This window comes from Scyliorhinus canicula, chromosome 12, assembly GCF_902713615.1.
Source record: "Scyliorhinus canicula chromosome 12, sScyCan1.1, whole genome shotgun sequence".
In the NCBI taxonomy this organism is placed as follows: domain Eukaryota; kingdom Metazoa; phylum Chordata; class Chondrichthyes; order Carcharhiniformes; family Scyliorhinidae; genus Scyliorhinus; species Scyliorhinus canicula.
The window spans coordinates 101,572,526-101,640,108 of record NC_052157.1 but is presented as its reverse complement, the minus strand read 5'-3'; the positions used below and the strand labels follow the sequence as shown (position 1 = coordinate 101,640,108).

General features: G+C 47.4%; 1 protein-coding gene, 4 non-coding genes and 3 pseudogenes across 5 annotated transcripts; 2 read left to right on the top strand and 6 right to left on the bottom strand.

The window, feature by feature from the left end:
- Positions 1-7,982: 7,982 nt before the first annotated feature.
- Positions 7,983-8,101, bottom strand: LOC119975329. The gene has a single exon (XR_005462745.1). It is a non-coding gene; the product is annotated as a 5S ribosomal RNA (ribosomal RNA).
- A 14,873-nt stretch (positions 8,102-22,974) lies between these two features.
- Positions 22,975-23,093, bottom strand: LOC119975315. The gene has a single exon (XR_005462732.1). It is a non-coding gene; the product is annotated as a 5S ribosomal RNA (ribosomal RNA).
- Positions 23,094-27,756: 4,663 nt separating this feature from the next.
- On the bottom strand, positions 27,757-27,875 carry LOC119975328. The gene has a single exon (XR_005462744.1). It is a non-coding gene; the product is annotated as a 5S ribosomal RNA (ribosomal RNA).
- A 9,066-nt stretch (positions 27,876-36,941) lies between these two features.
- LOC119975332 lies at positions 36,942-37,060 on the top strand (annotated as a pseudogene).
- A 3,671-nt stretch (positions 37,061-40,731) lies between these two features.
- On the bottom strand, positions 40,732-41,700 carry LOC119974315 (SCAN domain-containing protein 3-like). The gene has a single exon (XM_038813086.1). The coding sequence runs from the start codon at positions 41,698-41,700 to the stop codon at positions 40,732-40,734; it is 969 nt and encodes a 322-aa protein (XP_038669014.1).
- A 515-nt stretch (positions 41,701-42,215) lies between these two features.
- LOC119974314 lies at positions 42,216-43,006 on the bottom strand (annotated as a pseudogene).
- A 10,110-nt stretch (positions 43,007-53,116) lies between these two features.
- LOC119974313 lies at positions 53,117-60,879 on the bottom strand (annotated as a pseudogene).
- A 1,239-nt stretch (positions 60,880-62,118) lies between these two features.
- Positions 62,119-62,237, top strand: LOC119975314. The gene has a single exon (XR_005462731.1). It is a non-coding gene; the product is annotated as a 5S ribosomal RNA (ribosomal RNA).
- The last annotated feature ends 5,346 nt before the right edge of the window (positions 62,238-67,583 follow it).

Sequence of the window (67,583 nt, the reverse complement as noted above, 5' to 3'; positions counted from 1 at the left end):
CAACTGTGAACAGCATCCGACGACGGACAGATCAAACCCCAAAACGGGGAAAACCTCAAGCATGGCAAGGGAACTCGGTCACTTTGTGGAACAGATGGGAGCATTGGACCCCTGGAGGTTTGCCCACCCAGGGGAGAAGGAGTTCTCCTTCTACTTCCCAGTACACAACCAGAATTGACTTCTTTGTGGTGGGGAAAACAGTGCTTCCGGGGATAGACAAAGTAGAATACTCCGCAATTGTGATATCAGACCACGCTCCACACTACATGGACGTGTGGCTGGAGACGGGCAGGCCCAACGCCCCACATGGACGTTGGACATTGCCCTACTAGCTGACAAGGCCTTCAACGAAACGATATCGCGGGCCATAGCAGAGTACACGGAGAAGAACCCGAACGGGGAGGTCTCACCCTTCACGTTCTGGGAAGCGCTAAAGGCCGTACTATGAGGGGAAATCATCGCTTTCAAAGCGCGAAGAGATAGGGAGGAAAGGGTGGCTCGGCAGCAGCTGGTCGACTCCATTCTGGAGGTAGACCGTAAATACTACGAGGCCACCACTGTAGAGCTCCTGGCGGAGAGGAAAGAGCTACAAAGGAACTTTGATCTGCTCTCCACCGGGAAAGAGTTGCATCAACTCCGCCAGGCATGAGGGACCCTATACGAACACGGAGATAAAACCAGCCACCTGTTGGCACACCAGCTGAGAAAGCAGGCAGCTACCAGAGAAATTGCACGAATCAGAGGCACATTAGAAACAGAACCAGAAAAGATCAACAAAACCTTCAAGGCCTTCTACCAAGGGCTGTACACATCAGAGCCCCAATGGGGAAGTCCAGGATGAAACAATTCCTTGAAGGACTGGATATACCAAACGTGGGAGACGGCAGAAAAGGGGGCCTGGAAGCACCACTAGCACTGGGAGAGATCATGGACAGCATTAGCTCCATGTAGGCGGGGAAGGCGCCGGGACCAGACGGGTTCCCGGCAGACTTCAACAAAAGATTTGCGACAGCACCAGCGGGAGATGGTTACAGACTCGCTAGCTAGGGGCATCTCACTGATACCTAAGAAAGATAAAGACCCAATGGAATGTGGGTCATACAGACCCATTTCCCTGCTGAACGCAGATGCCAAAATAGTGGCCAAAATCCTAGCCAAAAGGCTAGAAGACTGCGTAGCAGAGGTGGTCATAGAGGACCAGACGGGCTTTGTCAAAGATAGACAGCTTATCTCGAAAATCAGGCTGAATGTGATAATGACCCCCTCCGGGGACAGAGTACCAGAGGTGATCGTCTCCCAAGACGCAGAAAAGGCCTTCGACAGAGTCGAATGGAAATACCTCATAGAGGTAGTGGAGCACTTCGGGCTTGGAAAAGGGTTCACCTCCTGGGTAAAACTCCGATACAACGCTCCCATGGCGAGCATACGGACCAACAACATCAACTCCCGATACTTCCAGCTGCACAGGTGCACCAGACAAGGATGCCCACTGTCCCCACTGCTGTTCGCTCTAGCGATCAAGCCACTAGTAATCGCGCTCAGAGCAACAAAAAGCTGGAGGGGGATCTGAATGGGCATCAGAGAGCACAGAGTCTCACTCTATGAAGATGACCTGCTCCTCTACATTTCGGACCCACAAAGCAGCATGGGTGGAATCATCGCGCTCCTGAAAGAGTTTGGCGCCTTCTCAGGCTATAAACTCAACATGAGCAAAAGCGAGATCTTCCCGGTACACCCACAGGTAAGGGGGGGCGGGGGGGGGGGGGGGGGGGGTGGCAGCACTAACAGGACTGCCGTTTAAACAAGCCCGAACCAAATTCCGCTTCCTGAGGATCCAAATAGCCCATGACTGGAAAGGGATCCACAAATAGAATCTCACCAGCCTGACAGAGTAAGTAAAAAGGGACGTGCAAAGATGGAGCACACTCCCACCCTCCCTCATGGGGAGAGTCCAGACGATCAAAATGAACATACTGCCCATGTACCTCTTCCTACTTAGATCCATTCCGATCTACATCCCCAAGGCCTTTTTCAAAGCACTAGACAAACTAATCATGGCGTTCGTATGGGGACAGGTGGGGGGGGGGAAGAATGCTAGGATCCCAAAGAAGGTCCTACAAAGGCTAGCCCTCCCAAAGTTACAATCCTACCACTGGGCGGCGACCACACCTCCACCTTCCTCCCTTCAGAGGGCATCATGTGCTAGACGTTTAGCTGCTGTTGTATAAAGAGGCAAAGTTTTGGCTCCTGTTCCACAAACACCTTTATTTCACTTCAACAGACTCTGCACAAAACTCTATCTTCACATCACCTCACACGAAGGCCACCTGAAACCTCAATTATTGGATACGTAACATAAATGAGACAACTAATTGGAATGTCTCTGAACCCATTACTTAACAGTCTCCCCTTCCTTGGAGAAAAAAAATAATTAGCTGAAAACAAAATTACAAGAAACTGAAAAACACACACGCAATTTCCCCACTTCTCTTTTTTTTTGGAGGAAAAAAAACAGTCACAGAAACAGGCACCCTTCATTAACAATATCCAAAAGTTTCTGTGAACTAGCCCCTCTTTTTGTAAAACACTCTGACAATTGATAGCTACTGTCAACCCATTTAATTTTTGTTCTCTCCCCTCTGTCCAACATCTGCTTCAAACTTGCGATGTCTATCCTTCACCTTTTTTCATTGACACTTTTTGTAGAGTGCATATTTTCCCACAGGGATTTATTGTCAATGTGACATTCAATAGGTATATTACCCAAATCCCCTAATCCCAAAATTTCTGTCAATATCTGAGATATATAAAAGGCCATATCCACCGCCTCCACAAGGCTTAATGTCTCAGCAGCCAAAGTGCTTTTGATCACTCTCCTTATTTTCTTTGTTTTCCACACAAGAGGACAACATTTACCATTGTTCCCCAAAAGGAAAATTATAAAACCTCCTGGGCTTCAAACCCCATCACATAAATTTGCATAGGACGCATCGCTATAAACTATGAGTTTCAAGTGCCTAAGGTCACCTAAAACCGGGAACCTCAAAACACACTCCTGCATTTTTAGTTTGGCCAATGCTTTATTTGCTCTTATTATGTCTTCCACTTTGGGATCATTAATTTTTGTACTCAACTCTAAGACATCAAAACTCACATCCGGTCTAGTCTGTCTACCTAATCAATTCAGTTGCCCATTTAAACTATGCTCATTTTCCATCTTTGAAACCATTGGGTCTTTTTGTGAAACCCAGCCACGGCGAACTGCTATTGGGCTGATGCTTTCCAAATAAGATTGCTGACCTAAAGTTGCCCCTAACTTCGTCTGTCCTATTTCCAGTTCAATATGAGCAGCACGGTAGCGCGAGTGATTAGCACTGTGGCTTCACACTGCCAGGGTCCCAGGTTCGATTTCTTGCTGGGTCACTGTCTGTGCGGAGTCTGCACGTTCTCCCCGTGTGTGCGTGGGTTTCCTCCGGGAGCTCCGGTTTCCTCCCACAGTCCAAAGACGTGCAGGTTAGGTGGATTGGCCATGATAAATTGCCCTTAGTGACCAAAAAAGGTTAGGAGGGGTGATTGGGTTACGGGGATAGGATGGAAGTGAGGGCTTAAGTGGGTTGGTGCAGACCCGATGTGCCGAATGGCCTCCTTCTGCACTGTATGTTCTATGTCTATGTCTATATATTTTGGAAGCCTGACTTCCAACCCTGAATTCTTTCCTCAAACCAGAGATTACAACAGCTTCAAAATCATAAGTCCCACCCCACAAAAAAATCATCGACATGCATCATGAAGATGCCAGAAAGATTTCCTTAAAGATGCCAGTAAAACATTGTCAGATCTGCTTTCAACTGGCAACAGCCTAACTTTAACAAAACTGACCTTACCGAAAAATACCAGACTCTAGACGCATCATTTAATCCATATACACATTTGTTCAACTTCCAGAGTACCCCTTCTGTATTAGCTGCCTCTTTAGGAGGATGGAGGAAAATGTCTCTCTGGAGCTGATGTCCCTGCAAAAAGGTAGCTTTTATATCTATAGATTTGCATTCCCTTGCCTCTGTGGCCAATAGAGCCAAGAAAATCTTTAAAATAATCTTTCCTGCCGAAGGTGAATTTACTCTTAAATCCTGATCTTCTAAGTTTTCTTCAAACCCCTTGACACAAGCCTAGCCTTTGTCTTATAAATTCCATCCGGAAGAACCTATTCTGTGCAAATTCATCTGTGGGATAGATCTCTTTGTCCCCTATCCGGTACTTCCGTGTAGACCCCAAATTCACTCCAACTATGCAGTTCTTGCTGTTTGGCATCTTTGATAACTTTTTCATCTAATTTATTGGAAGCCACCAAAATCTTACGTGCATGTGGGCTTCTACTCCTATTAGTATTCGTAGACTTACTCATAGAACATAGAACAGTACAGCACAGAACAGGCACTTCGGCCCTCGATGTTGTGCCGAGCTTTGTCCAAAACAAAGATCAAGCTATCCCACTCCCTGTCATTCTGGTGTGCTCCATCTGCCTATCCAATAACCGCTTGAAAGTTCCTAAAATATCCGACTCCATTATCACAGCAGGCAGTCCATTACACACCCTAACCACTCTCTGAGTAAAGAACCTACCTCGGACATCCCTCCTATATCTCCCATCCCGAACATTACAGTTATGCCCCCTTGTAACAGCTACATCCACCCGAGGAAATAGTCTCTGAACGTCCCCTCTATCTATCCCCCGCATCATCTTATAAACCTCTATTAAACCGCCTCTCATCCTCCTCCACTCCAAAGAGAAAAGCCCTAGCTCCCTCAACCTTTCCTCATAAGACCTACCCTCCAAACCAGGCAGCATCCACATCCCTCCAATAGTGAGGTGACCAGAATTGCACACAATACTCCAAATATTGTCTCACCAGGGTCATGTATAGTTGCAGCATAACCCCATGGCTCTTAAACACAAGCCCCCTGTTAATAAACGTTAACACACTACAGGCCTACTTCACGGCTCTATCCACTTGAGTGGTAACCTTCAGAGATCTGTGGACATGAACCCCAAGATCTCTCTGTTCCTCCACAATCCCCAGAACCCTGCCGTTGACCCTGTAATCTGCATTCAAATTTGTCCCACCAAAATGATTCACCTCGCACTTATCAGGGTTAAACTCCATCTGCCATTTTTCAGCCCAGCTCTGCATCCTATCAGTGTCCCTTTGCAGCCTCCAACAGTCCTCCCCTCATCCACTATTCCACCAATCTTGGTGTCATCAGCAAATTTACTGACCCACCCTTCAGCCCCCTCCTCTAAGTCATTTAAAAAAAACTCACAAATAGCAGAGGACACAGCACTGATCCCTGTGGTACACCGCTGGTAACTGGTCTTCAGTCTGAAAATTTTCCATCCATCACCACCCTCTGTCTTCTATGTGATAGCCAGTTACTTATCCAATTGGCCAAATTTCCCTCTATCCCATGCCTCCTTACTTTCTTCATGAGCCGACTATGGGGAACCTTATCAAACGCCTTTCTGAAATCCATGTATACGACATCAACTGCTCTACCTTCATCTACACACTTCGTTACCTCCTCAAAGAATTCAATCAAATTTGTGAGGCAAATCACAAATCCGTGTTGACTACCCCGGATTAAGCTGCATCTTTCCAAATGGTCATTAATCCTATCCCTCAGGACCTTTTCCATTAACTTACCGACCACCGAAGTAAGACTAACTGGCCTATAATTAACAGGGTCATTCCTATTCCCCTTCTTGAATAGAGGAACAGCATTCGCCACTCTCCAGTCCTCTGGCACTATCCCCGTGGACAGTGAGGACCCAAAAATCAAAGCCAAAGGCTCAGCAATCTCATCCCTTGCCTCCCAAAGAATCCTAGGATATATGCCATCTGGCACAGGGGATTTGTCGGCCCTCAGGTTTTTCAAAATTGCTCATACATCTTCCCTCAGAACATCTACCTCCTCCAGCCTACCCACCTATATCACACTCTCATCCTCAAAAACATAGCTCCTCTACTTGGTGAACACTGAAGAAAAGTATTCATTCACGTCTCTCCTATTTCTTCTGAAACCTCTGTATGGACTCTGCAAACTACTCCCACCAGATATTTCTGACCCTGCTGTCCCAAATCTCCGCCCACAATGATTCTGTTTCCTGATCTTCTGATACAAGATCCTTTTGCTTTTTCTTAAAAAATTTTTATTAAGGTATTTGTAATTTTATAATAATAACAGTAACGACAGTAAACAATGCAAATCTAAATATAAACATAGTGCATAAATCATCTCCATCCCTAACACGTCCCTCCTACCCTAAACAAAAAATAGCCTAACCCATCCTCCCCCCATTTGAAATCTTTGCCTCCGCTGACAGTTAATTTTCCCCGAAGAAGTCGACAAACAGCTCCGGACGAACCCTAGCGTTGACCGTCTTAGGGCGAACTTGATTTTCTCAAGACTGAGAAACCCAGCCATGTGGTAACCCATTTTGGTGGCTTCGAGTCCCTCCACGCTAGCAATATCCGTCTCTGGGCTACCAGGGAGGCAAAGGCCAAGACATCAGCCTCTCTCGCCCACTGGACTCCTGGATCTTCTGACACTCCAAACATTGGCATCTCTGGACTCGACACCACCCGTGTTTTTAGTCCCGTGGACATGACATCTGCAGAACCCTGCCAGCGTCCCCTAAGCTTCGGGCATGCCTAAAACATATGGACATGATTTGCTGCCCCCCCCACTCCGCACACCTGTCCTCTACCCCAAAAAACTTGCTCATCTGGGCCACCGTCATGTGTGCCCGGTAAACTGCCTTAAATTGTATCAGGCTGAGCCTGCCACATGATGAGAATGTATTGACTCTACTCAAGGCATCCGCCCACAGACCTGCCTCTATCTTTCCTCCTCACTCATCTTCACATTTGCCCTTTAGCTCCTCTATCTGAGTTACCTCCGACGCCATGAGTTCTTTGCAGATATCTGATACTTTCCCCTCTCCCACCCACATTCGGGAAACTACCCTGTCCTGGATTCCCCGTGGCGGTAGGAGCAGAAAGGTCGAAACCTGTCTTCGCAAAAAATCCCGTACCTGCAGATACCTGAATCCGTTTCCTGCTGGCGATTCAAATTTCTCCTCTAACTCCTTCAAACAGGGGAAGCTACAAGATCCTTTCACACTCACATCTTCATGTCCTCCTTTTAACCTGGGCTACTCCTCATTTTCCATTCTGGTTGTCTTTTGAAAATGTGGTGTATCCTGGATTACTAATTTCCCAACCTTGGTCAACTTGTAACCGTGTCCCTGTAATGCCAATTGGATCTCACGTTCATCTCTATTTATGCTGCCCGTTTGTCAATCTTAATGTGAATGCTGCCTTCATCCCGCGGAAGACCCTTGAATTTTATTTATTTTAGTACTGCTCTTTTCATGGATGTTATTTGCTGATGCACTATTACAGTTACACTCTCTGACTCTTCATGTTACATTCTACTTGCACAGTAACGTTTTTAGTTTCAACACCCCCAGTTATAAGATTCTTTTAAAACAGAATGGCGTGGTAATGAATCTGGCAAGTGAACATTCAGAGTCCTGTGTGTGAGTGGACAAAAGTAATGTAAGACCTGGGATGAGTTCTTCTGGCTGTTCACACTGCTGGGGGTGTCCCGGCAACGTGGGGTGGATTCACACCGGCGGGACCAGAAGATGCCGCTGCCGGCCAACGATGGACCACCTCCCACCGCTGAGCAACACGTCATGGGGAGGCCAGAGAATCTCGCCCTGGTGTTTTGTGTTTCTTCTCTGATCTCAATCAGCCCACTTGTCTTTGTGTAGCAGGAGGATAATGTACAGCAATAAGATAGAGAGAAAGGAAGTGTTTGTGTGTGTGTGCAGGAGCGAGGAGTGAAAAGGATGTTTGTGGATTGCTGAATGTGAGTGTGAGGATGGTGAGATTTGAGCAGCCTCTGGTGGCAGCAAAAGCCTACTGCACCTGGTATTCCCAGGCGGTCTCCCATCCAAGTACTAACCAGGCCTGAATCTGCTTAGCTTCCGCGATCAGACGAGATCGGGCGTTTTCAGACTAGTATGGCCGTAGGCAATCACTGTCTCCTTTTCTACCTAGTTAAAGGCCACAGTCCTGGTATTAATATTATTTGATAGCATTCTACTCTATCAAAGGATTTTTTTTTTCATTTTACCCCTTCCCCACCTCATTCTCTCAGGGCTCTGTCCCCAGACACATCTTACAAGCTTTTACCTTCTTCAGGAACCTAGGAACAGAAGTCACTTATTTGGCCCTTTGAGTCTATCCAACCATGGAATGAATCCTGGCTGATCTGCCATCTAACTCCATTTTGATGCTTTTCCCCCCCACCAAACATCATCATCATTACCTTCGGTGAACAACTATCTCCGAATCTCCATTCAAAATTTACCATTCATCTGGCATTAATTGCCTGCTTAGGAAGGGATTTCCCAACTTCCACCACTCTTTGCATGTGGGATCATTTTTGAATTTCCCTCCTGAAAGATCAAGCTATAATTTTTAAGAGTATGCCCTGTAGTTCTGGACTCCCCACCTGTGAAAATAATCTGTCCTATCTGGTCCTTTTAATACTTCAAAGACATTCATCAAATCATTTGTTAATCTGTTATATAGAATACAGTCGATTTTGTATAATCTTTCCTCATGATTTAGCCATTAAGAGTCCAGTTATAAATATACGTTGCACTCCCTCCTACTTATCTTTCCTCAGCAGTGGAGCCTGGAACTGCTCCCAGTACTCAAAGTGTGGTTTAACCAGGACTTTGTACCTTGTACTGAAGCATGATTATTACCCCCTTTTCTTTAGTTCTATCTATTAAGGCGAGCAGTGTATTAGTCTTTCTGGTTATTTTATGACATCTTCATGATGTTGTAGAATCATGGGGGTCACACAACGGTTACAGTGCAGAAGGAGGCCATTCGGCCCATCGAGTCTGCACCGGCCCACTTAAGCCCTCACTTCCATCCTATCCCCGTAACCCAATAACCCCTCCTAACCTTTTTGGTCACGATAGGCAATTTATCATCGCCAATCCACCTAACCCCGCACGTCTTTGGACTGAGGAAGGAAACTGGAGCACCCGGAGGAAATCCACGCAGACACAGGGAGAACGTGGCAATTGGCCGTCATGAATTGACTCCATATAGGGCTGTGTCCATCGTGGAAGCAGATGACCTTGAGCGAATTGACGATGACCAACGGATTCATCGATACATCCAGAAGGGATTTCCACACATCCTGCACTTGTGGGCCGACTGGGGAGGACACAAGAAGAAGGCAACGCAAATTGACCACCTCTGGAACAAGGAGCGGGAGCTCATCAAGACCCACACCGAGAAAGCTGAGGAATTGTTTAAATCACAGAACTTTTTCTCTAAAATATGGAATTGGGGACTGAATACTAATATCCATCCATGGATATGCATTATTTTGTACATTGTTGTATTTCTGCAGCTGTTTATATTGCTCATCTTTTTTACTACGCTCTGTTGCCCCAGACGCCGCATTAGGGAATGGCACAAAGACAGTCGCCCCCTTGATAAAAAGGAACTGTTACAGCTCTAACCTGTTGACCATTCCACACCCAGGCCTGACTCCAACAAGTTCAGCATGTCTATTTAATGGCCTATTCTTGGGCTAGCCAAGAGCCAAAATGGGGGATTGAAGGGGGTGTCCAGCAACGAGACCTCTTAAAACTGAATAGCTAGGATGCCACTAGAGTAGTTTTACATAAGATAGTTTATTAAGGACTGAGATTTAATTAAAAAGTGTACTGGATAATTATTATTAACCATTAAACTTGTATTTTAGGACATAGCAGTGATAATCATGTAAACATAGAACAAACAGTGCAGAGGGAGGCCATTCGGCCCATTGAGTCTGCACCAACCCACTTAAGCAATCACTGCCACCCTATCCCCGTAACCCAATAACCCTCCTAACCTTTTTGGTCACTAAGGACAATTTATCATGGCCAATCCACCTAACCTGCACGTCTTTGGACTGTGGGAGAAAACCGGAGCACCCGGAGGAAACCCACGCAGACATGGGGAGAACGTGCAGACTCCGCACAGACAGCGACCCAGCAGGGAATCGCACCTGGAACCCTGGCACTGTGAAGCCACAGTGCTATTCACTTCTGCTACCGTGCTGCCCCTCTGTGCCTACTCTGGCAGCAGTGTATGATGGGATTTAGGCTAGTTAACCTGCCCATGTTTTTGAGACACACGAGATGTATGGTCAGCAGATTACATAGTAAATAGGTATTGTTATATACATTTTATTGAGGTATTTATGGTTTTATGACAATAACAGAATAAACAATGTACATGCAAATATAAACATAGTGAAAAGCCGGTTTTGCTCCCTTACAGGTCCTACCTTTACTGACCCCCTACTCTAAACTAAGCTAAACCCCAACCGCCCCCCGCCCCCTTCTGCTGACGGTTAATTTTCCCCAAAGAAGTCGACAAACAGCTGCCACCTCTGGACGAACCCTAACAGTGACCCTATCAAGGCGAACTTGATTTTCTCCAAATAGAGAAGCTAGCCATGTCTAATAGCCAGGTCTCCGCCTTTGGGGGCTTTGGATCCCTCCAAGCTAATAGTATCTGCCTCCGGGCTACCAGGGAAGCAAAGGCTAGAACGTCTGCCTCTTTCTCCTCCTGGATTCCCGGCTCTTCCGACACTCCAAAAATCGCCACCTCTGGACTCGGTGCCAAACTTGATTTCAACACTTTGGACATGATATCCGCAAACCCCTGCCAGAATCCCTTAAGCTTCGGGCATGCCCAGAACATATGGACATGGTTCGCTGACCCTCTCGCACACCTTGCGCACCTATCTTCTACCCCAAAGAACCCGCTCATCTGGGCCACTGTCATGTGAGCCCAATGAACGACATTGAAGTGTATCAGGCTGAGCCTGGCACATGATGTGGACGTGTTGACTCTGCTCAATGCGTCCGCCCAGAGACCATCCTCTATCTCTCCTCCTATCTCTTCTTCCCACTTGGGGTTCAACTCCTCGGTCTGCGTCTCCTCTGACCCCATAAGCACCTTGCAAATGTCGGAAACCCTTCCTTCTCCCACCCACATTCTGGAAACTACCCCGTCCTGTATCCCCCTTGGCGGTAGGAGCAGGAAGGTTGAGACCTGCCTGCGTAAGAAGTCCAGCGCCTGCAGGTACCTAAACTAAGTTCCACTCGTCAATCCAAATTTCTCGTCCTGCACCCTCAGGCTGGAAAAGCTCCCCTCTATAAACATATCTCCCCATCCTCTGAATCCCTGCTCTCTGCCATCTCCGGTTCCCTCCATCCAGCATTCCCGGGGCAAATTGGAGACCAGACCGATGCTCCCTCCGCTCCTACATGTCTCCTCTATTGGATTGGATTGGATTGGATTTGTTTATTGTCACGTGTACCGAGGTACAGTGAAAAGTATTTTTCTGCAAGCAGCTCAACAGATCATTCAGTACATTGGAAGAAAGGGAATTGAACAGAATTCAAGAAAGTACATGAGAATACATAATAGGGCTACACAATATATACAATGTAACTACATAAGCATTGGCATCGGATGAAGCAGACAGGGTGTAGTATTAATGAGGACAGTCCATAAAAGGGTCGTTTAGGAGTCTGGTGACAGTGGGGAAGAAGCTGTTTTTGAGTCTGTTCGTCCGTGTTCTCAGACTTCTGAATCTCCTGCCCGATGGAAGAAGTTGGAAAAGTGAGTAAGCCGGGTGGGAGGGATCCTTGATTATGCTGCCTGCTTTCCCCCGGCAGCGGGAGGTGTAGATGGAATCGATGGATGGGAGGCAGGTTCGTGTGATGGACTGGGCGGTATTCACGACTCTCTGAAGTTCCTTGCGGTCCTGGGCCGAGCAGTTGCCATACCAGGCTGTGATGCAGCCCGAGAGGATGCTCTCTATAGTGCATCTGTAAAAGTTGGTATTGCCCCCAGACTCTCAGGGCTGCCACCACCACGGGGCTGGTGGAGTACCGGAGCGCGTCCCACGTTCGGAAATTGTCCTTCATTTGATCTACTAATCGGGCCAAATTTAACTTGTGTAGCCGTTCCCATTCCCGCGCCACCTGAATGCCTAGGTACCGAAAGCTTCCCGCTACCACCCTAAACGGCAGCTCTCCCAATCACCTCTCTTGTCCTCTTGCCTGGATCGCAAACATCTCACTTTTCCCCATATTCAGTTCATTACCTGTAAACCGGCCAAATTTCCCCCAGAATCCTCATAATTTCTTCAATCCCTTCCAGTTGGTCTGAAACATATAGGAGCAGGTTGTCTGCGTATAGCAAGAGTCTGTGTTCCACTCCCCCCACCCCACCCCCGGATCAGCCCCTTGAGGCTCTCAGTTTAATTGCCAGTGGCTCTATGGCCAATGCGAACAGCAGTGGGGAGGGGGCATCCCTGTCTCGTTCCCCCGATGCAGCCTGAAATAGTCCGATGTTGATTTGCTCGTCCGTACGCTCACAACAGGAGCCTGATACAGCAGCCTGACCCAGTCAATGAAGCCCCGCCCAAATCCAAACCGCCCCATTACCTCCCACAGTTATTCCCATACCACCCGATCAAATTCCGTCTCTGCGTCCATTGCGACCATTATCTCCACGTCCCTACCTTCTGGGGGCATCATAATCACATTTAACAACCTTAGGCCACCAACTGCCTACCCTTAAATCTCGTCTGACCTTCCTCAATCACGTCCGGAACACAGTCTTCAATCCTAGAGGACAAGATTTTGGCCAACAGTTTGGCGTCACATTTAGTAGGGATATCGGCCTATGGGACCCGCATAGCTCCGGGTCCTTGTCCTGCTTCAGGATCAATGAGATAGTGGCCTGTGACATCGTCGGGGGAAGCACCCCACGCTCCCTTGCCTCATTGAATGGCCTCATCAACAGCGAACCCAATATCCCAGAGAACTTTTTATAAAACTCCACAAGGTACCCGTCTGGCCCTGGGGCTTTACCCGTCTGCATGGCCTTCAGGCACTCTGCTATTTCCTCCAACCGGATCGGGGCTCCCAGCCCTTCTACCAATCCCCGTCCACCTTTGGGAACTTCAGTCCCCCTAAAAAGTGCCTCATCCCCTCCGGCCCAGCTGGGGGTTCCGACTCATACAACCTGCTGTAAAACTCTTTCAACACCTTATTAACCCCTGCTGAAACTCCGACCAGGTTCCCGTCCCCGTCCTTCACGTTCCCAATCTCCACGGCTGCCTCGCTCTTTCTGAGCTGCTGCGTGAGCATTCTGCTGGCCTTTTCTCCATGTTCATAAATCACCCCTCTCGTCTTCCTCAACTACTCCACTGCCTTCCCTGTAGTTTTTAAAAAAAATAATTTTTATTGGAATTTTTTACAGAAAATATAAAATATAATGACAAACAATGAAATGCAACAAAATAACCCATAATAACTGTAACACCCCCCAGACTGTATCAACGCATGTATCACATTTCCCCCACCCCCCCCCCAACCCCAATGAACAACAAGAGAACTTAAAAATAAATTTAAATTAAATAAACAAACATAGTCATCGTCCCCCCCCCCTCTTTCCCCCCCCCCCCCTTTTCCCTCCCCCTTCCCCCCCCTCCCCCCCGGGTTGCTGCTGCTACTGTCCCCGTACCCTATCATTGAGCCAGAAAGTCGAGGAAAGGTTGCCACCGCCTAAAGAACCCTTGTACCGATCCTCTCAGGGCGAATTTGACCTTCTCTAGCTTAATAAAACCCGCCATGTCATTGGTCCAGGTCTCCACGCTTGGAGGCCTCGCATCCTTCCATTGTAGCAAGATCCTTCGCCGGGCTACTAGGGACGCAAAGGCCAGCACACCGGCCTCGTTCGCCTCCTGCACTCCCGGCTCCACCCCAACCCCAAAAATCGCGAGTCCCCGTCCTGGCTTGACCCTGGATCCCACCACCCTTGACACTGTCCTCGCCACCCCCTTCCAGAACTCCTCCAGTGCCGGGCATGCCCAGAACATATGGGCATGGTTCGCTGCACTCCCCGAGCACCTGACACACCTGTCTTCACCCCCAAAGAACCTACTCATCCTCGTCCCAGTCATGTGGGCCCGGTGCAGCACCTTGAATTGGATGAGGCTAAGCCGCGCACACGAGGAGGAAGAATTAACCCTCTCCAGGGCATCAGCCCATGTCCCGTCTTTGATCTTTTCCCCCAGTTCCCCCTCCCACTTAGCTTTCAGCTCCTCTACTGACGCCTCCTCCACCTCCTGCATAACCTAGTAGATATCAGATATCTTCCCCTCTCCGACCCAGACCCCTGAAAGCACCCTGTCACTCACCCCCCTCGCGGGAAGCGAAGGCAATCCCTCCACCTGCCGTCTAGCAAATGCCTTTACCTGCAGATACCTGAACATGTTTCCCGGGGGGAGCCCAAATTTCTCCTCCAACTCCCCCAGGCTCGCAAACCTCCCATCAATAAACAGGTCCCTCAGCTGTCTGATGCCCGCTCTGTGCCAACCCTGAAATCCCCCATCAATGTTCCCCGGGACGAACCTATGGTTCCCCCTTAACCGAGCCTCCATCGAGCCCCCCACTTCTCCCCTATGTCGCCTCCACTGCCCCCAAATCTTGAGGGTAGCCGCCACCACCGGACTCGTGGTATACCTCGTGGGAGGGAGCGGCCACGGCGCCGTTACCAAGGCCCCCAGGCTTGTATCTCCACAGGACGCCCTCTCCACCCGTTTCCATGCTGCCCCCTCCCCCTCCATCACCCACTTGCGCACCATCGACACATTGGCCACCCAATAATACCCCGAGAGATTGGGTAACGCCAGCCCCCCACCATCCCTACCCCACTCCAAGAAGACCCTCTTCACCCTCGGGGTCCCATGCGCCCAAACAAAGCTCATGATGCTGCTAGTCACCCTTCTAAAAAAGGCCCTAGGGATAAAGATGGGCAAACACTAAAAAAGGAACAAGAACCTTGGGAGAACCGTCATTTTGACGGACTGCACTCTACCCGCCAACGATAGCGGCACCATGTCCCACCTTTTAAATTCCTCCTCCATCTGCTCCACCAGCCTGGTAAAATTAAGCTTATGGAGAGTCCCCCAACTCCTGGCCACCTGCACCCCCAGGTATCTGAAACTCTTCACTGCCCTCTTAAACGGGAGTCTCCCAATTCCCTCCTCCTGATAACCCGGGTGTACTACAAATACCTCGCTCTTGCCTAAATTTAACTTATAGCCCGAGAAGCCCCCAAATTCCGCTAACAGCTCCATCACCCCCGGCATTCCCCCTTCTGGATCCGCCACATACAACAGCAGGTCGTCCGCATACAGCGATACACGATGTTCCTCCCCACCCCGCACCATAAGACCATAAGACCATAAGACATAGGAGTGGAAGTAAGGCCATTCGGCCCATCGAGTCCACTCCGCCATTCAATCATGGCTGATGGGCATTTCAACTCCACCTACCAGCATTCTCCCCGTAGCCCTTAATTCCTCGCGACATCAAGAATTTATCTATCTCTGCCTTGAAGCCATTTAGCGTCCCGGCCTCCACTGCACTCCGCGGCAATGAATTCCACAGGCCCACCATTCTCTGGCAGACCCCTCCATCTCCCTGACTCTCTCAACGCCATAGCCAAAGGTTCAATCGCCAATGCAAAGAGCAAGGGGGACAGGGGGCATCCCTGCCTGGTCCCAGGGTAGAGCCTAAAGTACTCCTTTCATTGGTAACTACACTTGCCATCGGAGCCGCGTAGAGCAGCCTCACCCATTTGATGAATCCCTCCCCGAATCCGAACCGCTCCAGCACCTCCCACAGGTACCCCCACTCAACTCTATCAAACGCTTTCTCTGCATCCAGCGCCACCACTATCTCCGCCTCCCCCTCCACTGCCGGCATCATAATAACATTTAGCAGTCTCCGCACATTCGTGTTGAGCTGCCGTCCTTTGACAAATCCTGTCTGATCCTCGTGTATCACCCCTGGCACCCAGTCCTCTATCCTGGTGGCCAAGATCTTCGCCAGCAACTTAGCGTCAACATTGAGGAGCGAGATAGGCCTGTATGATCCACACTGCAAGGGGTCCTTATCCCGCTTCAGGATCAGAGAGATCAGTGCCCGCGACATCGTCGGGGGTAAAGCCCCCCCCCTCCCATGCCTCATTGAAGGCTCGTACCAAAAGGGGGCCCACCAGATCCGCATACTTTTTATAAAATTCCACCGGGAACCCGTCTGGCCCCGGAGCCTTACCTGACTGCATTTGTCCAATCCCCCTGACTAGCTCCTCCAACTCTATCGGCGCCCCCAACCCCTCTACCAGCTCCTCTTGAACCCTTGAGAAACATAGCCTGTTCATGAAGCTCTCCATGCCCCCTCTCCCCATCGGAGGTTCCGACCAGTACAGTTCCTCGTAGGAGTCCCTAAAGACCCCATTTACTTCTGTCCCCTTCTGCACTACATTCCCACCCTTATCCGTCACTCCACCAATTTCCCTAGCCGCATCTCGCCTACGGAGCTGATGCGCCAACATCCTGCTCGCCTTCTCCCCATACTCATATACCGCGCCCTGCGCCCTCCTCCACTGTGTCTCCGCCTTTCTGGTGGTCAACAAGTCAAATTTTGCCTGCAAACTGCGCCGTTCCCCCAGCAACCCCTCCTCCGGTGCCTCTGCGTATCTCCTGTCCACATCCAGGAGCTCCCCCACCGTCTCTCCCTCTCCTTCCTCTCCCTCCTTTCCCTATGGGCCCGGATGGAGATCAGCTCCCACCGGATCACTGCTTTCAGAGCCTCCCAAACCATCCCCACCGTGTCGTGGTATCAAGATACCCCTCAATACTTCCCCGGACCCTCCTACACACCTCCTCATCAGCCAGCATCCCCACATCCTGGCGCCAGAGCGGGCGCTGGTCCCGCGCCTCCCCATCTCCAGATCAACCCAGTGCGGAGCATGGTCTGAAATCGCTATGGCCGAATACTCTGCATCCTGCACCTTCGGGATCAATCCCCTGCTCAGGACGAAAAAATCTATTCGGGAATAAACCCTATGGACATGGGAGAAAAAGGAATACTCCCGCGCTCTCGGCCTCCCAAACCTCCAGGGGTCCACCCCTCCCATCTGGTCCATGTATCCCCTCAGCACTTTGGCCGCCGCCGGTCTCCTACCCGTCCTTGAACTGGACCGGTCCAGTGGGGAATCCAGCACTGTGTTAAAGTCTCCCCCCATGATCAGGCCCCCTACCTCCAGGTCCGGAATGCGGCCCAACAAGCGCCTCATGAAGCCAGCATCATCCCAATTCGGGGCATATACATTAACCAGCACCACCTTCTCTCCCTGCAGCCTACCCTTCACCATAATATATCTGCCCTCCTTGTTCGACACCACCTCAGCCGCCTCGAACGCCACCCTCTTCCCCACCAGAATCGCCACCCCCCGGTTCTTCGCGTCCAATCCTGAGTGAAAAACCTGCCCACCCACCCCTTCCTCAGACGAACCTGGTCTGCCACCTTCAAATGGGTCTCCTGGAGCATAGCCACGTCCGCCTTCAGCCCCTTCAGATGAGAAAATACCCTAGTTCTCTTAGCCGGCCCATTCAGCCCCCTCACGTTCCAGCTAATCAGCCGGATCAGAGGGCAACCTGCCCCTTTCCCCCGCCGGCTAGCCATAGCTTATCGACTGCTCGCCCCAGGCCAGCACACCCCGCTCGACCCGTTCCCCATGGCGATAACGCCTCTCCTCTACCCCCCCGGCCCACACCAGCTCCTTCCTGGCCATTCCAGCAGCAACCCGGTATTTCCCCCCCCCCCCCCCCCCCCCCCCCCCCCCCCCCCCCCCCCCGGCAAGGCTAGGACCCCTCCTAGCTGCGACGCACCCTCCATGGTACTTCGTGAGTCAGCTGACTTCTGCTGACCCCGGCAGCTCCCGGCATGGGGTCATCCCCCTCTTGCCACACCTCCTTGGCACCGCTTCAGCGTGGGAAAGAAAACCAGTAGAGGCCACGTCCCCACCTCCAGCTCCGCCCCCCCGCCCCGCAGCGCGGGAAACCAGAGGAAAGCCCGCGCTTTCACACTGCCACACCCCACCCTTCTGACGCAGCTCCCCAAAATCCAGTTTCACCCCAACCACCAGCCCCGTACAGAAGAGAACATATAAAACACAAACCCCCAACATTCCTCACATACCCCACAACCATACCCAACAGACAGACCCACCCGGAAACAGAGCAAAAAGAAAACCAGCATAAAAAACACGTGTCAAAATTGAAGAACAGCAACAGCGAAAACAGCAACGGCCATAGTGTGTCCCCAGACCCTAGTTCGAGCCCAGCTTCTCCGCCTGTACAAAGGCCCACGCCTCTTCCGGGGACTCGAAGTCGTGGTGCCGGTCCTTATATGTCACCCACAGACGCGCAGGCTGCAGCATTCCAAATCGTCCGGTTGAACCCGGCCCACCGCTTTGCCACCTCCGCACTCCAGTCCTGGTAGATTCGCACTACCGAATTCTCCCGCTTGCTGCTCCTCTCTTTCTTGGCCCAGCGCAGCACACACTCTCGGTCACTGAATCGATGGAACCGCACCAGCACCGCCCGCGGGGGTTCATTTGCCTTAGGCCTCCTGGCCAGCACTCTGTGAGCTCCCTCAAGCTCCAGGGACAAATGGAAGGACCCCGCTCCCATCAACGAGCTCAACATTGTGGTCACGTACGACGGGAGATCCGACCCCTCCAGCCCCTCCGCCAGGCCCAGGATCCTCAAATTCTTTCGCCTCGTGCAAACGTCCAGCTCCTCCAAGCAGTCTTGCCACTTTTTGTGAAGTGCCTCGTGCAACTCCACTTTCCCCACGAGGACCACGGCCTCCTCCTCCCGCTCAGCGGCCTGCTGCTGCAACTCCCGAATGGACACCTCCTGGGCCGCCTGGGTCCCAAGCAGCTTGTTGGTAGTCGCATTCAGGGAGTCCAGCAACTCAGCCTTCAGTTCCGCAAAACAGCGTAGAAGAGAGGCTTGCTGCTCCTGCGCCCACTTCTACCAGTCCTCGGGTGTTCCGCCGGCCGCCATTTTGTTCTTCTTCCCCCACTTTTCTTGGGGAGCTGCTGCAGCTTTTTCCTTTATCCCACTCCGGGTGAGCACCATAAATTATGGGGAGTGCTCCTCTAGACACCTTCCCCCACCAGGATTCGTCGAGGCAGCACCGTTTGGGGCCCTCAAATCGGCCAAAAAGTCCTTAAGTAGCGGGAGCTGCCGAACGTGCGGCTTAGCTCCGCATAGCCGCAACTGGAAGTCCGCCTTCCCTGTGGTTAACAAGCCAAACTCCTCCTGTAGCCTCCGTCGCTCCCTTAGAAGCCCTGCCTCTGGAGTCTCCGCATACCTCCTGTCGACCTGCACTATCTCTTTTATCAGTCGGTCCATCTCTGCTCTGTCTGGCTTCTCCTTGTAGGCCTGTATCGAAATCAGCTCCCCTCTAACCACCGCCTTCAATGCCTCCCAGACCACGGCCGCCAAAACTTCACCCATGTCATTAACTTCCAGGTAGTTCTGAATAAATATCCTCAGCCGCCCACTCACCTCTTCAACAGCTAAAAGTCCCACATCCAACTTCCCGTGCAGGCTAGCTGCACTCCTTGCTAACTTGTAGGTCAACCCAGTGCGGGGCATGATCAGAGATTGTGATCGCCGAATACCCTGTGTCCACTACCTCCGTTAGTAAAGCCACCCCATTTGCTCCACAAACGCCATTAGCTCCTTTGCCATTGCTGGCACCCTGCCTGTCCTTGAGCTCAACCGGTCGAGCCCAGGGTCGATGACTGTGTTAATGCCCCCCCCCCATGACTAACATATGCAAATCCAGGTCCGGGATCTTCCCCAACATTCTCTTTAAGAACTCCACATCATCCCAATTTGACGCGTACACATTCACCACTACCACCGGCAGCCCCTCCAGCTTCCCACTGACCATAATGTACCGGCCTCCCACATCCGCAACTATTCTTCCCACCTCGAATAACACTCACTTATTAATCAGGATCGCGACCCCTTTAGTCTTAGAGTCCAGGCCCGAGTGAAAAACCTGTCCGACCCATCCCTTCCTTAATCTAATCTGCTCAGTTACTCTAAGGTACGTCTCCTGTAACATTACCACATCCGCCTTCAGTCCCCTCAAATGCGCAAACATGCGTGCCCTCTTAACCGGCCCATTTGGCCCTCTTACGTTCCATGTGATCAGCCTGGTTCGGGAGCTTATCGCCCCCCCCCCCCCCCCCCCCCCCAGCCTTCGTCAATCAGCCATCACCTTCTTAGGCCAATCTCTAGCCCGCATCCTGCGCATCCACTGGCCCGCCCCCAGGCAGCTTCTGCCCCCGATCTGCATTCTGTCCCACAGCAAAAGTCCCTCCCCGTCAGCAGGACATTTCCACCCCCCGATCCCCCCGAGTAACAGCACTATGTAAACCAACCCCTTCAACAAGCATAACATCTGCTCACCCCCACTGCGCTTCCGTGAGCTAGCCCGCCCAGCTAGCTTGATCACCCTGCCCATGGCGCCAGACATTCTCCCACCTATTGTTCCCTTCTCCCACCTATTTTCCCTACCCCCCTCCCCCCTACCTTCTTCCAGCTCGGACAGACAAATGCAAAAGAAAAACAATCCCAACACAATTGCCCAAAAATAAATCACAAAAATCAAAGAAAAGATCAAACAAAAGGTCCAACATCTAACAATCACACCTCCATCCCCCATCAGTGCAAATGTAAACTTTAACTCAATCAGCTCTGCAACAAGCCCCAAATCAATACAGAAGGCATTACAAATAACGTCGGAAAAACAAGAAACTTATTTTTCACATGACATCCCCCAGTAACTTCTCGAACATGCCCGCTATGTATGCCCCTGCGGCCGTTCCTTCGGACCCCTCCGGGAGACCAACGATTCTCAAGTTCTGCCGGCAGGGCCTGTTCTCTAGGTCCTCCACCTTCTCCAGAAGTCTTTTCTGCTGGTCTCTCAGCATCCCCACCTCCAACTCCAGTGTTGTTTGACGTTCCTCCTGCTCAGCCAGCGCCTTCTCCACTTTCTGGATCGCCCGGTCTTGGGCATCCAATCTAAGCTCCAGCCGCACAATCCATTCCTTAATCGGGTCCAAGCATTCCTGTTTCCGCTTGGCGAAGCCCTCCTGAATGAGCTGCATCAGCTGCAGATTTTTGGAAATTGTATAATTGATGTGTTTTTATCAGTGTTCAGCAGATAGATCTTGGCAAGCATCCAGATCTAATCTCTTGTGTACACAAACTCAAGCTTGGGAAAATAAAACCGTCTTATCCAGATTGTTGATGTGTCGGTTGCTCTCTGTACTGAGTTGAGCCACAGGGAAGAACCCCACATGGAAGTTGACTCAATACAGAGGCCTTGAAAACTCTCCAATAGTTACCATCACTTTTCCACAGTGGATCTTTTACTGTGAGATGACAAATTAATCCTGCCTCATTGCACAATGCACGATCTAAAATAGCTTTACCCCTGGTTGTTTCCACAACAATCAGGAAACTCATGAAATCATTCAACAAGTTCTTCTTCTAGACAACCTTTGAAAATTTAATTTGTCCAGTCTATATCAAAATTAAAAAACCGACAATTATTAAATTGTCTTTGTTACAACCCAATTACGTCTTTTATGTGCTCTGTCTAATGGTATAACTTCTGTACGGACTTTGCAAACTAAAGAGCTAAAGAGCAAAGAGCAAACTAAAGAGCAAAAACAGCTTCTTCCCCGCTGTTACCCGACTCCGTAACGACCCTCTTATGGACTGACCTCATGAACACTGCATCCCTTTGTGCTTCATCCGATGCCGGTGCTTATGTAGTTACATTGTGTACCTCCTGTTGCCCTATTATGTATTTTCTTTTATTTCATTTTCATTTCATGTATTTAATGATCTGTTGAGCTGCTCGCTGAAAAATACTTTTCACAGTACCTCGGTACAAGTGACAATAAACTAATCCAACTTCACCAGATATTTCTGACCCTGCTATCACGAATCACTGCCCACACTGATACTGTTTCCTGATCTTCTGATACAAGATCCTTTCTCACTCACATGTTCATGTCCTCCTTTTAAACTGGTTACCTCCGCCTCTTTTTCCATTCTGGTTGTCTTTTGGAAACGTGGTGTACCCTGGAATACTTATTTCCCAACCTTGGTCACCTTGTAACCGTGTCCCATAATAGCTATTAGATCTAATTGCTCATCTCTATTTATGCTACCAGTTCATCAATCATAGTGTGAATGCTTCTTTCATTCCGATTTAGACCCTTGAATTTTATTTATTTTAGTACTGCTCTTTTCATGGATGTTATTTGCTGATGCACTATTACAGTTACACTCTGACTCTTCATGTTACATTCTACTTGCCTTTAACCAAATTGTTACACCAGCCCAATGCCTTGACTTCTGAATTTAGCTTTAAGACCCTCCCTACACCTTTTTCCACCTTGTCCCCCCCCCCCCCCCCCACCCTCTCCACCGCTGTAGTTTCAAGCCCTATCCACGCCCCCAGTTATAAGATTCTTTTAAAACAGAGTGGCGTGGTAATAAATCTGGCAAGTGAACATTCAGAGTCGTGTGTGAGTGGACAAAAGTAATGTAAGATCTGGGTTGAGTTCTTCTGGCCGTTCAGACTGCTGTAGGTGTCCCGGCAGCGTGGGGTGGATTCACACCGGCGGGACCAGAAGATGCCGCTGCCGGCCAACGATGCGTCACCTCCTGCCGCCAAGAAACATGTTCGGCGATGCCAGAGAATCTCACTCTGGTGTTTCGCGTTTCTTCTCCGATCTCAATCAAGAAGAGTTTGTGTGTGTGTGCAGGAGCGAGGAGTGAAAAGGATGTTTGTGGATTGCTGAATGTGAGTGTGAGGGTGGTGATGTTTGAGCAGCCTCTGGTGGCAGCAAAAGCCTACTGCACCTGGTATTCCCAGGCGGTCTCCCATCCAAGTACTAACCAGGCCTGAATCTGCTTAGCTTCCGAGATCAGACGAGATCGGGCGTTTTCAGACTAGTATGGCCGTAGGCATTTGCTGCCTCCTTTTCTCCCTACTTAAACGCCACAATCCTGACACTGGTATTATATCATAGCATTCTATTGTGCCACAGCATTTATTTTTCTCTTTTCTTTTCATTTTCCACCACTCCCCAACCTTTCTCTCTTGATACTCGGGCACAAATTACAATTCTTTCCCTTCATTCACAAATTAGCACATTTGGCCTTCGAGTCTATACCACCATTCAATGAATTGTGTCTCCTCTGCTTTATGACTCCATTTCCCCACCTTTCATCCCCTTTGGTTGACAAATATTGCAAAATATCAGGTGTCAAATTTTTTATTGATTGAGAATGAATTGCCTTTTGCAGCAGACATTTCCAATCTTCTGCCACACTTTTAGGTGTTGAAGTATTTTCTAAGCCCACTCTATGGCTCTCTTTTGTCAGTCCAAGCTCCCTAGTCTTGGACTTCCCCAATCAGCAGAAACAGTTTCTCCGTGTCTCCTCTATCTGTTCCCCAGGATATCCCGAAAACTTTGATCAAACCACAACTTGAGTTTCTAACATCGAAGGAAAACTGACAGATACTACCGAGTTTACTATGATCTGTTCTGTTGTCGCTACACTTGAATGATTCTGCTTGGATACCACGAGGCAGTCTTGTTTAAGATACACAGATATCTTTATTAACAATACTGAACTACATACATATTTAGTCAGGATGTGAAGGACTCTCTACTAGGTCCTCACATGTTGTTAGTGATCTTTAGACTGGCCCCAGCTCTAGGTCGGAGCTGTTTTGCATCACTATGTGGGCGGTACTGTACTCAGTCTCATGTTAACCCTTTAGGTACCAGATCGTGGTTCTCCACTGTTGTGTTATGTAATTTGGAATAACACAAGCTGCCACTTGTTGCAGTTTTTTCTTAAATAATTTATATTCAAATTTTCAACAAATGTTAACCAACAACACGGAAAAAAAAGAGAAAAAAACAGTAACCCCCCCCCCCAAATACAGAAGCAATAAATTAACAAAAATAATAATTAAATTACATGGAAACAAATACACATACCCACCCTGTACTGAGCCCCCCTTGCCAGCACAGTGGAAACTCTGCCACCTGCCGCCTAACAATGTTGGTCGTTCTGGGTGAGTGTGCTTAACACTCAATTTGGCTCTGTTTCTTTACTTAGCTCTGGAGTCGCCAGGTATCGTTAAGATACCGCCACAAGTTCAAGGTGAAGTTCAAAGCAATAAAACCATACACCAATTAGTAAGTTCAAACAACTGAGTTTATTATAATACAATTATAATAACTACCTATGCACACGCTAAAAGGATTAAACTAATTCCTACCGCTAAATAAACTAATACTTATCTCGAAGGAACTGCCGGGTCAGGGAACAAGGCCTCTTGCTCTGCTCTGGTCTGCAGACTTCAGGTTGGTATAAGTTAAAAGGGGTCAGGAGTGTCTATCTCTGGTAGCGATCGTTGTGAGACACTTACTTGCTGGCGGCTGCTGTCCGAACCTCTCTCTCTCTCCTTCAGGGTCTTCTTGGCAAAAGCTGGTCGAGGTGCTGGTCCACGGAGGAGTGCTGGTCAAGGAGAGAGGAGGGCTGGACGAGAAGACTGAACCATGTGTGGGACCTATCTTTTATAGGCCCCAGGGATCCCCGCCCCTTTGGGCGGACTCCCTTACCTGCTTGGAATCGATTGGGTCTCTTCCCAATCGATATGTTTGAATCCCCCCAATACTGAGGCTGTTCCTTAGCTACTGGGCGGGCTTTCAGGCTCTTTGTTTTCGAACCTTGCTGGTGCCTGAGTGTCTGGTATCCTTTACAATGTTGCAGTTGCTTCCCCATTTGTGTCCATTGTCTCTGGAATCATTCCATTAACATGCTAATTATCCCGGTGATTGCCTCATTAGTATGCCGAATGTTCGTTTCGGTGCTGTCTGCTTTCTTAGCAGACAGAATCCACACCTGCTTGGTGCAGCCTGCTGGTGCTGCAAACATTGTCCATTTTATCCTATATGCTTTGCGTTCCTCCATTTTGTATTCAGGGAATGGCCAACTTTGCCCTAATCTGAATGTATCTAAAGGTGATCCCTGGGGGGAGGCCCAACCTTCCCTCCAACTCCTCCAAGGTCGCAAACTTCCCGTCGAGAAAGAGGTCCCCCCTCCGTCTGATACCTGCGCTGTGCCAGGTCAAAAACCTTCCGTCCATCCTCCCTGGTATAAACCGGTGGTTCCCCTGTATCGGGGACCAAATTGAAGCCTTCACCTCCCCCCTCTGCCGCCTCCACTGCCCCCAAGTCTTGAGGGTAGCCGCCACCACCGGACTCGTAGTATACCTTGTTGGGGGGAGTGGCAACGGCGCCGTCACCAGCGCCTCCAGGCTCATGCCCACACAGGACGCCACCTCCATCCTTTTCCAAGCCGCCCCCTCCCCCTCCATAACCCACCTACGTATCATCGCCACATTGGCGGCCTAGTACTACCCACACAGGTTGGGCAACACCAACTCCCCCACATCCCTACTCCGCTCCAGGAACACCCTCCTCACCCTCGGGGTCTTCTGCGCCCACACAAACCCCGTAATGCTCCTATTGACCCTCCTGAAGAAAGCCTTCAGAATCATGATAGGGAGGCACTGGGAAGAGGAACAAGAACCTCGGGAGCACCATCATTTTGACAGACTGGACCCTGCCCGCTAGGGAGAGTGGCAACACATCCCACCTCCTAAACTCCTCCTCCATCTGCTCCACCAGCTTCGTAAAGTTGAGCCTGTGCAGGGTCCCCCAGCTCCTCGCTATCTGGACCCCCAGGTACCTGAAACTCCTCTCCGCCCTTTTCAGCGGGAGCTCCCCAATCCCTCTCTCCTGGTCCCCCGGATGCACCACGAACAGCTCACTCTTCCCAACGTTGAGCTTATACCCGGAGAAGCCCCCGAACTCCTCAAGCGTCCTCATCCCTCCGCATCCACCCCACAGGTTCTGCCACATACAACAATAAATCATCCGCGTATAACGACAGCCGATGCTCCACCCCCCCTGCACTATCCCCCTCCAGTTCCTCGACTCCCTCAGCGCCATGGCCAGGGGCTCGATCGCCAGCGCGAACAGCAGGGGAGACAGGGGACACCCCTGCCTCGTCCCCCGGTACAGTCGAAAATTCTCCAACCTCCTCCCATTCACAACCACACTCGCCACCGGGGCCTCACCCACTTAATAAATCCCTCTCCAAACCCGAACCTTTTCAGAACCTCCCAAAGATATCCCCACTCCACCCTATCGAAGGCCTTCTCCGCGTCAATCGACGCCACTATCTGCGCCTCCCATTTGCCCTTTAGCTCCTCTATCTGAGTTACCTCCGACTCCATGAGTTCTTTGTAGATATCCGAGTCCTTCCCCTCTCCCACCCACGTTCGGGAAACTACCCTGTCCTGTATTCCCCGTGGCGGTAGGAGCGGAAAGGTGGAAACCAGTCTTCGCAAAAAATCCCGTACCGGCAGGTACCTGAATCCGTTTCCTGCTGGCAATTCAAATTTCTCCTCTAACTCCTTCAAACAGGGGAAGCTACAAGATCCTTTCACACTCACATCTTCATGTCCTCCTTTTAACCTGGGCTACACCTCCTCATTTTCCATTCTGGTTGTCTTTTGAAAATGTGGTGTATCCTGGATTACTAATTTCCCAACCTTGGTCACCTTGTAACCGTGTCCCTGTAATGCCAATTGGATCTCACGTTCATCTCTATTTATGCTGCCCGTTTGTCAATCTTAATGTGAATGCTGCCTTCATCCCGCGGAAGAGCCTTGAATTTTATTTATTTTAGTACTGCTCTTTTCATGGATGTTATTTGCTGATGCACTATTACAGTTACACTCTCTGACTCTTCATGTTACATTCTACTTGCCTTTAACCAAATTGTTACACCAGCCCAATGCCTTGACTTTTGAATTTAGCTTTGAAACCCTCCCTATTCCTTTTTCCACCTCGTACCTCCCTTCCACCACAGTAACGTTTTTAGTTTCAACACCTATCCACACCCCCAGTTATAAGATTCTTTTAAAACATAATGGCGTGGCAATGAATCTGGCAAGTGAACATTCAGAGTTGTGTGTGAGTGGACAAAAGTAATGTAAGATCTGGGGTGAGTTCTTCTGGCCGTTCACACTGCTGCAGGTTTCCCGGCAGCGTGGGGTGGATTCACACCGGCGGGACCAGAAGATGCCGCTGCCGGCCAACGATGCGTCACCTCCTGCCGCCAAGAAACATGTTCGGCGATGCCAGAGAATATCACTCTGGTGTTTTGTGTTTCTTCTCCGATCTCAATCAGCCCTCTTGGCTTTGTGTAGCAGGAGGATAATGTACAGCAATAAGATAGAGAGAGAGAGAGAGTTTGTGTGTGTGTGCAGGAGCGAGGAGTGAAAAGGATGTTTGTGGATTGCTGAATGTGAGCTTTGAAACCCTCCCTATACCCTTTTCCACCTCGCACCTCCCTTCCACCACAGTAACGTTTTTAGTTTCAACACCTATCCACACCCCCAGTTATAAGATTCTTTCAAAACATAATGGCGTGGCAATGAATCCAGCAAGTGAACATTCAGAGTCGTGTGTGAGTGGACAAAAGTAATGTAAGATCTGGGGTGAGGATGGTGATGTTTGAGCAGCCTCTGGTGGCAGCAAAAGCCTACTGCACCTGGTATTCCCAGGCGGTCTCCCATCCAAGTACTAACCAGGCCTGAATCTGCTTAGTTTCCGAGATCAGACGAGATCGGGCGTTTTCAGACTAGTATGGCCGTAGGCAATCACTGTCTCCTTTTCTACCTAGTTAAAGGCCACAGTCCTGGTATTAATATTATTTGATAGCATTCTACTCTATCAAAGGATTTTTTTTTTCATTTTACCCCTTCCCCACCTCATTCTCTCAGGGCTCTGTCCCCAGACACATCTTACAAGCTTTTACCTTCTTCAGGAACCTAGGAACAGAAGTCACTTATTTGGCCCTTTGAGTCTATCCAACCATGGAATGAATCCTGGCTGATCTGCCATCTAACTCCATTTTGCTGCTTTTCCCCCCCACCAAACTCCATCATCATTACCTTCGGTGAACAGCTATCTACGAATCTCCATTCAAAATTTACCATTCATCTGGCATTAATTGCCTGCTTAGGAAGGGATTTCCCAACTTCCACCACTCTTTGCATGTGGGATCCTTTTTGAATTTCACTCCTGAAAGATAAAGCTATAATTTTTAAGAGTATGCCCTGTAGTTCTGGACTCCCCACCTGTGAAAATAATCTGTCCTATCTGGTCCTTTTAATACTTCAAAGACATTGATCAAATCATTTGTTAATCTGTTATATAGAATACAGTCTATTTTGTATAATCTTTCCTCATGATTTAGCCATTAAGAGTCCAGTTATAAATATACGTTGCACTCCCTCCTACTTATCTTTCCTCAGCAGTGGAGCCTGGAACTGCTCCCAGTACTCAAAGTGTGGTTTAACCAGGACTTTGTACCTTGTACTGAACCAGAATGGAAAATGACGAGGAGTAGCCTAGGTTAAAAGGAGGACATGAAGATGTGAGTGTGAAAGGATCTTGTAGCTTCCCCTGTTTGAAGGAGTTAGAGGAGAAATTTGAATTGCCAGCAGGAAACAGATTCAGGTATCTGCCGGTACGGGATTTTTTGCGAAGACAGGTTTCCACCTTTCCGCTCCTACCGCCACGGGGATACAGGACAGGGTAGTTTCCTGAACGTGGGTGGGAGAGGGGAAAGTATCAGATATCTGCAAAGAACTCATGGAGTCGGAGGAAACTCAGATAGAGGAGCTAAAGGGCAAATGTGAAGATGAGCGAGGAGGAAAGATAGAGGCAGGTCTGTGGGCGGATGCCTTGAGTAGAGTCAATACATTCTCATCATGTGGCAGGCTCAGCCTGATACAATTTAAGGCAGTTTACCGGACATACATGACGGTGGCCCAGATGAGCAAGTTTTTTGCGGTAGAGGACAGGTGTGCGGAGGTGGGGGGGGGGGGGGGGGGGGGGGGGGGCAGCAAATCATGTCCATACGTTTTAGGCATGCCCGAAGCTTAGGGGACTCTGGCAGGGTTTTGCAGGTGTCATGTCCACGGTACTAAAAACACGGGTGGTGCCGAGTCCAGAGATGCCGATGTTTGAGTGTCAGAAGATCCAGGAGTCCAGTGGGCGAGAGAGGCTGATGTCTTGGCCTTTGCCTCCCTGGTAGCCCTGAGACGGATATTGCTAGCGTGGAGGGACTCGAAGCCACCAAATGGGTTACCACATGGCTGGGTTTCTCAGTCTTGAGAAAATCAAGTTCGCCCTAAGACGGTAAACGCTAGCGTTCGTCCGGAGGTGGCAGCTGTTTGTCGATTTCGTCGGGGAAAATTAACTGTCAGCGGAGGCAAAAATTTTAAATGGGGGGAGGATGGGTTAGGCTATTTTTTGTTTAGGGTAGGAGGTGTAGCCACCTGGGGTGGCCACTGCCCAACACAAAATGGAAGATTACAAAGAATACAGGGAAAATGGACATGTTGCAAAAGCAAGCAGCTTGCAAAAGCGCTTGTGTATTCTGACTGCTGCAGAAACCAGACAGCACTGTAAAAGAAAACAAGTTAGCATACTAATGAGGCGATATCGGGTGATTCCCAGGTACAATGGAAACAAGTTAACTCAAATCGCTACAGTGAATAGAAGGCCAGACTTCTCGGCGCCAAGAGAAGTCCAAAACAATAAGCCCCAAGAACCGCCCAGTGATCGAGGGACTGCCCCGTTATTGGGGAAATTCAAATCAATCGATTGGGAAGAGACCCAATCGATTGCGAGTGTATAGAGCAGGGGTGGGCAAACTACGGCCCGCGGGCCGCATGCGGCCCGACAAATGTTTTTATGCGGCCCGCCAATGAGATGCCCGGAATCATAAGCGGCATTTTTGAAAAGCCGCCGGGGAAAAGCCGCTGAAGTAAATGCGCTTATTCAATAAGCGCATTTACTTCAGCGGCTTTTCCCCGGCGGCTTTTAAAAAATGCCGGTTATGATTCCGGGCACCTCATTGGCGGGCCGCATAAAAACGCGCGTAGTGGGGTGGATGAGTGGGGCTGCCTCATTGGTCGGTTTAGTTGGGTGTGCGACCAATAGGAGTCCAGGTTACAAACAATAAGCCTTATTATTGTTTGTAACCTGGACTCCTATTGGTCGCACACCCAACTAAACCGACCAATAAGGCAGCCCCACTCATCCACCCCACTACCCGCGTTTTTATCGTTGACTCGGCTAGGCTGTGCTTCTGTCAGTGTTAAGGATCAGCACAAGCAACTTGACACCTGATTTCAACAAACTGGTAAATGACTGCAGTCAGATGCATCATTCTCATTGACATTGTTCTGTTACTTACTGAGTTACTTTGTTTTTCAAATAAATGTGCTTTTTTTTCTTTAAAGACCTTTTATTTTGGCTATTTAAAATATTAATTATTTTACTTAATATACTATGCTGTAAAACTACCCTTTAAAATTGTGAATTTCTGCATGTGGCCCTTGCACGGAAAGGTTTGCTCACCCCCCCTCCGAGAGAACCCAGAAATTTGAATCTGAAATCCAATTGGGAAATGGAAAAACCACAAGTGTTCAAGTAGTTCAAATCAATCCTCATAATTCGGAAGTGTGTTTTGCATGCGTAACTAACAGGGTTATAAGGTAAAACCGAGAGATTTTTGTAGCGACAAACTGTCGGGAGTTTATAATTCGGAAAATAGCGAAAGCCGTACCCGCATTTTATAGCATTGCCTTATTATCCCTCGTTCCAAATTTCAGAGAGCATAAGAGAAAAAGAGATGGCCATGCAGGCAATGGAACGCCTCATGAACCCAGAGCAGTTCGTCGTCGCAGCGACCAACAGCAGCAGAGTAGGTCAGTGTCCCGTTTGGGTGCTGGAACTCAGGAAGTACCTCAAAGGGAAAGAATGAGTGTGTTTTTGGAGTGAGTTTGTTTGAATGAAGAGACAGGTCCCGGGGGTATAGGGCATACTTGGTGGGGGAACCTGTCTGAAATTACTAAGAAAGGTTTGAGTAAAGCACGTAAGCCGATGGCAATTGTGTCCTGCTTGGCACAATTGCGAGGCACAGAGGAGGTCGTCAGGACGCTCCCAGCAGATTTAGAGGAGAAAAACAGAATGAGCAAAGTGGATGTCAGGGACATCGAAAAGGAGAATTTAGGATTAAGGCAAAGGCTGGCAGATAAGGATAGAGAGGTGGATGATGCCAAGAGGGCACATCAGTCATGTCTAGCCCATCTGAGCAGCTCTCAAATTAGTACGAAAAAGCCTATCAAGATGTGCAGCATGCAGTCTTGATAAGAGAAGAATCAGAAAAACAGGTAGAGACACTGAAAAAGCAGTGTAGCGACCTAAAGGCAGCTTTAAGGGCACTCCATGCTGCCACCACTAAGCGAAGGCAAAGCACAGTGGACCATGCAAAATGTAGGAAGCAGATTGCGGAGCTGCAATCTCTGCTTTCTGTGCAGAATGGCTTCCAAGAAACCTTTGGAACACAATTAGAAGAAGAGAATGCCCCAGATTGGCAGGAGTTAAGTGAGACAGCGCAGCGATATGTTCAGGGAACATGTGCGCTAGCAGCGCAGCAGAAAAGGAAAGCGCCCCAACCCCCCACAGATCAGATAGCACCCGCACCAATGAACCCAGTCACCACCCAACGAAAAGCAACCGCAGAAGGCGCACCCGAGATCGTTTACACCACCCCCCTTAACCGTGACACAACTAAGGGACGCGTGTGAGAAAATCACTTATTCCAGATAAGTATTGGCCTATTAGTGGTAGGATTAGCCTAGTCTTGTAGTTTTATATGCACAATTAGTAGATAACTGTATTATAATAAACGTGTCTTCTTTGAACTTACTAACTGGTGTATGGAGTTATTGGTCTGAATTTGAACTTGAAACTTGTGGCGGTATCTTAACGATACCTGGCTTCTCTAGAGCTAAGGGACGAAACAGAGCCAAATTGAGTGTAAAGCACACTCACCCAGAACGAGCAACAGCGGGACCTGTTAGGGATGGAGATGATTTATGCACTATGTTTATATTTAGATTTGCATTGTTTACTGTCGTTACTGTTATTATTATAAAATTACAAATACCTTAATAAAATGTTTTTTAAGAAAAAGCAAAAGGATCTTGTATCAGAAGATCAGGATGCAGAATCATTGTGGGCGGAGATTCGGGACAGCAGGGTCAGAAATATCTGGTGGGAGTAGTTTGCAGAGTCCATACAGAGGTTGCACCAATAGACAGAACACGAAAGAAGACGTAATTGGGGTTTTAACAAAGGCAATTTAATAATTGTGGAGTTTTTACTCTTGATATAGACTGGACTAATTACATTTTCAAAGGTTTTCCAGATGAGGAACTTGTTGAAAGATTTTATGATAGTTTCCTGATTGTTGCGGAACCAACCAGGGGTAAAGCTATTTAGATCTAGCATTGTGCAATGAGGCAAGATTAATTTGTAATCTCACAGTAAAAGATCCAATGTGGAAAAGTGATGGTAACATTGAATTTCATATGAAGCTTAAAAACAACATAATCCAGTCCCAGTCAAAAACCTTGAAATTAAACAAAGACAATTACTCAGGTATGAGTCCAGAGCTGGCTACAGTTGATTAGGTAAAATGACTGGAATGTATGGTGGTAAATAAAGAAGGGAATTCTCAGTTGCATAGGCACGCAGTAAGCCTCATGATTGACCGGGAAAGGGCCACCAAAAGGTTGATCATAAGCTAATTAATAAAATGACAATAAATTAGCCAAGAATATGAAATCCAATTAATGTGTACGAAGCTGTACAAAAAGCAGCTAAAGTAAATGTTGCTTCCTTAGAAACAGTTGCTTAGCAGAAATAGAGGCCGTAATTCTCTGGCCGTTCGCCAGCAACGGGATTCTTTGGTGCTACTGGCAGCACACCCCTGCCTGCTGGTTTCCCGGTGGAGTGGGGTGGTTTCAATGAGAATTGCCATTGAAAGCGGTGGGATTAGAGAATCCTGCCGCCAGTGAATGGCGCGCCGCCTCCCGCTGCCTAGAAACACATCGCTGGGGGTGTGTGTAAACTAATGTCAGTCTTTACACAGGGGATAATGTTCAGGGGAGGTGGAGTGTCATGATATGCAAACATGCAGCTAATGAACACATAGAATAGGACACGACCAATGAGCAGTCAGGACACTCAGGGGTGGTATCTCACTATCAAAGGGACGAGGCACTCACACCCCGCCTCTTTCCACAGACCAAAATCTCCAGAGTGAGACAGGGTGTATCCTCATCATCACACCCCAGCACGTGGTTGGTTCAGTTAGACTGAATTACAACATTTAGATTAACATAGAGTCAAACTAATTGAGAACTGTGCTAATAGTTCAATAAAACACATTGAACTCACTTCAAAGTCTGGAGCATCTTTGACTCAAAACTGCATCAAGTGGGGACTTCCGGTTGCGGCGATGCGGAGCTAAGCCGCACGTTCGGTGGCTCCTGGTATTTTTGGACTTTTTAGGGCCCGTAACAGCGCTTGACAGACGTTTCCCGGTGTGGGAAGGCTTCCGTAACGCTCCCCTGAAAGTGGATGGATTGGACCAGGAGCGGGGCGGTTAAAAAATCGGCACCGGAGAAGAGAAAGGTGCGAGGGAGGAAGAACAAGATGGCGGCGGACGGGGAGCCGGCAGCGTGGGCACAGGAGCAGCAGGAGCTGCTCCATCGCTGTTTTAGGGAGTTGAAGGCTGAGCTGCTGGAACCGCTAAAGGCCTCTTTCGACAAGCTCCTAGCGACCCAGACGGCCCAGTGGGCAGAGATCTGCCAGGTTCGGCAAAAAGCCTCGGAGAACGAGGATGAAATCCTAGGCCTGGCAGAGAAGGTGAAGGCGCAAAAGGCGCTCCACAAGAAATGGCAGGCCAAGCTTGAGGAAATGGAGAACCGCTCGCGGCGAAAGAATTTGCGGATCCTGGGCCTCCCGGAGGGGCTGGAAGGATCGGACCTGGGGGCCTATGTGGTCACTATGCTGAATTTCCTAATGGGAGCGGGGTCCGTCCAGGGGCCCTTGGAGCTGGAGGGGGACCATCGAGTGCTGGTGAAGAAGCCCTAGCCCAACGAGCTGCCAAGGGCGGTGCTGGGGCGGTTTCACCGGTTCGTCGATCGAGAATGTGTGCTCAGGTGGGCCTTGAAGGAACGGAGCAGCAGGTGGGAGAATGCAGAGGTCTGAATTTACCAGGACTGGAGCGCGGAGGTGGCGAAGGAAAGGGCCGGTTACAACCGGTCGAAAGCAGTGCTGCACAGGAGAGGGGTGAAGTTTGGCCTGTTACAGCCGGCGTGCCTTTGGGTCACCTACAAAGACTGCCAGTATTACTTTGACTCCCCGGAGGAGGCCTGGGCCTTTGTGCAGGCCGAAAAGCTGGACTCAGACTGAGACTTGAGGGGGGGGGGGTCGGGGATTGTGGTATAGTGTTTTGGGTTTTTTTCTTCCTTGTTCCTTTGTTTTCTTTTTCTTTTTGGGGCAGGTTGGGGGATGTTTTGTAGGCCCGTTGGACGGGCTCCGGGAAAGGGGGAAGGTGTTGGGTTAGGAGGGGTTGAAGGGTGGGGAATGTTGAGGGGGCCTCGGGGGAGGTAAGGATGGCCGGGGCGGGGGAGTTTGGGCCTGGGAAGGGAACTGCGCCAGTGGGGGTGGGGCCGGCCGAGTGGGTGGGACGGGCTTTTATCCCGCGCTTTGGGCTGAGGGACGGGACTTAAGTTGGATGCGCGGGCGTATTCCCGTGCTGGGGCCGGAATAGAAGGGGAATCTGCATCTTGGTGGGTAGGGAGGGGAGGAGCAGTGTTACACCGGGGGGGGGGGAGCAGCCGGGGTCAGCAGGAGTCAAATGACTTACGGGAGTATAATGAGAGGGGCCTAGGAGGAGATATGGCTGATCGGGGGGGGGGGGGGGGGGGGGGGGGGGGGGGGGGGGCTCCCGTAGCACACTCACCCAGAACGACCAACATTGTTAGGTGGCAGGTGGCGGAGTTTCCACTGTGCCGGCAAGGGGGGCTCTGTAGAGGGTGCTCTCGGGGACCTGGGTCGGTGAGGGGAGGACCTCGGCAGTCTACCAAGTGATGCAGGAGGGTGAGGAGGCCTCGGTGGAGGAGCTGAAGGATAAGTGGGAGGAGGAGCTGGGAGAGGAGATTGATGAGGGAACGTGGGCGGATGCCCTAGGGAGGGTGAATTCCTCCTCCTCCTGCGTGAGGCTTAGTTTGATTCAACTAAAGGTGCTGCATAGGGCGCACATGACTGGGACGAGGCTGAGCCGGTTCTTTGGGGGAGAGGACAGGTGTGTCAGGTTTTTGGGGAGCCCGGCAAACCACACCCACATGTTTTGGGTTTGCCCTGCGCTGGAGGGCTTTTGGAGACGAGTGGCGGAGACGTTGTCAAGCGTGGTTGGATCCAGGGTTGGACCGGGTTGGGGGCTCGCAATTTTTGGGGTGGCAGCAGAGCCGGGAGTGCAGGAGGCGAAAGAGGCCGGTATTCTGTTCTTTGCGTCCCTGGTAGCCCGGCGCAGGATTCTTTTGCAGTGGAAGGATGCGAGGCCCCCGAGCGTGGAATCCTGGATCAACGATATGGCTGGGTTTATCAAACTGGAGAGGATCAAGTTTGCCCTAAGGGGTTGGTGCAAGGGTTCTTCCGGCCGTGGCAGCCGTTTCTAGACTTCTTGGCGGAGCATTAAGTAGTGGTCAATTTCAGCAGCAACCGGGGGCGGGCAGGGGGGGTTCTTTACTGGGTATGTGTATTTGTTTCCATGTAATTTAATTATTATTTTTGTTAATTTATTGCTTCTGTGTTTGGGGGGGGGGTTACTGTTTTTTCTCTTTTTTTCCGTGTTGTTGGTTAACATTTGTTGAAAATTTGAATATAAATTATTTAAGAAAAAACTGCAACAAGTGGCAGCTTGTGTTATTCCAAATTACATAACACAACAGTGGAGAACCACTATCTGGTACCTAAAGGGTTAACATGAGACTGAGTACAGTACCGCCCACATAGTGATGCAAAACAGCTCCGACCTAGAGCTGGGGCCAGTCTAAAGATCACTAACAACATGTAAGGACCTAGTAGAGAGTACTTCACATCCCGACTAAATATGTATGTAGTTCAGTATTGTTAATAAAGATATCTGTGTATCTTATACAAGACTGCCTCGTGGTATCCAAGCAGAATCATTCAAGTGTAGCGACAACAGAACAGATCATAGTAAACTCGGTAGTATCTGTCAGTTTTCCTTCGATGTTAGAAACTCAAGTTGTGGTTTGATCAAAGTTTTCAGGATATCCTGGAGAACAGATAGAGGAGACACGGAGAAACTGTTTCTGCTGATTGGGGAAGTCCAAGACTAGGGAGCTTGGACTGACAAAAGAGAGCCATAGAGTGAGCTTAGAAAATACTTCAACACCTAAAAGTGTGGCAGAAGATTGGAAATGTCTGCTGCAAAAGGCAATTCATTCTCAATCAATAATAAATTTGACACCTGATATTTTGCAATATTTATCAACCAAAGGGATGAAAGGTGGGGAAATGGAGTCATAAAGCAGAGGAGACACAATTAATTGAATGGTGGTATAGACTCGAAGGCCAAATGTGCTAACTTGTGAATGAAGGGAAAGAATTGTAATTTGTGCCTGAGTATCAAGAGAGAAAGGTTGGGGAGTGGTGGAAAATGAAAAGAAAAGAGAAAAATAAATGCTGTGGCACAATAGAATGCTATGAAATAATACCAGTGTCAGGACTGTGGCCTTTAAATAGGGAGAAAAGGAAGCAGCAAATGCCTATGGCCATACTAGTCTGAAAACGCACGATCTCGTCTGATCTCGGAAACTAAGCAGATTCAGGCCTGGTTAGTACTTGGATGGGAGACTGCCTGGGAATACCAGGTGCAGTAGGCTTTTGCTGCCACCAGAGGCTGCTCAAACATCACCATCCTCACACTCACATTCAGCAATCCACAAACATCCTTTTCACTCCTCGCTCCTGCACACACACACCAAACTCTTCCTTTCTCTCTATCTTATTGCTGTACATTATCCTCCGGCTACACAAGGACAAGAGGGCTGATTGAGATCGGAGAAGAAACGTGAAACACCAGAGTGAGATTCTCTGGCATCGCCGAACATGTTTCTTGGCGGCAGGAGGTGACGCATCGTTGGCCGGCAGCGGCATCTTCTGGTCCCGCCGGTGTGAATCCACCCCACGCTGCCGGGAAACCTGCAGCAGTGTGAACGGCCAGAAGAACTCACCCCAGATCTTACATTACTTTTGTCCACTCACACATGACTCTGAATGTTCACTTGCCAGATTTATTATCACGCCATTCTGTTTTAAAAGAATCTTATAACTGGGGGTGTGGGTAGGGCTTGAAACTACAGCGGTGGAGAGGGTGGGGGGTGGAAAAAGGTGTAGGGAGGGTCTTAAAGCTAAATTCAAAAGTCAAGGCATTGGAGTGGTATAACAATTTGGTTAAAGGCAAGTAGAATGTAACATGAAGAGTCAGAGTGTAACTGTAATAGTACATCAGCAAATAACATCCATGAAAAGAGCAGTACTAAAATAAATAAAATTCAAGGGTCTAAATCGGAATGAAAGAAGCATTCACACTAAGATTGATGAACTGGTAGCATAAATATAGATGAGCAATTAGATCTAATAGCCATTATGGGACATGGTTACAAGGTGACCAAGGTTGGGAAATAAGTATTCCAGGGTACACCACGTTTCCAAAAGACAACCAGAATGGAAAAAGAGGCGGAGGAGCCCAGTTTAAAAGGAGGACATGAACATGTGAGTGAGAAAGGATCTTGTATCAGAAGATCAGGAAACAGTATCAGTGTGGGCAGTGATTCGTGATAGCAGGGTCAGAAATATCTGGTGAAGTTGGATTAGTTTATTGTCACGTGTACCGAGGTACGGTGAAAAGTATTTTTCAGCGAGCAGCTCAACAGATCATTAAATACATGAAATGAAAATGAAATAAAAGAAAATACATAATAGGGCAACAGGAGGTACACAATGTAACTACATAAGCACCGGCATCGGATGAAGCATAAAGGGATGCAGTGTTCATGAGGTCAGTCCATAAGAGGGTCGTTACGGAGTCGGGTAACAGCGGGGAAGAAGCTGTTTTTGCTCTTTAGTTTGCTCTTTGCTCTTTAGCTCTTTAGTTTGCAAAGTCCGTACAGAGGTTATACCATTAGACCAGTGGTTCCCAACCTTTTTTTGGCCATGCCCCACCTAATCACCACTAAAATCCTGATTGCCCCCCCCCCAATGTGGTGATATATAATTCTTATTAAAATGTGAACTCCATTTCAGCTGAAGAAGCTTAAAACGCCAATACCTTGGTTTAAACAAGCTTCAAAAGAACATGGCATCCATGAAAAAGAAAAATGAAATAAACAAAAGACAGTTAAAGTTCTGAGCAAGAAATTACTAAAAAATTGTAAAAAAAAAAGACAAAAACGTTAAGTGGTATTAAAATAATAATGATAAATATGATAATAAAAGAGTATTCACAGGTAATAAAGAGAGAGAAAATTTCTATATTAGAATATTGAAATATTTGTGGATTGTCTCATACGAAAACAGCAAATAAAGTTTCAAAACATATAATAGCGAACTGAAATGTTATAGAACACAAACTAATTTGAATGGAAGCTTTTTCTGTAATACTTCGATAATTTTAATTACTGTACAATAAAGTAAAGGTACCTATCAAATGCAAAATACCATTTGAGCTCACCTCAAGGTGTTGCACGTTTTACTTGAGTGTAATTCGCGTTTATTGGAGTGTATTAACACGCCTCCGTTTAAAGGCCGTGTGCTTAACACTGCTAGGCTCAATGTATGTATTTTCAGCTCGGGAGTCGCCAGTTGCCGTATCTAGACAACTCACAGATATTCCAAGGTCAGGTTCAAAGTAATAAAACGATACACCGATTAGTAAGTTCCAAACGATCAATATTTATTATACAAATATAATAAATACACAATTTATAAATACACAAGATGACACAATCGCCATCGGCTTACGTGCTTTACTCATATTTTTCTTGTGAATTTGAGAGAGGTTCTCCCACCAAGTATGTCCTATACTTCCGGGACCTGTCTCCTCATTCAAACAAAACTCTTTCCAAAGGGGCCATCCCTTTCCTTGCAGATACTTGCGGAGTTCCAGCTCCCACATGGGACACTGACCTACTCGGCTACTGCTGGTCGCTGCGACCACAAACCGTTCTGGGTTCATGAGGCGTTCCATTGCCCGCATGGCCATTTTTCTGACTCACTTTAAATTTAGAACAGGGGGTGTTGAGGTTATGTCTCACGAAACGGGTAAGGCTTACGCTATGTTCCGTTCACAAAACTACCGAAAGTTTGTCGCAACAAAAATGCTTTCAGGTTTTCCTTACAACCCTGTTAGTACGCATGCACTAAACACACTTCCGAATTACGTTTATTCCTTTGAACACCTTGAATATTTGTGATTTCTTTCCTTTTTCTTTACCAGATTTCTAATTCAAATTTCAGGGTCCTCGACGGAGTGGGGGTACCACTTATAACCGTGTCCCGTCAGGATGTCGCCACTAAATGTTGAATTATTTTACTGGTGTGTAATTCGCGTTTATTGGAGTGTATTAACACGCCTCCGTTTAAAGGCCGTGTGCTTAACACTGCTAGGCTCTATGTATGTATTTTCAGCTCGGGAGTCGCCAGTTGCCGTATCTAGACAACTCACAGATATTCCAAGGTCAGGTTCAAAGTAATAAAACGATACACCGATTAGTAAGTTCCAAACGATCAATATTTATTATACAAATATAATAAATATGCATGCACACGCTAAGGGACTAAGCTATAACTAAACTAAGCGATCAGAATACTTAACTAAACAGGAACAGGCAAGGTCAGGGAGCGAGGCCTTCGTTCCGATCTTGGTCTGCAACCTTCAGAGAGCGTGCTGGTCGCTGGGGGTCTAGTGGGCCTGGTTCGCGTAGCGAGCGTCGTATGGTCACTTACGGTTCGGCGGCTGGTGCTCGACGGCTGGAGTCAGGATACAGGTTGAAGTTCTTGGTCAAAGCCGGAGCACGAAAACAACAGACAGGACCATGTGTGGGGTCTATCTTTTATAGGACCCCAATGTCCGTGCCTCTTTTGGGGCGGGCTTTACCTTCAGGTATCGATTGGACCGAATTCTAATCGATATCTTTTGAATTTCCCCCAATGTGAGGGTTTCTTCTTGATGGAGGGGGCGGTTTCTATAGTGGATACTTCTGGTGCCGCTCTGTCTGGACATCCACTTAAAGTATCTATTCAAACCTAGATGTTGCCATTGTGTGTGCCTAGATCTGAATTGCCTCATTAGTATGCAAAGCGTTTTGCCATTAACACCTTTGGTTTGAGATCTTCCACCTGGCCAGAAACTAGTTTTGCTGCTTGCAAAATGCTAATTAGTCTTTGCAGACTGCTGCCTTGGCTAAACTGCTTTTCCCTGCAGTCTTAGCAGTTCTCCATTTTGTTAGCCCAGTGTCCATTTTAGGTGGCTACAAAGGTAATTAGAATAAAGTTAGTGAGACCCTTGTGCTTCATGCCTGCTGCAAAGAGATTTTATATTAGGCTCTAATTTAGTCAGCTTCAGTCTCAAATCTCCTCGTTTAGTGATATCCAGTCGATTTCTTTTCTTCAGTAGCAAATCATTTACAGCACTAAAACCACATTCAGCTAAATATGAAGATGGGAACGGTAACAACAGTTTTCTTGCAAACCTGGTTGAATTTGGGTATTTAGTTTCTGTCTCATCACAAAGCCATGCCATCGCTCCTTTTATGTTGAATAAAGCTTTAACTGACTCATCATTTTGTATTTCCGAGAGTTCTTCTTGGTACTGCATTGAAACATCAGATAGATCCACTAGCACTGGCTGCATCACCCATGTTGGAAAATCAATCTGTTTTAAATCAGAAAATCTTTCTTTCAAATAAGAGGCCAATATTTTCAGATGATCCACAATGACAAGTACAGCAGCATCAGTCGGCTCACATTTCTTTAGCCAATGAAACTGGTCAAAACTTTTGTCAGAAATATGTTTTTGGCATAACTCGATAATTGAAATAAAGCCAAATATCTTCGCCTTTGCATCAACAAGAGTTTTATTTGTTCCTTGAAGTTGTTTATTCAACACATTCAGTTTTTCAAAAATATCTGCTAAATAACTCACAAACGCTTTTCCATCAACGGTTAGCAGGTGCTTCATTTCAGGCTTGTCACTTAAAAAGTCACTAAGCTCATCAAATAGTTCCATGAATCTTTTCAAACAATTCCCCTTCGAAAGCCACCGTACCTCAGTGTGAAGTAAAAGTCTCACATGGTCTGCATTGTTATCTTCACAAAATTGCTTGAAAAGACGCTCACATTTGGCATTAGCTTTGATAGCATTGATAGATTTTATAACTGATTTCTGTACCTCATTAAGTACAGGACAAATATTTTTCGACACTAAGTTCTCTCTATGAATAACACAGTGCACAAGAAGCATTTCTGGATGCTGCAGATTCTGCTGCCCTGCAGGGCAGCAGGGTAGCATGGTGGTTAGCATAAATGTTTCACAGCTCCAGGTCCCAGGTTCGATTCCCGGCTGGGTCACTGTCTGTGTGGAGTCTGCACGTCCTCCCCCTGTGTGCGTGGGTTTCCTCCGGGTGCTCCGGTTTCCTCTCACAGTCCAAAGATGTGCGGGTTAGGTGGATTGGCCATGCTAAATTGCCCGTAGTGTCCTAATAAAAGTAAGGTTGGGGGGGGGGGGTTGTTGGGTTACGGGTATAGGGTGGATACGTGGGTTTGAGTAGGGTGATCATGGCTCGACACAACATTGAGGGCTGAAGGGCCTGTTCTGTGCTTTACTGTTCTATGTTCTATGGATTCTCATCTTTCATCAATTTTAAGCAGCCATTTTTCTTGCCCATCATAACAGGAGCACCATCAGCTTCACAAGATGTTATGTTTTCCATTGGTATATTATTGACATCTAAGTAGTGTTTTAGTTTATTATATATATCAATGGCGGTAGTGGTGGTCTCTTAACGATTTGCAGAATAACATTTCTTCAGCAAATTCACCTTTATCAATATATCTTACATAGGTTAGCAATAAGGCCTCACTGTCTCTCACAGTTGATTCATCCATTTGTACTGAGAATTTTCTTGATTTCAGCTTTTCAACAAGTTGTGTTTCAATATCTTCACTCATTTCATCTATTCTTCTCCTAACAGTGTTGTTACTGAGTGGCATGGCTTTAACATCTTTGTCATCTTTTTCCAGAACTGTTTTAAGAAATGCTGATATTGATGGTTTAATTAAATCCTCCCCTATAGTATGATTTTTTCCAGATTTAGCAATGAGTAAAGAAATTTCATAACTAGCCTCAAGAGTACGACTGACAGTAACAGTTTGTGCAGTGAAAAGAGACTTTATTGTTGATCTTTTTTCAAACTTATCCTTTAAAGTTTTGAAGTAATTCAAATCTGAATTGATATACGCACTGTTTCGCCTTCAAATGCGCCTCAAGACGACCTTGTTTCATTGATTCGTTGGTCAAGCATTGTTGGCATCAGAGGCAGAAAGGTGACCGTTCATCATGGACAGCGGGTATGAAACCAAGTTTTAAATATTCCTCTGAATACTGACGAACTTTCTTCTTGCTTGCACTACTCATTTTATGCATAGGGTTTGTGACTGAAATAAATAAATGAGAAATCTTATGAAGTGAAATGCACTTTCAGAATTTAAGACGTTTAAGTTAACACATAAATGAAATAATACTTACCAGTAGCATCGATGTCCTGGGTCCTGCGTTGTTAAGTAAGTAAAGTAGGCTAGTAACCACTTTTTCAGGTTAAGTTAAGTTAAGTTATTTTATTATTATATTTTTTCTTTTAAAAGCTGCAAACACTTTCTTTACAGAAAAGAAAAAAGATCTTGCTTCGGGATCCTTCTTGTTGGTTGAAGGGACCTTCAGGCCCACCTTGACAATCAATCTTCTTTAAAGTTTGGTCTTCTTGAGATGTATTCGCTGGTGAACTCGGTTGCTGTGTTCTATTCTTCCCATGTACCGAGCTGTGAGAGCTGGCTCTGGCTCTGCTGGCTGTCCCCTTTCTTCCGGTTTATATTCTCTTTCGAAGAGTTGTTAAGTTTTAACTACTTTATTGTAAATAAGCTTGTTTCACTTTGATAGTTAAAAAGTATCTTTGATGTAAACATTTTAATACCACTAATTATTCATTTTGGGCATAACGTCTCCTCTCAGATCTGATTAAAAAATGTTTTGGTCTCAATAGTTAACTTTTATTTCTGTGATTTCGAATCGTTTAATTTTCCAATTGTCCCCAGCTCATAACATTGCCTTTGATTTTGACTTAAATTATGTTTCTCGTAGACAGGTCGTCTCCAATTTTCTTTAATTGACTTGATGTTCATAGAATTTTACACTTTAGAATTGACACCAAATTCGACTGAGCATCATCGATCCTTTTCAGCTGTTTACTAAGAGAGTTTATTTCAATTAAGGTGTGAAACTTTGCTTTTAGCTGTATGCTAAAATTTAACTTGGTTATGACTTGAAAGACCTGCCTGTTTTAAACATTTGTCACTTAATGCAATTGAAACTCTCATCCATGCTTTTCCAGATGCTTCCTGAGATAGTTACATTCCATGAGGTCCATTCCATGAAGTCAAAGCACAGATTTGACTTCGCAGGAGGGTGCCAGTGTTCAGGTAGGTGGTTTGAAGTGTGTCTACTTCAATGCCAGGAGTATACGAAATAAGGTTGGGGAACTGGCAGCATGGGTTGGTACCTGGGACTTCGATGTTGTGGCCATTTCAGAGACATGGATAGAGCAGGGACAGGAATGGTTGTTGCAGGTTCCGGGGTTTAGGTGTTTTAGTAAGCTCAGAGAAGGGGGCAAAAGAGGGGGAGGTGTGGCGCTGCTAGTCAAGGACAGTATTACGGTGGCGGAAAGGATGCTAGATGGGGACTCTTCTTCCGAGGTAGTATGGGCTGAGGTTAGAAACAGGAAAGGAGAGGTCACCCTGTTGGGAGTTTTCTATAGGCCACCTAATAGTTCTAGGGATGTAGAGGAAAGGATGGCGAAGATGATTCTGGAAAAGAGCGAAAGTAACAGGGTAGTTGTTATGGGAGACTTTAACTTTCCAAATATTGACTGGAAAAGATATAGTTCGAGTACATTAGATGGGTCATTCTTTGTACAATGTGTGCAGGAGGGTTTCCTGACACAATATGTTGACAGGCCAACAAGAGGCGAGGCCACATTGGATTTGGTTTTGGGTAATGAACCAGGCCAGGTGTTAGATCTGGAGGTAGGTGAGCACTTTGGAAACAGTGACCACAATTCGGTGACCTTTACGTTAGTGATGGAAAGGGATAAGTATACCCCGCAGGGCAAGAGTTATAGCTGGGGGAAGGGCAATTATGATGCCATTAGACATGACTTAGGATGTGTTGGTTGGAGAAGTAGGCTGCAAGGGTTGGGCACACTGGATATGTGGAGCTTGTTCAAGGAACAGCTATTGCATGTTCTTGATAAGTACGTACCAGTCAGGCAGGGAGGAAGGGGTCGAGCGAGGGAACCGTGGTTTACCAAAGAAGTGGAATCTCTTGTTAAGAGGAAGAAGGAGGCCTATGTGAAGATGAGGCATGAAGTTTCAGTTGGGGCGCTTGATAGTTACAAGGAAGCGAGGAAGGATCTAAAGAGAGAGCTGAGACGAGCAAGGAGGGGACATGAGAAGTCTTTGGCAGGTAGGATCAAGGAAAACCCAAAAGCTTTCTATAGGTATGTCAGGAATAAAAGAATGACTAGGGTAAGAGTAGGGCCAGTCAAGGACAATGGTGGGAAGTTGTGTGTGGAGGCTGAGGAGATAAGCGAGATACTAAATGAATACTTTTCGTCAGTATTCACTCAAGAAAAAGATAATATTGTGGAGGAGAATGCTGAGACCCAGGCTATTAGAATAGATGGCATTGAGGTGCGTAGGGAAGAAGTGTTGGCAATTCTGGACAAGGTGAAAATAGATAAGTCCCCGGGGCCGGATGGGATTTATCCTAGGATTCTCTGGGAAGCCAGGGAAGAGATTGCTGAGCCTTTGGCTTTGATTTTTAGGTCATCATTGGCTACAGGAATAGTGCCAGAGGACTGGAGGATAGCAAATGTGGTCCCTTTGTTCAAGAAGGGGAGTAGAGATAACCCCGGTAACTATAGGCCGGTGAGCCTAACGTCTGTGGTGGGTAAAGTCTTGGAGAGGATTATAAAAGATACGATTTATAATCATCTAGATAGGAATAATATGATTAGGGACAGTCAGCATGGTTTTGTGAAGGGTAGGTCATGCCTCACAAACCTTATCGAGTTCTTTGAGAAGGTGACTGAACAGGTAGACGAGGGTAGAGCAGTTGATGTGGTGTATATGGATTTCAGTAAAGCGTTTGATAAGGTTCCCCACGGTCGGCTATTGCAGAAAATACGAAGGCTGGGGATTGAGGGTGATTTAGAGATGTGGATCAGAAATTGGCTAGTTGAAAGAAGACAGAGAGTGGTAGTTGATGGGAAATGTTCAGAATGGAGTTCAGTTACGAGTGGCGTACCACAAGGATCTGTTCTGGGGCCGTTGCTGTTTGTCATTTTTATAAATGACCTAGAGGAGGGCGCAGAAGGATGGGTGAGTAAATTTGCAGACGACACTAAAGTCGGTGGAGTTGTAGACAGTGCGGAAGGATGTTGCAGGTTACAGAGGGACATAGATAAGCTGCAGAGCTGGGCTGAGAGGTGGCAAATGGAGTTTAATGTGGAGAAGTGTGAGGTGATTCACTTTGGAAAGAATAACAGAAATGTGGAATATTTGGCTAATGGTAAAATTCTTGGCAGTGTGGATGAGCAGAGGGATCTCGGTGTCCATGTACATAGATCCCTGAAAGTTGCCACCCAGGTTGATAGGGTTGTGAAGAAGGCCTATGGTGTGTTGGCCTTTATTGGTAGAGGGATTGAGTTCCGGAGCCATGAGGTCATGTTGCAGTTGTACAAAACTCTAGTACGGCCGCATTTGGAGTATTGCGTACAGTTCTGGTCGCCTCATTATAGGAAGGACGTGGAAGCTTTGGAACGGGTGCAGAGGAGATTTACCAGGATGTTGCCTGGTATGGAGGGAAAATCTTATGAGGAAAGGCTGATGGACTTGAGGTTGTTTTCGTTAGAGAGAAGAAGGTTAAGAGGTGACTTAATAGAGGCATACAAAATGATCAGAGGGTTAGATAGGGTGGACAGCGAGAGCCTTCTCCCGCGGATGGAGGTGGCTAGCACGAGGGGACATAGCCTTAAATTGAGGGGTAATAGATATAGGACAGAGGTCAGAGGTGGGTTTTTTACGCAAAGAGTGGTGAGGCCGTGGAATGCCCTACCTGCAACAGTAGTGAACTCGCCAACATTGAGGGCATTTAAAAATTTATTGGATAAGCATATGGATGATAAGGGCATAGTGTAGGTTAGATGGCCTTTAGATTTTTTTTCCATGTCGGTGCAACATCGAGGGCCGAAGGGCCTGTACTGCGCTGTATCGTTCTATGTTCTATGTTCTATGTTCCATGAAGGTGTGAGCCATTGTTTTAGCTTACCACATGAAACGTGTGTGTTTGCTAAGCCTGCTTGTGAGCAAGGATCTGCATTTTACAATCCTGCACTTTGCAGCTGCTATTAACCTTTGTGGGATCTTTCCCTGTATCCTCTCAGACCAGATATTGCCAGACTTCCATGTTTCAAATGACACGATTGTTTGGACTGTGAATTCTCAGAAAATGGATTGCTTTCCCTTGAGAGAAAACGGAGGAAATAGATATTATAAGGGTAACTTAGCAAAAGCTCTTTGAATCGCATTTCTAAATCCAATTCAATAAATAAGGTTCTCCCATGACCTCGCGCGCTTCGTGCGACGTGCATGAAGAGCGATGGTGCGGTGATTATGTAATAACTACACAATACAGACCTTTTTTACCCCAAAAAAATTATTTACTCAAAATAACATCTGAAACATAAACTACATATGTTTACCTGATGGAAAATCTAAAAAAATAAAAACAACCAGGGGTAAAGCTATTTTAGATCTTGCATTGTGCAATGAGGCAGGATTAATTTGTCATCTCACAGTAAAAGATCCACTGTGGAAAAGTGATGGTAACTATTGGAGAGTTTTCAAGGCCTCTGTATTGAGTCAACTTCCATGTGGGGTTCTTCCCTGTGGCTCAACTCAGTACAGAGAGCAACCGACACATCAACAATCTGGATAAGACGGTTTTATTTTCCCAAGCTTGAGTTTGTGTACACAAGAGATTAGATCTGGATGCTTGCCAAGATCTATCTGCTGAACACTGATAAAAACACATCAATTATACAATTTCCAAAAATCTGCAGCTGATGCAGTTCATTCAGGAGGGCTTCGCCAAGCGGAAACAGGAATGCTTGGACCCGATTAAGGAATGGATTGTGCGGCTGGAGCTTAGATTGGATGCCCAAGACCGGGCGATCCAGAAAGTGGAGAAGGCGCTGGCTGAGCAGGAGGAACGTCAAACAACAGTGGAGTTGGAGGTGGGGATGCTGAGAGACCAGCAGAAAAGACTTCTGGAGAAGGTGGAGGACCTAGAGAACAGGTCCCGCCGGCAGAACTTGAGAATCGTTGGTCTCCCGGAGGGGTCCGAAGGAACGGCCGCAGGGGCATACATAGCGGGCATGTTCGAGAAGTTACTGGGGGATGTCATGTGAAAAACAAGTTTCTTGTTTTTCCGACGTTATTTGTAATGCCTTCTGTATTGATTTGGGGCTTGTTGCAGAGCTGATTGAGTTAAAGTTTACATTTGCACTGATGGGGGATGGAGGTGTGATTGTTAGATGTTGGATCTTTTGTTTGATCTTTTCTTTGATTTTTGTGATTTATTTTCGGGCAATTGTGTTGGGATTGTTTTTCTTTTGCATTTGTCTGTCCGAGCTGGAAGAAGGTAGGGGGGAGGGGGGTAGGGAAAAATAGGTGGGAGAAGGGAACAATAGGTGGGAGAATGTCTGGCGCCATGGGCAGGGTCATCAAGCTAGCTGGGCGGGCTAGCTCACGGAAGCGCAGTGGGGGTGAGCAGATGTTATGCTTGTTGAAGGGGTTGGTTTACGTAGTGCTGTTACTAGGGGGGATCAGGGGGGTGGAAATGTCCTGCTGACGGGGAGGGACTTTTGCTGTGGGACAGAATGCAGATCGGGGGCAGAAGCTGCCTGGGGGCGGGCCAGTGGATGCGCGGGATGCGGGCTGGAGACTGTCCTAAGAAAGATGATGGCTGATTGATGAAGGGGGGGGGGGGCGCGATAAGCTCCCGAACCAGGCTGACCACATGGAACGTAAGAGGGCCAAATGGGCCGGTTAAGTGGGCACGCATGTTTGCGCATTTGAGGGGACTGAAGGCGGATGTGGTAATGTTACAGGAGATGCACCTTAGAGTAACTGATCAGATTAGATTAAGGAAGGGATGGGTCGGACAGGTTTTTCACTCGGGCCTGGACTCTAAGACTAAAGGGGTCGCGATCCTGATTAATAAGTGAGTGTTATTCGAGGTGGGAAGAATAGTTGCGGATGTGGGAGGCCGGTACATTATGGTCAGTGGGAAGCTGGAGGGGCTGCCGGTGGTAGTGGTGAATGTGTACGCGTCAAATTGGGATGATGTGGAGTTCTTAAAGAGAATGTTGGGGAAGATCCCGGACCTGGATTTGCATATGTTAGTCATGGGGGGGGGACATTAACACAGTCATCGACACTGGGCTCGACCGGTCGAGCTCAAGGACAGGCAGGGTGCCAGCAATGGCAAAGGAGCTAAAGGCATTTGTGGAGCAAATGGGGGGGCTTTACTAACGGGGGTAGTGGACACAGGGTATTCGGCGATCACAATCTCTGATCATGCCCCGCAAGTTGACCTACAAGTTAGCAAGGAGTGCAGCTAGCCTGCACTGGAAGTTGGATGTGGGACTTTTAGCTGATGAAGAGGTGAGTGGGCGGCTGAGGATATGTATTCAGAACTACCTGGAAGTTAATGACATGGGTGAAGTTTTGGCGGCCGTGGTCTGGGAGGCATTGAAGGCGGTGGTTAGAGGGGAGCTGATTTCGATACAGGCCCACAAGGAGAAGGCAGACAGAGCAGAGATGGACCGACTGATAAAAGAGATAGTGCAGGTCGACAGGAGGTATGCGGAGACCCCAGAGGCAGGGCTTCTAAGGGAGCGATGGAGGCTACAGGAGGAGTTTGGCTTGTTAACTACAGGGAAGGCAGTGGAGTAGTTGAGGAAGACGAGAGGGGTGATTTATGAACATGGAGAAAAGGCCAGCAGAATGCTCACGCAGCAGCTCAGAAAGAGCGAGGCAGCCGGGGAGATTGGGAACGTGAAGGACGGGGACGGGAACCTGGTCGGAGTTTCAGCAGGGGTTAATAAGGTGTTGAAAGAGTTTTACAGCAGGTTGTATGAGTCGGAACCCCCAGCTGGGCCGGAGGGGATGAGGCACTTTTTAGGGGGACTGAAGTTCCCAAAGGTGGACGGGGATTGGTAGAAGGGCTGGGAGCCCCGATCCGGTTGGAGGAAATAGCAGAGTGCCTGAAGGCCATGCAGACGGGTAAAGCCCCAGGGCCGGACGGGTACCTTGTGGAGTTTTATAAAAAGTTCTCTGGGATATTGGGTTCGCTGTTGATGAGGCCATTCAATGACGAAAGATAGCGTGGGGTGCTTCCCCCGACGATGTCACAGGCCACTATCTCATTGATCCTGAAGCAGGACAAGCACCCGGAGCAATGCGGGTCCTCTCGGCCGATATCCCTACTCAATGTGACGCCAAACTGTTGGCCAAAATCTTGTCCTCTAGGATTGAAGACTGTGTTCCGGACGTGATTGAGGAAGGTCAGACGAGATTTAAGGGTAGGCAGTTGGCGGCCTAAGGTTGTTAAATGTGATTATGATGCCCCCAGAAGGTAGGGACGTGGAGATAATGGTCGCAATGGACGCAGAGACGGAATTTGATCGGGTGGTATGGGAATATCTGTGGGAGGTACTGGGGCGGTTTGGATTTGGGCGGGGCTTCATTGACTGGGTCAGGCTGCTGTATCAGGCTCCTGTTGTGAGCGTACGGACGAGAAAATCAACATCGGACTATTTCAGGCTGCATCGGGGGAACGAGACAGGGATGCCCCCTCCCCACTGCTGTTCGCATTGGCCATAGAGCCACTGGCAATTAAACTGAGAGCCTCAAGGGGCTGATCCGGGGGTGGGGTGGGGGGAGTGGAACACAGACTCTTGCTATACGCAGACAACCTGCTCCTATATGTTTCAGACCCACTGGAAGGGATGGAAGAAATTATGAGGATTCTGGGGGAAATTTGGCCGGTTTACGGGTAATGAACTGAATATGGGGAAAAGTGAGATGTTTGCGATCCAGGCAAGGAGGCAGGAGAGGTGATTGGGGGAGCTGCCATTTAGGGTGGTAGGGGGAAGCTTTCGGTGCCCAGGCATTCAGGTGGCGTGTGAATGGGAACGGCTACACAAGTTAAATTTGGCCCGATTAGTAGAACAAATGAAGGACAATTTCCGAAGGTGGGACGCGCTCCCATTGTCACTAGCTGGGAGGGTGCAGACAGTGAAAATGACGGTCCTCCCGAGATTCCTGTTTGTTTTTCAGTGTCTCCCCATCTTTATTCTGCGGTCCTTCTTTAATCGGGTCAATAAGGTAATCACTGGCTTTGTATGGGTGGGTAAGACCCCGTGAGTTAAAAAGGGGATGTTGGAGCGGAGCCGGGAGGAAGGCGGTCTGGCACTCCCGAACTTTAGTAATTATTACTGGCAAACGAATATAGCCATGATTAGGAAGTGGGTGGGGGGAGGTTCGGTGTGGCAGCGTATGGAGGCGGCATCATGGAAGGGAACTCGTTTGGGGGCATTGGAAACGGCATCTCTGCCGTTCCTGCCGGCACGGTACTCCACCAGCCCCGTGGTGGTGGCAGCTCTGAGAGTCTGGGGGCAATAGAGGAGACATGTAGGAGCGGAGGGAGCATCGGTCTGGTCTCCAATTTGCTCCGGGAATGCTGGATGGAGGGTTCCGGAGATGGCAGAGAGCAGGGATTGAGAGGATGGGAAGATTTGTTTATAGAGGGGAGCTTTTCCAGCCTGAGGGAGCAGGAGGAGAAATTTGGATTGACGAGTGGAACTTAGTTTAGGTACCTGCAGGCGCTGGACTTCTTACGCAGGCAGGTCTCAACCTTCCTGCTCCTACCGCCAAGGGGGATACAGGACAGGGTAGTTTCCAGAATGTGGGTGGGAGAAGGAAGGGTTTCTGACATTTGAAAGGTGCTTATGGGGTCAGAGGAGATGCAGACCGAGGAGTTGAACCCCAAGTGGGAAGAAGAGATAGGAGGAGAGATAGAGGATGGTCTCTGGGCGGACGCATTGAGTAGAGTCAACACGTCCACATCATGTGCCAGGCTCAGCCTGATACACTTCAATGTCGTTCATTGGGCTCACATGACAGTGGCCCAGATGAGCAGGTTCTTTGGGGTAGAAGATAGGTGCGTAATGTGTGCGAGAGGGTCAGCAAACCATGTCCATATGTTCTGGGCATGCCCGAAGCTTAAGGGATTCTGGCAGGGGTTTGCGGATATCATGTCCAAAGTGTTGAAAACAAGTTTGGCACCGAGTCCAGTGATGGCGATTTTCAGAGTGTCGGATGAGCCGGGAATCCAGGAGGAGAAAGAGGCAGACGTTCTGGCCTTTGCTTCCCTGGTAGCCCAGGGACAGATACTATTAGCTTGGAGGGACCCAAAGCCCCCAAAGACGGAGACCTGGCTATTGGACATGGCTAGCTTTCTCTGTTTGGAGAAAATCAAGTTCGCCTTGGGAGGGTCAATGTTAGGGTTCGTCCAGAGGTGGCGCTTTACGGAGTGTCGGAAGAGCCGGGAATCCAGGAGAAAGAGGCAGCTGTTTGTCGACTTCTTTGGGGAAAATTAATCATCAGCAGAAGGGGGCGGGGGGGGGGGGGGGTTGGGGCTTAGCTTAGTTTAGAGTAGGGGGTCAGTAAAGGTAGGACCTGTAAGGGAGCAAGACGGGCTTTTCACTATGTTTATATTTGCATGTACATTATTTATTCTGTTATTGTCATAAAACCATAAATACCTCAATAAAATGTATATAACAATACATATTTACTATGTAATCTGCTGACCATACATCTCGTGTGTCTCAAAAACATGGGTAAGTTAATTAGCCTAAATCCCATCATACACTGCTGCCAGAGTAGGCACAGAGGGGCAGCACGGTAGCAGAAGTGAATAGCACTGCGGCTTCACAGTGCCAGGGTCCCAAGTTCGATTCCCTGCTGGGTCGCTGTCTGTGCGGAGTCTGCACGTTCTCCCCATGTCTGCGTGGGTTTCCTCCGGGTGCTCCTGTTTTCTCCCACAGTCCAAAGACGTGCAGGTTAGGTGGATTGGCCATGATAAATTGTCCTTTGTGACCATATAGGTTAGGAGGGTTATTGGGTTATGGGAATGGGGTGGAAGTGATTGCTTAAGTGGGTCGGTGCAGACTCAATGGGCCGAATGGCCTCCTTCTGCACTGTATGTTCTATGTTTACATGATTATCACTGCTATGTCCTAAAATACAAGTTTAATGGTTATTAATGATTATCCAGTACACTTTATAATTAAACACAATCCTTAATAAACTATCTTATGTAAAACTACTCTAGTGGCATCCTAGCTATTCAGTTTTAAGAGGTCTCGTTGCTGGACACCCCCTTCAATCCCCCACTTTGGCTCTTGGCTAGCCCAAGAATAGGCCATTAAATAGACATGCTGAACTTGTTGGAGTCAGGCCTGGGTGTGGAATGGTCAACAGGTTAGAGCTGTAACCTGTAACAGTTCCTTTTTATCAAGAGGGCGACTGTCTTTGTGCCATTCCCTAATGCGGCGTCTGAGGCAACAGAGCGTAGTAAAAAAGATGAGCAATATAAACAGCTGCAGAAATACAACAATGCACAAAATAATGCATATCCATGGATGGATATTGGTATTCAGTCCCCAATTCCATATTTTAGAGAAAAAGTTCTGTGATTTAAACAATTCCTCAGCTTTCTCGGTGTGGGTCTTGATGAGCTCCCGCTCCTTGTTCCAGAGGTGGTCAATTTGCGTTGCCTTCTTCTTGTGTCCTTCCCAGTCGGCCCACAAGTGCAGGATGTGTGGAAGTCCCTTCTGGATGTATCGATGAATCTGTTGGTCATCGTCAATTCGCTCAAGGTCATCTGCTTCCACGATGGAAACAGCCCTATATAGAGTCAATTCATGACGGCCAATTGCCACGTTCTCCCTGTGTCTGCGTGGATTTCCTCCGGGTGCTCCAGTTTCCTCCCTCAGTCCAAAGACGCGCGGGGTTAGATGGATTGGCGATGATAAATTGCCTATAGTGACCAAAAAGGTTAGGAAGGGTCATTGGGTTACGGGGATAGGGTGGAAGTGAGGGCTTAAGTGGGTCAGTGCAGACTCGATGGGCCGAATGGCCTCCTTCTGCACTGTAACCATTGTGTGACCCCATGATTCTACAACATCATGAAGATGTCATAAAATAACCAGAAAGACTAATACACTGCTCGCCTTAATAGATAGAACTAAAGAAAAGGGGGTAATAATCATGCTTCAGTACAAGGTACAAAGTCTTGGTTAAACCACACTTTGAGTACTGGGAGCAGTTCCAGGCTCCACTGCTGAGGAAAGATAAGTAGGAGGGAGTGCAACGTATATTTATAACTGGACACTTAATGGCTAAATCATGAGGAAAGATTATACAAAATAGACTGTATTCTATATAACAGATTAACAAATGATTTGATCAATGTCTTTGAAGTATTAAAAGGACCTGATAGGACAGATTATTTTCACAGGTGGGGAGTCCAGAACTACAGGGCATACTCTTAAAAATTATAGCTTTATCTTTCAGGAGTGAAATTCAAAAAGGATCCCACATGCAAGTGGAAGTTGGGAAATCCCTTCCTAAGCAGGCAATTAATGCCAGATGATTGGTAAATTTTGAACGGAGATTCGTAGATAGCTGTTCACCGAAGGTAATGATGATGGAGTTTGGTGGGGGGGAAAAGCAGCAAAATGGAGTTAGATGGCAGATCAGGCAGGATTCATTCCATGGTTGGATAGACTCAAAGGGCCAAATAAGTGACTTCTGTTCCTAGGTTCCTGAAGAAGGGAAAAGCTTGTAAGATGTGTCTGGGGACAGAGCCCTGAGAGAATGAGGTGGGCAGGGCCGGATTAAGACCCTTAGAGGCCCTAAGCACTTAAAAGATTTTGGTGCCCCCATATATATGTAATTCAAAATATAAACAATAATAAACCATAAAATAAAATTTTATTTATCAAAATTAAACAAAACTTACAGTAAGATGGAAAATAATGTTTATTTTTGTATACCTCCACTTTATTTATATTTGAAAAGTTATCTCCTACTTTTTTTAATTGCAAAGTCTTTGATCAGATCCTCAAAACTAATCTTATGTAACACATCTGCTTCTATACTTAATAGAGATAAGGCATCCAGCCTGCCTTGTTGCATAGTTGTTCTGATGGGATTTTTAATATACTTCAACTGAGAAAATGAACGCTCAGCTGAGCAATTTGTGACCATTAATGTTAAAAATATACGAAAGCCAATGTCTACATTTGGAAACAGTAAGAAGTCTTACAACACCAGGTTAAAGTCCAACAGGTTTGTTTCAAACACGAGCTTTCGGAGCACGGCTCCTTCTTCAGGTGAATGGAAAGGCTTGTTCCAGAAATGTTTATATAGACACAGTCAGAGATGCCCCGGAATGCGAGCACCTGCAGGCAATCAAATCATCAAAGATGCAGAGAGAGAGGTAACTCCAGGTTAAAGAGGTGTGAATTGTCCCAAGCCAGTTCAGTCGGTAGGCCTCTGCAAGTCCAGGCTTGTTGGTGGGGGCCGAATGTAATGCGACATGAATCCCAGATCCCGGTTGAGTCCGCATTCATGCGTGCGGAACTTAGCTATAAGTTTTTGCTCAGCAATTTTGCGTTGTCGCGTCTCCTGAAGGCCTCCTTGTAGAATGCTGACCCGGAGATCAGAGGCTGAATGTCCTTGACTGCTGAAGTGTTCCCCAACTGGAAGGGAACAGTCCTGCCTGTTGATAGTCGCACGATGCCCGTTTATTCGTTGTCGCAGTGTCTGCATGGTCTCGCCAATGTACCACGCTTCGGGACATCCTTTCCTGCAGCGTATGAGGTAGACTACATTGGTCGAGTCGCACGAGTATGCGCCGCGTACCTGGTGGGTGGTGTTTCCACGTGTAATGGTGGTGTCCATGTCGATGATCTGGCATGTCTTGCAGAGATTACCCTGGCAGGGTTTTGTGGTGTTGTGGTTGCTGTTCTGAAGGCTGGGTAATTTGCTGCAAACAATGGTTTGTTTGAGGTTGCGCGGTTGTTTGAAGGCCAGTAGTGGGGGTGTGGGGATGACCTTGGCAAGATGTCCATCCTCGCTGGTGATGTGTTGGAGGCTGCGAAGAAGATGTCGTAGTTTCTCCGCCCCAGGAAAGTACTGGACGACGAAGGGTACTCTGTCAGTGGTGTCCCGTGTTTGTCTTCTGAGGAGGTCGGTGCGGTTTTTTGCTGTGGCGCGGTGGAACTGTCGATCAATGAGTCGAGCGCCATATCCCGTTCGTACGAGGGCATCTTTCAGCATCTGTAGGTGTCTGTTGCGCTCCTCCTTGTCTGAGCAGATCCTGTGTATACGGAGGGCTTGTCCATAGGGGATGGCTTCTTTAATGTGTTTCGGGTGAAAGCTGGAGAAGTGGAGCATCGTGAGATTATCTGTGGGCTTGCGGTAAAGCGAGGTGCTGAGGTGACCGTCCTTGATGGAGACGAGTGTGTCCAAGAATGGAACTGAATTTGGAGAATAGTCCATGGTGAGTTTGATGGTGGGATGGAACTTATTGATGTCATCGTGTAGTCGTTTCAGTGATGTCTCGCCGTGGGTCCAAAGGAAAAAAATGTCATCGATGTATCTGGTGTATAGCATCGGTTGAAAGTCCTGTGTGGTGAGGAAGTCCTGTTCAAACTTGTGCATGAAGATGTTGGCATATTGAGGTGCAAATTTGGTCCCCATGGCTGTTCCGTGCGTCTGGATGAAGAATTTGTTGTCGAAGGTGAAGACGTTGTGGTCTAGAATGAAACGGATGAGTTGCAGAATTGCGTCTGGAGATTGGCAGTTGTCGGTGTTGAGGACTGAGGCTGTTGCAGCAATGCCGTCGTCATGGGGGATGCTGGTGTAGAGTGCCGAGACATCCATTGTGACGAGGAATGTTCCTGGTTCAACTGGTCCATGGGTGCTGAGTTTCTGTAGGAAGTCCGTCGTGTCGCGACAGAAGCTGGGTGTACCTTGTACGATGGGTTTCAAGATGCCCTCGATGTGGCCAGAGAGGTTCTCACACAGGGTCCCATTGCCTGAAACGATAGGACGGCCTGGTGTGTTGGCCTTGTGTATTTTCGGGAGGCAGTAGAGATCTCCAATGCGGGGATTACGTGGGATGAGAGCACGTAGGGTGTTCTGAAGGTCTGGATCTAAGGTCTTGATCAGTCTGCTGAGTTGGCGGATGTGTTCCTTGGTTGGATCTGCGGGTAACTGCCTGTAGTGTTCCTGGTTGTCGAGTTGTCGGTATACTTCTTTGCAGTAGTCTGTTCTGTTCAGTATGACGGTGGCCCCTCCTTTGTCTGCTGGTTTGATGACGATGTTGCGGTTGGTCTTGAGAGTGCGGATGGCGTTGCGTTGTGCTTGGGTGACGTTTGAGGCTGCCTTGTGATTGCGAGTGATGAATCTGGCATTGACACGACTTCTGACGGCTTGAGCATACATGTCGAGTCTAGGGCAGCGGCCTTCCGGAGGGGTCCAATTTGACTCTTTCCTTTTCGGTTGCTGCACTGCAGATCTCGCGGTCTGCTGTTCCGGTTCATTGGTCGTGTCCCTGGGTTCGCTGTCGGCCTCTTGGGGTCTGTGGAAGAATTCCCGGAGCCTCATTCGCCTGATGAATTCCTCCGTATCTGCCGCGAGACTGATGGGGTCCATTTTGGTGGTGGTGCAGAAATTGAGCCCTCTGCTGAGGACTTCGATTTCGTCTGGTTGAAGGGTGTAGTCTGACAAGTTGACAATGGATTTCCCTGTATTGTTTTCGACTGTTGTACCGGGAGAAGCTTGATTGCTGCTGGTGGTGATGCCAAGTTTCTCAAGCTTCCTGTTCTTGGTGTGCATGTAGGTGGCATAGTATTGCTGTCTCATCTGTTTGGCGGTGTTCCGCAGCTGGTCTGCTGTGTCCTGAGCGCAAGTTGAGAATATGGCCTCTCTCTTGGTTTCCAGGTTGCGTCGACTGCTGTAGAGTTGGTGTACGAGGTGTTTGAGGAGTGTGACAGAGGTGCGGTGGCAGAGTCCTTCAGCGTAGTCTGTGTTGTAAGTCGACTTGAGTGGGTTTTTGATCTGTAGTCCTTTCGGGATCTTGTCTGCTTTTTTGCATCTTTGTAGAAACTGAATGTCAGTGTCTATATGCGCGATCTTCCTGGAGATCCTCTCCACTTTGAGCCGGCAGTTTGCGGTGTCAATGGTAGCCATGATGTGGAGATGCCGGCGTTGGACTGGGGTGAGCACAGTAAGAAGTCTTACAACACCAGGTTAAAGTCCTGTGTATACGGAGGGCTTGTCCATAGGGGATGGCTTCTTTAATGTGTTTCGGGTGAAAGCTGGAGAAGTGGAGCATCGTGAGATTATCTGTGGGCTTGCGGTAAAGCGAGGTGCTGAGGTGACCGTCCTTGATGGAGACGAGTGTGTCCAAGAATGGAACTGAATTTGGAGAATAGTCCATGGTGAGTTTGATGGTGGGATGGAACTTATTGATGTCATCGTGTAGTCGTTTCAGTGATGTCTCGCCGTGGGTCCAAAGGAAAAAAATGTCATCGATGTATCTGGTGTATAGCATCGGTTGAAAGTCCTGTGTGGTGAGGAAGTCCTGTTCAAACTTGTGCATGAAGATGTTGGCATATTGAGGTGCAAATTTGGTCCCCATGGCTGTTCCGTGCGTCTGGATGAAGAATTTGTTGTCGAAGGTGAAGACGTTGTGGTCTAGAATGAAACGGATGAGTTTCATGCAATTCTGCAACTCATCCGTTTCATTCTAGACCACAACGTCTTCACCTTCGACAACAAATTCTTCATCCAGACGCACGGAACAGCCATGGGGACCAAATTTGCACCTCAATATGCCAACATCTTCATGCACAAGTTTGAACAGGACTTCCTCACCACACAGGACTTTCAACCGATGCTATACACCAGATACATCGATGACATTTTTTTCCTTTGGACCCACGGCGAGACATCACTGAAACGACTACACGATGACATCAATAAGTTCCATCCCACCATCAAACTCACCATGGACTATTCTCCAAATTCAGTTCCATTCTTGGACACACTCGTCTCCATCAAGGACGGTCACCTCAGCACCTCGCTTTACCGCAAGCCCACAGATAATCTCACGATGCTCCACTTCTCCAGCTTTCACCCGAAACACATTAAAGAAGCCATCCCCTATGGACAAGCCCTCCGTATACACAGGACTTTAACCTGGTGTTGTAAGACTTCTTACTGTGCTCACCCCAGTCCAACGCCGGCATCTCCACATCATACATTTGGAAAGGCACACTCAATATTGTCTTCTACAATTATTTTATAAAGTTCAGCATGACTGAATCTTGTTTTTACATTTTTTGTTGCACTGAACTTACGGCGCACATATGAATGAAACTGCTGAAGCTCAGCTGAGAAATTACTGTTGAAGTCCTCTGGGTAAGCATCAATCAGCTTTTGACAGCACTGAGAATACCTTTCAATGTTAGTCGATGATGAAGTGACATTATGTGGCACATCACTTAGAAAAGAAAATCTCTCTGCTATTTCTTTGTATATCTCTCCTCTTCTTTTCATCTCAGTTTCAAGTTTGTCAACAATTGTGTAAAAGGTGGTGATACGAAATTTATCTCTGGCATTCAGATATACTTCTGGTGCATCTCCGTCATTGGGTACCTTCTTTCTGATACGTTTGCGAGTTGTAGCTGCCTTGTAATCAACATCTGGTAGCATTTCCTTTGTAGCTGCTTCATATATTTCAAATTCATCTCGTGAAGTGCACAGTTGGTCAGCTAATGATACATACAGATCTGCACATGTTTTTAAGTTCACATCCTCATTTTGTAGAACTTGGCTTACTCTGTGAAAATTCTGCAAAATCTCATTCCAAAAATTCAACATAAAAACGAATTCTAGCTCTTGCATCTTATCTGCAATATTATTTGCTTCTCTTCTAGCGTCTCCCTTTTGTGACTGGTCTTCGGCTATATATTCTAATGCTTCTAAAATTTTAAGGAAAGATTTCAAAATTGCTGCTGTTGCCATAGCATGTGCCTCCCATCTGGTATCAGAGAGGGATTTTAAGACACTTTCATTTCCAATACAACCTTTAAGAATTTTCCACCGGCTGCTTGAGGCTGAAAAAAAGGTATAGAGTAACTGCACTGGAGAGAAGAAATTAACTGCCTCTTGACAGCAGTCAACAGCACTTCGGCCTACCAGATTTAGTGAATGAGCTGCACAGGGCACATATATAGCAAACTTGTTTGTTTCTAAAAATTTTTGCTGCATCCCCTTATAACGCCCAGACATGTTAGCAGCGTTGTCACAAGACTGACCCCTACATTTTGAAAAGTTTAGCCTACAAGCTTCACGTAAGTACTGCAACACCTGATTTTCCATTTCCTCACCGGTATGGCTTTTCATTTCCAGAAAGGTTAAAAAGCGTTCAATACCTAAGTACAACACTTAACTGATCGATATGTGATAGATCTGGTGTTGAATCAACTGACAAACTAAAATAACCAGAAGATTTTACTTCGTCAACAATGAGCGCATGGACCTTTTGTGCCATTAGTTGAATGAGTTCCTCACAGGTGAGACAGGACAGTTAAGAAGGATTTCCTTTGCCAGAATTTCCATATTTCGAAATGTGGCCTGCTAAAAATGGATCAAACTGGCTTATGAGCTCAAGCAGCCCTAAAAAATTCCCATTTTGCAATGATCCAAACCTTTCTTCTGTTCCTCGAAAAGCCAAGCCACGTTCAGCTAACGTACGAATAACAGCTATGACACGCCTCAAGACATGTTCCCAGTAATCACACTCTTCCTGAATTTGTTTCTCCAAATGTTGCCCCAACCCTGCTTGTGACACCTCGGTGATTCTAACGTCATCATATTTTGATTCTGAAGTGATCAAAGTGGTATTTACCGTATTTGTGTCCACTTCTGATGACAGAGATTGGTTTTGACCCAGAATCGGTATATCATGTTGTGGAACTTGTGTGAAGAAATCAGTCAGCTTTGCAGTCTTGGACTCTAAATCCAAAGTCTTCTCTTGTTTCTTTTTTGATAGTTTTCGCTTTTGTGCACCACTTAACTGAACACGTTTCATCTTGGTTCTTGGGGTCTGTAAAATACAGAAATAAAAAGAATATTTTGTTTGAATTATTATGCGGCAATCAACACAGTTACACATATCATTGATGTGGAGATGCCGGCGTTGGACTGGGGTGAGCACAGTAAGAAGTCTTACAACACCAGGTTAAAGTCCAACAGGTTTGTTTCAAACACGAGCTTTCGGAGCACGGCTCCTTCTTCAGGTGAATCTGAAGAAGGAGCCGTGCTCCGAAAGCTCGTGTTTGAAACAAACCTGTTGGACTTTAACCTGGTGTTGTAAGACTTCTTACTGTGCACACATATCATTGACAGACATAATGAAATACAAACTCAGTTATCACCACCAGTCCACCACCATGCGATAAATAAAAAATAGAAAATACATGCATAGTCAAAAGCAGCACTATACACCATTTGGCCATTTTCACAAGTTTCACGACATTTCATAAACACTTCTACAAAATTATGAAACATTAATTACATTATTTGTTGTCAATGTCATAAAAAAAAAGGAATCAGCTTACTTACAAAGTTACAATGTTGGCACGTGTGTTGTTGCCTGTTGGCACGCTGGACGCTGAGTGAGCTACTAGCGCCCCTGCACAGTCTCATTCTCAGTGGACGACTGAACGGGACAGCCGACATGAACAAGACTTAGACAAGAACGATCACGTGAGCCTCCGTGGACCATGGGGCAGTTACCAGATTCTAATTTTGTTGTATTCCCAAGATTAATGTATATCATTAACCTCTATCATTACTATTATTTTTATTTTTACTTCCGCCAAGGAGGTTATGTTTTTGTCGGAGTATGTGTGTGTTTGATTTTTTGCCACTGACGTTGTACAGATTGTATACAAATTTCAGAGACTGCATGCAAAGTTTCCTTTGCTTTCATTTATGTGGGGGGGGGGGGGATTTTTTTCCCCCTTCGATTTCATAACCCTTGGCGGAGGTCTGCACTCTCTGAGTGCTCTTGTTATTATTGTATATATCTGAATGTAATTTTTTCATTTAATGTGGGGGCCCCTTTTTGCGGATTCTGGTTCAGCTGCACCATTTGCAGTACTGCACCATATGGCCCATGGACCATGGTAAATTCGGCTATGGAAAATTTCTGTGGTGCCCCCTTCCCTTGATGCCCTAAGCACGTGCTTATTTTGCTTAATGGTTAATCCACCCCTGGAGAAGGGGAAGGAGTAAAATGAAAAAAAAAATCCTTTGATCGAGTAGAATGCTATCAAATAATATTAATGCCAGGACTGTGGCCTTTAACTAGGTAGAAAAGGAGATAGCAAATGCCTACGGCCATACTAGTCTGAAAACGCCCGATCTCGTCTGATCTCGGAAGCTAAGCAGATTCAGGCCTGGTTAGTACTTGGATGGGAGACCGCCTGGGAATACCAGGTGCAGTAGGCTTTTGCTGCCACCAGAGGCTGCTCAAACATCACCATCCTCACCCCAGATCTTACATTACTTTTGTCCACTCACACACAGGGCCGGTTTTAAGCCTATTTGACCAATTTCATCAAATTGGGCCCCGCACCTTAAGAGGACCCCGCGCCAGCGGCGACAGAGTTACCGTTTGAAGCCTTTTCTGTATTCTAAGAGGAACTATAGGGTAGTTTTTACTTTTGGGGAACGCAACGCATTACCGTCGACAAATCCTTCAGCCCGGGTAAGTAAGTTTCAAAATTTTAGTATATCAAGCATTTAATGTTTTTTTTTGGTTAAAGGCGAGCATACTACACGAAATATAAACATACATAAATTTTTACTTTTGTAGAGTAGGGGCCCCCCCATCACTTTTCTAATTGGGCCCGCAATTCCTAGCACCGGCCCTGCTCACACACGACTCTGAATGTTCACTTGCTGGATTCATTACCACGCCATTATGTTTTAAAAGAATCTTATAACTGGGGGTGTCGATAGGTATTGAAACTAAAAACGTTACTGTGGTGGAAGGGAGGTACGAGGTGGAAAAAGGTATAGGGAGGGTTTCAAAGCTAAATTCAGAAGTCAAGGCATTGGGGTGGTGTAACAATTTGGTTAAAGGCAAGTAGAATGTAACATGAAGAGTCAGAGAGTGTAACTGTAATAGTGCGTCAGCAAATAACATCCTTGACAAGAGCAGTACTAAAATAAATAAAATTCAAGGCTCTTCCGCGAGATGAAGGCAGCATTCTCATTAAGATTGACAAATGGGCAGCATAAATAGAGATGAACGTGAGATCCAAATGGCATTACAGGGACACGGTTACAAGGTGACCAAGGTTGGGAAATTAGTAATCCAGGATACACCACATTTTCAAAAGACAACCAGAATGGAAAATGAGGAGGAGTAGCCTAGGTTAAAAGGAGGACATGAAGATGTGAGTGAGAAAGGATCTTGTAGCTTCCCCTGTTTGAAGGAGTTAGAGGAGAAATTTGAATTGCCAGCAGGAAACGGATTCAGGTATCTGCCGGTACGGGATTTTTTGCGAAGACAGGTTTCCACCTTTCCGCTCCTACCGCCACGGGGAATACAGGACAGGGTAGTTTCCCGAACGTGGGTGGGAGAGGGGAAAGTATCAGATATCTGCAAAGAACTCATGGCGTCGGAGGTAACTCAGATAGAGGAGCTAAAGGGCAAATGTGTAGATGAGCGAGGAGGAAAGATAGAGGCAGGTCTGTAGGCGGATGCCTTGAGTAGAGTCAATACATTCTCATCATGTGGCAGGCTCAGCCTGATACAATTTAAGTCAGTTTACCGGACATACATGACGGTGGCCCAGATGAGCAAGATTTTTGGGTAGAGGACAGGTGTGCGGGGGGTGGGGGGGAGCAGCAAATCATGTCCATATGTTTTAGGCATGCCCGAAGCTTAGGGGACTCTGGCATGGTTTTGCAGATGTCATGTCCACGGTACTAAAAACACGGGTGGTGCCGAGTCCAGAGATGCCGATGTTTGAGTGTCAGAAGATCCAGGAGTCCAGTGGGCGAGAGAGGCTGATGTCTTGGCCTTTGCCTCCCTGGTAGCCCAGAGACGGATATTGCTAGCGTGGAGGGACTCGAAGCCACCAAAATGGGTTACCACATGGCTTGGTTTCTCAGTCTTGAGAAAATCAAGTTCGCCCTAAGACGGTCAACGCTAGGGTTCGTCCGGAGGTGGCAGCTGTTTGTCGATTTCTTCAGGGAAAATTAACTGTCAGCGGAGGCAAAAATTTTAAATGGGGGGGAGGATGGGTTAGGCTATTTTTTGTTTAGGGTAGGAGGTGTAGCCACCTGGGGTGGCCACTGCCCAACACAAAATGGAAGATTACAAAGAATGCAGGGAAAATGGACATGTTGCAAAAGCAAGCAGCTTGCAAAAGCGCCTGTGTATTCTGACTGCTGCAGAAACCAGACAGCACTGTAAAAGAAAACAAGTTAGCATACTAATGAGGCGATACCCGGTGATTCCCAGGTACAATGGAAACAAGTTAACTCAAATCGCTACAGTGAATAGAAGGCCAGACTTCACGGCGCCAAGAGAAGTCCAAAACAAAACGCCCCAAGAACCGCCCAGTGATCGAGGGACTGCCCCGTTATTGGGGAAATTCAAATCAATCGATTGGGAAGAGACCCGATCAATTGCGAGTGTATAGAGGGTCCGCCCAGGTGGGTGCAAGACCCTGGGAGATATATAAGACAGAGACCCCGACCCCAGCTCTCTCTCTCAGCCAGCCTCTCCTTGACCAGCTCTCTCAGCCGGCCCTCCCAACAAAACACCTTTGTAGCAGCTCTCGAACTTGACCACGGAGAGGAGAGGCCTGGCCAACAGCAGCCGCCAACAAGTAAGTGTCACACAACGCACGCTACGAGAGTAGACACTCCTGACCCCTTTAGTCCTCACCGACTGGAAGCCTGCGGATCCAGGACAAAGCTAGAGGCCGTTGTTCCCTGATCCGGCAGTTCCCTTATTCCAGATAAGTATTGGCCTGTTAGTGGTAGGATTAACCTAGTCTTGTAGTTTTATATGCACAATTAGTAGATAACTGTATTATAATCAATGTGTCTTGATTGAACTTACTAACTGGTGTATGGAGTTATTGGTCTGAACCTGAACTTGAAACTTGTGGCGATATCTTAACGATACCTGGTGACTCTAGAGCTCAGGAACGAAACAGAGCCAAATTGAGTGTAAAGCACACTCACCCAGAACGAGCAACATTTAGTGGCGACTTCGACTAGAAGTGGCCCACCCCAGTCCGAGAGAACCCAGAAATTTGAATCTGAAATCCAATTGGGAAAAGGGAAAACCACAAGTGTTCAAGTAGTTCAAATCAATCCTCATAAATCGGAAGTGTGTTTTTGCATGCGTAACTAACAGGGTTATAAGGTAAAACCGAGAGATTTTTGTAGCGACAAACTGTCGGGAGTTTATAATTCGGAAAATAGCGAAAGCCGTACCCGCATTTCATAGCATTGCCTTATTATCCCTCGTTCCAAATTTAAAAGAGCATAAGAGAAAAAGAGATGGCCATGCAGGCAATGGAACGCCTCATGAACCCAGAGCAGTTCGTGGTCGCAGCGAGCAACACCAGCAGAGTAGGTCAGTGTCCCGTTTGGGAGCTGGAACTCAGGAAGTACCTCAAAGGGAAAGGATGGCCCCTTTGGAGTGAGTTTTGTTTGAATGAGGAGATAGGTCCCGGGAGTATAGGGCATACTTGGTGGGGGAACCTGTCTGAAATTACTAAGAAAGGTTTGAGTAAAGCACGTAAGCCGATGGCAATTGTGTCCTGCTTGGCACAATTGCGAGGCACAGAGGAGGTCGTCAGGACGCTCCGAGCAGATTTAGAGGAGAAAAACAGAATGAGCAAAGTGGATGTCAGGGACATCGAAAAGGAGAATTTAGGATTAAGGCAAAGGCTGGCAGATAAGGATAGAGAGGTAGATGATGCCAAGAGGGCACATCAGTCTTGTCTAGCCCATCTGAGCAGCTCTCAAATTAGTACGAAAAAGCCTATCAAGATGTGTAGCGTGCAGTCTTGATAAGAGACGAATCAGAAAAACAGGTAGAGACACTGAAAAAGCAGTGTAGCGACCTAAAGGCAGCTTTAAGGGCACTCCATGCTGCCACCACTGAGCAAAGGCAAAGCACAGTGGACCACGCAAAATGTAGGAAGCAGATTGCGGAGCTGCAATCTCTGCTTTCTGTGCAGAATGGCTTCCAAGAGACCTTTGGAACACAATTAGAAGAAGAGAATGCCCCAGATTGGCAGGAGTTAAGTGAGACAGCGCAGCGATATGTTCAGGGAACATGTGCGCTAGCAGCGCAGCAGAAAAGGAAAGTGCCCCAACCCCCCACAGATCAGATAGCACCCGCACCAATGAACCCAGTCACCACCCAACGAAAAGCAACCGCAGAAGGCGCACCCGAGATAGTTTACACCACCCCCCTTAACCGTGACACAACTAAGGGACGCGTGTGAGAAAATCACTTATTCCAGATAAGTATTGGCCTGTTAGTGGTAGGATTAGCCTAGTCTTGTAGTTTTATATGCACAATTAGTAGATAACTGTATGATAATAAACGTGTCTTGTTTGAACTTACTAACTGGTGTATGGAGTTATTGGTCTGAATTTGAACTTGAAACTTGTGGCGGTATCTTAACGATACCTGGAGTCTCTAGAGCTAAGGAACGAAACAGAGCCAAATTGAGTGTAAAGCACACTCACCCAGAACGAGCAACAGAGGGACCTGTTAGGGATGGAGATGATTTATGCACTATGTTTATATTTAGATTTGCATTGTTTACTGTCGTTAATGTTATTATTATAAAATTACAAATACCTTAATAAAATGTTTTTTAAGAAAAAGCAAAAGGATCTTGTATCAGAAGACCAGGAAGCAGAATCATTGTGGGCGGAGATTCGGGACAGCAGGGTCAGAAATATCTGGTGGGAGTAGTTTGCAGAGTCCATACAGAGGTTATACCAATAGACAGAACACAAAAGAAGACGTAATTGGGGTTGTAACAAAGGCAATTTAATAATTGTGGAGTTTTTACTCTTGATATAGACTGGACAAATTACATTTTCAAAGGTTTTCCAGATGAGGAACTTGTTGAAAGATTTTATGATAGTTTCCTGATTGTTGCGGAACCAACCCGCAGGGCAAGAGTTATAGCTGGGGGAAGGGCAATTATGATGCCATTAGACATGACTTAGGATGTGTAGGTTGGAGAAGTAGGCTGCAAGGGTTGGGCACACTGGATATGTGGAGCTTGTTCAAGGAACAGCTATTGCATGTTCTTGATAAGTACGTACCAGTCAGGCAGGGAGGAAGGGGTCGAGCGAGGGAACCGTGGTTTACCAAAGAAGTGGAATCTCTTGTTAAGAGGAAGAAGGAGGCCTACGTGAAGATGAGGCGTGACGTTTCAGTTGGGGCGCTTGATAGTTACAAGGAAGCGAGGAAGGATCTAAAGAGAGAGCTAAGACAAGCAAGGAGGGGACATGAGAAGTCTTTGGCAGGTAGGATTAAGGAAAACCCAAAAACTTTCTATAGGTATGTCAGGAATAAAAGAATGACTAGGGTAAGAGTAGGGCCAGTCAAGGACAGTGGTGGGAAGTTGTGTGTGGAGGCTGAGGAGATAAGCGAGATACTAAATGAATACTTTTCGTCAGTATTCACTCAAGAAAAATATAATGTTGTGGAGGAGAATGCTGAGATCCAGGCTATTAGAATAGATGGCATTGAGGTGCGTAGGGAAGAAGTGTTGGCAATTCTGGACAAGGTGAAAA

Bases quoted from the DNA above. Each gene is read 5' to 3' on its own strand.
- LOC119974315 (XM_038813086.1), bottom strand. From the start codon at position 41,700: ATGCTTCTTGTGCACTGTGTTATTCATAGAGAGAACTTAGTGTCGAAA.